Here is a 72,089-nt window from a genome sequence, read left to right as displayed (position 1 = left end):
GCGTTTTACCCCGAATCAAGTGTTCTTTCGCGCCATCTCGCGAGAAGTGAGTTCTCACATTGGATATCTCCTCATCCGTCTTTTTCACTTCGGCTCGCTTTTATACTCCTCCTCACCCCCTCCCCTCCATCCCTTTTCCCCTTCTCCAAGCTCTCTCTCTCTCTCTCTCTCTCTCTACCCAGCTATGATTAAATAATTATCTCTCTTGCTTTCACTCGCACGTGTATTTATGCCGCACATTCATACTTGCATGCACACATACACTTAAAGCAGCCAGCCGATTCGTTATTTTCATCTCAACTTCCAGATTAGATGATAATAAGAAACAAACAAAGGCGAGGAGAAGCATATTTTCCAGGTGACAGCACTGAATATACACAAACCCACGCACATAAAAATCCCACATACACCCTCCCACACTTCTGAGAATCGGTTGCAAGCGTTTTCATTACCTGCGTAAGCCTGAGAATGAATATGGTTCCACTCTCGAAGAGATATACTGTTCCAAGTTTGTCAAGTTCTTCAGGTAATATTACTCTCTCAAGGTTTGCTTAAAATAGTGTAAGCCACACTTGGCAAAAGTGACTGAGCATAACTGCTTTCTATTATCTTCTTACAATGATATTCATTGGGGAAAAAGTTACTTAAAGTCATGTTTCACTATCATCTTTTACATATTTTCTTCTCTTTGCTTTAAGGTAAGTTGACGTATCTTTGTTTATCCTGGTCAACGTTGAATACGATTGGGATCAAAGGAAAACATCAGTCATAAATTGTCAAGGAGTCTGTTCGAACTTACGCAAGCAGAAGAAATCAATTTTTGTTTTCTAAACGAGTCTGGATTTTATACTCTCATTTGTGAACAAGTCTTTAATTACCGACTCTAATTTCGCTTCTATACATAAACCTATAAATGAAGACTGTTCTGAAAATGAAGAAACTTTCAAGAGAAGGGACATATTCGCGCAGCATGGAAATCATACATCGATCTCACCAGTGAATCGTAATTTCATATTTCTCTCACTGGTTAAAGCTTACTTTCGCGAGAATACACTCAGTGATGAAAGATATGTTCCTTTTACACTTTTCTTTTTCTTTTGACCGACGAGTCTGTTTCTTCGTCCAATATACATGCTCGTGTATTCTCGACTAAGCCTGCCCTCGGAATAAAATCATCTTGTAGTAAAATCGAGACTTCTCGGGATGGTAATACACTGGATACGGAAAAACACCTGTTTTGATTCAGATGCTACAAACGAGAAGGAGTAAAAATTATATTTTTAGGACAGGTGCCGTCGTTATTGACCAGGTCGTGTATGTCTGCGATATAGCTGGGCATGAAATATGAATTACAGAGTCATACTCACGTTTCGCTCGGAACGAGTCCGCGAATGTGAAAAAGAGCCGATTATTCTCCGAAACATAAATCACAACATTGCCACTTAATCTTCTGGTCATCCCTCCGAACTCACAGGGGTTGCGCCTCGTACCAATTATATCTTCCCCCAACGCTGTAGAGAATGCTAATGCGAAGCGCTCGTCCTACCAGCGTGGTATTTAAACCCCCCACTCCGCGTGTTAAGCACCATCGATACGGGAGCAAAAGTTGGGCTTTAATGAGCAATAACCCCCTCTCCAATCGAGACTGGAAAATTATGAGTTCGTACGTCTGATTTGGAGGCGGCGTTTAGCGCGAGGCATGGCGGTGCGTCGACTCAGGTGCGTGCGCACACCGGAAGAGAATGCGTAGGTGGTTGGTTGTGGGGAAAAGAGCTAGTAAAGAGAAGTATCAAACAAACCAGTTCGTTGTAGCGATGTGGTCCGCTAGATCACCATCTGGAATGGGATAGCTTACGTGTATTATAGGCCAGAGCAAATCGACGTAGCCTTGTAATCCAAGCTGCACTTAAGCCCAAGGCTGCCGAGCCCGGTGCGCGGTATACAGAAAAATTATGAGAGCTTTACAGGTGTAAAAGCGGGTAGTGTCAACTTTATTAGGGTGATTTGTACATGGCATTATTAATTGTTCTGTTCGTGGTTTTTTTTTTTTTAAATTTAATGAATACATGTCTCACACGAATGGACAGCTATGTGCTTGTTTGTTTGCTTTCTATAGACTGGATCTCTGGAAGTTTGATCCTTGTTTGTATGCATCCTGACGTTGCTTATGAATGATCGCCGGTGCATATATCCATGTACGATATTTGTCTAATGTCCCCCTCCCCCTCCCCCGCTTTCTCTTACTTCGAAAAATACCTTCTAAGATAATGCATTCGTGAAATTGCAAAATGTTTATTGTGGATCCTTACGAATGACCATACTCACATACTTCGGAAGTTTAAGTGTGAAAAGCAACTTCAACTCGAATTTGATAAGTAGTGGAAATAACAGCAACAATCAGTATGACAGAAATTTCACTACGTAGATCGTAGAGTAAGAGAATTAAATTAGTCCTAATTTTTTCTTTAATTTCAATTTATGGTGCACTGATGTGTCGCAAATGTGTCGCAACCCGACCACACATGCAAATTAGATGAAGTGGTGATATTTTCGCCTCATAAGTATCCCATTTGTTTCAACATTAGAATATTATGATGTCATGTCATATATATACATATATATATATATATATATATATATATATATATATATATATATATATGTCAATGATACTAAAACAAAGTCAATCCCCTCTCACTCTAAAATCCTTATCATAGTTACATTCACATCACTGATGCTTATAAGGTTACTCTACGACAGTATTAGGTATAATTTGAATAAACTTCTGTGGATCATAACGGTTTTTAAAAGATGATATTGCATAGTTGTGTCATCATAGACATTTTCTATATATGAGTATGTTACATTTTTTGCTCTTTCGAAACGAACGGTGTCGAGTTTGAAATTAACCATCACAAGATGGGAGATTGATTTATTACAATATCTTGGGAGAAAAAATAACCTCACCAATGAATCACGAAGATGAAGACCAATAACTTCTTTTGCAATGGCGAGTTTCTTCATGAGATCATACACTTGATTATGAACCCTACATTAAAAAAACAACAACAACAGCTCTTAGATTATGTGCTTCGGTCATCCTTGAGCCAATATTTTGAATTCTTTCTGCTAAAATGTGTTTATTTGTTTGTTTGTTTGTTTGTTTGTTTGTTTGTATGTTTGTTTGTTTGTTTTAATCAAGGGGTTAAAAGCCCTCAATCAGCCAAGAGGCTGTTTTTCAGAAAGGCCCTGAACAAAGTATTTGGCATAAACAGAACAAATCAAAGATACAGAACGAAACAAAATCAAATCAAACATAGAAGTGATACGAATATCAAAAAAAAAAATAAACATACTCTAAAATCAATATCTATGTAACAAAATAACGATAATCATCTGAGGCGTTTATCTTCATTCAAGTTGAACAAACACTTCAATGTATACTCTGAGTACATTGTACGAATATTTTCGATTGAATCAAGGGCATTTCCAAAGGAAGTCAGACTGTCTAATATACTAACATTTTCGGGGAGATCATTGAAAATACTTATGTCAGTATGAAAAATCCCTGTTTCAAAAAATGCTGTATAGGTTTTTATAGTTTGAGGATATTGCGTGAATTTCTTAAATAATATGCCTTCTGTTTCACTGTTATTTTGTCACATAGAAATGACGGCAACATTATTATTATGCAGGAGCTCAAAATAAAAAGGGCAGCTTCCTTCTTCAAGCGAATTTCAACTGGTTTAACTTCAGTTCGGTTGTAAAGGGAGGTTGCTCTTTGTTTTTCCGAAGGTTCGTTATTCCGAAGATTCGTTATTCCGAAGGTTCGTTAATCCGAAACACACAAATTACATATACCTAGAGGTTCGTTAATCCGAAAATGAAAAAAAGGGTTCGTTAATCGGAAAATGACACAAAGCTCGTTATTCCGAAGGTTCATTTATCCGAAAATGAAATAGGGTTCGTTGTTCCAAAGGCTCGTTGATCCGAAATGAAATAGGGTCCGTAACGAACCTTCGGAATAACGAGCTTTGTGTAATTTTCGGATTAACGAACCTTCGGAATAACGAACTGTAACCGTAAAGGGACTTACTGCTGAACCGATTTTCTACCAGTAAGACAACACGATTGATTCATTGTGTCACCATTGATTCACTGTGTCACATACTGGATAGATATTTGCGATAATGCTACTATATATTTTGGGATTTTGGTAATCTAATCTTTCTCCATAACTTTCGCTATCTTCACTTTAACATATCACTGCATGGTTTTGCCCGAATTCTCGTTTTTGCTTTTAAGTCTTTGCCAATATTGCTCCTAAACAAGAAATGACATAGATTGAAAACATTTGACATTTATAGGGCTCTGGAAATGAAAGTTGAATGAAAACATACAAATAGAATAAACGTAATGAAAATATCTTACGGAAGTATACTCGCTTATTTTTTTTCCCCTTAACAACTCTTGATAGTCCTCATACTGGTCTATTTTCTTTGATTTTCCTTTGAGCAGATTTATATATGTTGATTTGATCTTTGTACTTATTGCACTTATGGTCTTAATGAAAGGTTCTTTGCAGATTTTGTATTCTCCTTTTACGACACAATCATTGAGCTGTTATGCAATACGGTGTCTCAGATCCAGGCTACACCCTCCTTTTCACCGTCCTAAATATTCATATTTTGTCTACATTTCAGGCGTTTTTCCTCAGCTCCGAAACTATTCCAGTGTCTTAAATGTTATTCCACATTAATTCCACACTGCAATTTACATCTTAACATCTATCCACAGATCAGAAAAGATCATGTCAAATGAATGCCTATTTATAGTTTTGAAATATCACAATGTATTGTAACATGATCATAGCATACTGTGACACTGAGAATATAAGTGGAGATCTGAAGGTTCTACGCACAATTGAAGCGCTGTAAACAACACCTTTCATTTTCGTCACTTTAAACGATATTGCAAAACATAAATAAATAACTATATTGATGTGATGAAGAAGATTTTGTAACAGAAAAGAAAACCTTCGCCCAATTGGACGGGGAATTAAGCAGTTCTGAATTGCAAGAAATGTCAACAAGTTTCATCATTCTAATAAATAAATCGCTCCGATTCTTTTTCTTTAAATTGCTTCAAAAAAAGTACTTGCGTGACTCTCCTCTAAAACCAACAATGCATTATTAAAGGATGAAACATATTCAAGAGCCACTGTAATATGCCTGCATACTTCAACACATTGGAGAGACATTTTTGCGGGTAATTATTTACTTCTGGATGGAAGCCAGGCCTTTGACAGGATTACTTCTGCTTTCAAGCGTGTACTATCATGTCTGTTCTCTCTTATTCTACCCCCCCGCCCCCGCCCCCGATTCACACCACATTCCTGGTCTCTTGTCCAGCATTTTTTTTTCAGTTATTTCTATCATATGTTTACTCATCAGTTTTAATTAGTTCAACCTCGCCTAACCCAATCCATGAATAAATTGGTACCATTGTTAAATCAAGATGTTGTGACGCTTTGCAGTCTATTCAAGGTATTTGCCGTCTGTGGTTTGATTCAAAGTTTACACCGTTAAAATGCCGCTTGTGCATTTTTTTTTTTTGGTTCTAGAAGCATAGCCATATCTAATGTGATTCGGTTGTTTTCTTATTATGTATGGATATTGGCCCTTGCCTGGCAGTCTTTTTCATCTATATCAAAAACTTATATTTTGTTCAGTAAGCCTGAAATGAACTTTGCCATTGTAAGGTAATTTCATTTGAAATGCCGAATCAATTCGACAACCTTGTGTTACAGGAGAGTGAAAAATCAGAACGTGCAATGGTCAGAATGTGAAAAAAAAATCCCTTAGTTAGGGAAATAATTATTAATGCATACGTTGTACTTCGAAATACAAGCTTCATCTGATTCTTCAGATGCAAATTAAAGTTCGAGATGGTTGACATTTACATTGTGTTAAAGAATTAAGCCACGATATCAATATTGTTTCCCGAAACCCTGAATAAGACTGAAAATCGCATTATCCCGGGGCGCGATAATCATGTAGGCTAAATATGAATTGAAATTCTTCCACGGAATCACCGCAGCTATATACGATATCTGGGTAAATGAACAACTTAATATCTCGCAGTGACACAGTGGGCGTATTCGCGCAACTCAACGCGACCTGTAGCGTGTTGAAATATCTGATCATCCATTTTGGATGAATGAGTGATATCTCACGGCTAGACTTATATATCCGCCTGCACCCTTACAGCAAGGACCGTGCTCGCGACGCTCTGCCGCGAGAAGTTAATTGGCAATCTATGTTGACGTTCAACAGGGCGAAAGAGCACTTACCGCGTGTATTACGGAACGAATGAACACTAATTCAGGCAGGACGAAATTGCGCTAATTCTCGGGACACGATTGGGCTTATCACCCGAACCTCTTTAATAAATAATAATTTCTCCTTCCTTTAAGTGTAACATGCTTAATGAAAAAAAAAATGATATCTACTTGCTGGTCCTTGCTACTACGTTATTCATTAATATTTTGTAATTTGGGGAAATCTGAACGTGTTAAGGTCATAGAACTCCGTGAAAAACTCACATACACCTACCCGCTTTTGCGTCGAAGAATGTGTACGTTAAGAGCAGGCATGAATATGTGTTAACAAAATAGGCAAATATGAATCCAATATTTGCAATAAGCAACATGGCGTCCAGTCAGCGAGAAAATTGAAAAAAAAGAACCAACCTACATTATTTCCTTTCAGTAACGTATAACAAATGACGATTTGAACATACTATTTTCTCAGCATTAGTCAAAAACAAACCTTATACCTTATCTCATTTTGCTTCTGATGGGTGTCTTTCTCGCATTCAAATCTTGTTCAGTGTTGGGCATGATTTAATATTGCTTCTAACTGATATTTAAAACGTAATCTGCATACTAGAAAATATGACTAATCTTCGGATCAAGTTTAAAAGGCTCTGTTTACAGAAATCTAATTAAAAAAATTTCGAATTTCTTGTGAAATGAATATCATGTCACGTTTAGGCCATCCCTATGTCATGGACAGTAGTTTAAGAAAGGGGAATTCCATCCTAATATCACTTCGCCTTGTATGAAAACAGCAAAATCAGAGTGAAAATTTGGGAAACAAATCAGACACACACATTTACACACACGCAAATATGAACTGTCCAAGTATATTGACCGGCTTTTGGTATATGACAAGAGCAATACGTTCTTGTGTGCCCCCCCCCCCAAGTGGATAAGTTCTTTCTGTGCTCAAATGTGGAGAAAAATGAAAATTAATGCTATCTTTCGTACATAACATCTAGAGATGCTCAACACATACACAGAGTTGCCAGTCTGTCGTACTCTAATATTAATTAATCTTCCCATATTTAATATTTAATTAGTCTTCCCATTGATGTTATTATTCCAGAGGGGCCCACATTCTACAAGCTCTGTCTTTTTAGTGGGTCTCTCCATTTTTCGCACTTAAAGCAAAGTTATACATGTACTTCATTTCGATCACTTCAGTTTCTTTCTTACTACAATGTATAATTACTATAAGGTTCTCAATTGTTGTACATTCTTTTTGATACATAGTGTTCTGTTTACCTTATTCTCTGTTGTCAAAAGAAGTGTAACTTATATGTTTTGTCGAAAAATGAAATAAACTTTGAATTGAATTGAAAAAAATTGAAAATATATCTTACAACGCATAACTTCTATTTCGAATGAAGAACAGCTCCATCATTGTATCAGCCCTGAATGAAATAAATGGATAACATACTGAGTATTGCATGAGGCAGCCGTAGAAATGGTTTGTGACTGAATCAAAAAGAAACCTGCAGAATGTCACGGCTAATGGTCTTTAGTAACGGAACATCTCTCAACCTGTACTACGACATATCATTATCGTTTGCAACATAGCGCACATGAGGTAAAGATCTTAAATATTGATGATGACCTCATGTTCAATGTTTCACGTGTACCCGTCGTCGATTCCCTCGTTGACCGCTTGAGATGAAAAAAATGGGGGAAATTAATGAGATGGATTAGTAAGGCTGTGGACGACACGTCGACACGACGCATGCGCAAAAGTGTAGTCATGACGTAACCATGTCTCTGTCAGTGTCGTCGACGATAGGACCAAGAACTGCAACTTTAACCTAACAGACTTGAATGAGAGCCCATGCAAGCTTCATGCTTCTCTATATACGTAATATTGGGTCGGATGTGTTCAGCAGCTGGCTGTATTAGGAATTGATGGCATGACTCCGCGGTTTGCAACGTGAGTTTCAGTTTCTTGCAAAATATAAATACATATAAATCAATAGCAACACCCGCCATACGGGTTTGTGTAACGGCTGCGTTCTAAACGTGAAGTTAATCTACATCATCGGGGCTTAGTGGCTACCGCTGCCCTCTTAAAGAAAAAACAGTCGAAAGTGTCGCGCGCCGAAGTTGCTGCAGTGACAGACATCATGTAAGAAGGTAGACAAAGCAGGTAGGAAAGTCTATAGAATCTATCACATGTCAATCACTCAATATCTTCTCATGTGAGAATGATGCCTCTCATACTTTTTGATAGCAAGGGTTTACCACGTATGTGTGCATATATCAGTGATATATTCGGCGGGTCCTTAAAATACGCTCTAAGCCAAGCAAGTATGCAGTCTCAAAATACAACAACAACAACAACAACAACAACAACAACAACAACATCAACATCAACGACATCAACAACAACAACATCAACAACAACAACAACAACAACAGCAAAACCCCAATCATTGCTAATTAAAAGCGCGCTCTTTTGCAAAGAGAGAACAGTGTTGCCATGACAATGGCACGTTTTTCCACTTTGACCTGATCTCGTCACTACATAGACTTAAACTACGGGTTGTACTTGGTATTGTAAAGAGCACCAAAACATGCCTACAGCGGGCCTGTTTACAGCGATACAAATAACCAGGAGGCTTACAAGTTATTATTCCTGAATCACCGGCGCTTTTGTCGAGACGCACCACTGAGCCTGCAGCTATTTTTTTTTTCTTTTCATAACTAACACAATGAATATTACTGAACGATTTCCACTGAGTACCTTGAGTCCGGGACACAGAGAACTTGTAACAACTGAAATCATTGTAATCTGGATATAAACTAGCACCTTTAGTTATACATCTTTATTATTGGTATTAATATGAAAATGTCCGGCACGCCCGCGATGCACCCTTGCAGTCAAACCGGGCATAGCGGAAGGGGGGGGGGGGGGGGGGGAGGGGAGGAGAGGGAGTTGTGATGGAGCGCTTTACACGAATAGGGAAGTTCCAGTCAACGCCAAAACAAGACAAACAAACCCTGCCAGAACACACTCATACAACCCAAATCCAGTATTCTTCTTAAAACCAAAGAGTCTAATTAGTGTTTGTTTGTTTGTTTGTTTGTATTTTGTAAGTATAATCATCAGTAGGACTATACTTTGCACAGATTGATGTCGTTCTGAAGTAGATGCGAGAAACTATAGTTCCATGGTTTCGGTAATGGGTGAGCAAATATTGGGAAACCATTGAATATAACACTTTAAGTAGGAGCCGACAGTTATCTTTACATTTGGCAGACCCACAAACACTTTTATTTCTTAAAGTAATCATATCATCGACACCCACTTGTATTTTCCCATTCCCTTGCACGTTTTATCATTCGTAGATATGTCTTCAAACACATTCCCTGCGTTCTATACAACCTTATTCACGCCGGCAATGATACCTGTTTCCCAAACATAAGCGAACATAAAGTTATTTATTGCTAATTCTACTTTTTTTTACTTTGTCAAGTACAAAGTATTAAGCAATTCTGTGCCACTGCTTTCGTGTGTCGTTATATGCAGAAACGTGGCTGCAAACGACAATATCCGACAAAATCATATCAATGATACAGTTTTGCATACTAAAAAGTGAAACCAATAAGGATACTCTGGCACGGAGCATTTGCCCTCTGTCGCTTCCCGATATAAATGAGGTGGAAGCGAGGCATCAACAAAGGTTGAATCAATGGGAACATCGCACATGCACTTACCCGTTTGGACTGATAAAATGGCACAGTAGGAACAGCCATCAGGTACAACCGACAAAAGCACATTGGATCTTCTTCATTATTCCTGGCTTCAACAAACTCCACCGTAATCCGCGGTTTAAAGTATATCGACATGCACGTTCCACATTCAGAAGAGTTGCAGGGGGGGGGGGGGGGAATTTCAGCACTATTAGCGCTCTGACATGCTTGCTTGCTTGCTTGCGTTCTGTGCTTGGAGTTGAAACCCCCGCAAATTTCCACGTCATGCAAAGATTTGCAAATTTGAAAGTCGTCGTATCCTTTTTGATTGTATGCGACAATCGAAACAATGTACTATCTGCCTGCAGGCGGATAAACTCACTCCTAAAAGAAGTAGGTCATTGCTCGCTAATGACGCTAATCAAATCTCCTTCAACAAACAAACAAACAAACAAACAAACAAACAAACAAGCAAGCAAATGAGAAATCATGATCTTAGAGTCTGCGTATTGTTGCCGATATTCTGCTGCGCCTAATGTATGAATTTGACAAGAAAACATTGTTTTTTGTATTTAACAAATGCGGTAAAGGGGTAGGGTGGAATGATTTTTTGAAGACAGGTAAATTATATAATATTGATTAGTTTAATTTTGAAATTCATTTATTAATTACATAAGTGAGTTGGGGGGTAGGGGTGATCAGTCTCCACTTGATGATTTCAGTCTACGTCCTGTAATACTGTTGATTACCTTGTTTTGTTCGTTATCTCTTCTTCGTATGTTTCTTTTTCCTTTCTGTAATAACAACCGAACGTATGAAAAGTATGTGGGAATTAATTTTTGTGCACCTTTATGATTTATATGTATTTCATTTATGTGGCTGTATTTTGTTCTATGCATGTGATTTTTTAATGCACGTACTGTCCGCAAAACAACCATCTGGCTGAGCCCAGTACCGTAACGAAATGAAATGAAATGAAATGAAATGAATGAATGAATAAATAGATCAATTAATTAATTCGGCGGGTACAATTCAATTGTACCCTTCGGAGCACATGACACGTTACGAAGTGTTTATCTTTTCATTGCCCATTGGATCCTGAAAAAGCGAAAAGAGAAAAGAAATACATGGGCATCTTGCAAATGCAGTTATCATGCCCAATGGAGCCCAAATATTGTTATATTCTCCCTACATCTATTGTTCAGACTTTTAACGTATTGACAGTGACCTGTTTGTTTTTGTTTTGTTTGATTTTTATTTTTCACACACACGTTAAAACATGCTGCCGCTGGGCTGAAGGATTGTTTGCCTTTATTGTGGGCATGTTCTTTTGATTCTTACGAAGCAAGACGGTAGGAACTCAGGTTAATTGTATCGTACAAGGGCAGGAAAGCAATTCAGGACTTAAAAAGCGCAGATAACATTCACAGCAATGACCTAATATCATGTATATTAGAACGATCGCGTTTAGAAAGATGTCCTAAGTCTCGCCACTTCATTCTGTGCACAATTGAGATCGATTGTCATTGTGTGTGTGTGTGTGTGAGTGCGTGTATGTGTGTGTGTGTGCACCTGCATGAGAAAGCTGAAAAAAATGCTTCAGCATTGTAAGCACAATCTCACCATTTGTGAAGTGGCAGGAAAGCGTGCGTAGAGGGGTTTTTTTTCAGTCGTAATGCTTCTCATGCGTAACAGCATACATTATTTGTTTGTTTGTCTGTCTGTCTGTCTGTCTCTCTCTCTCTCTCTCTCTTTGGATTGAACAATTTTAGTGCACTGATTGTTTTTTTTCAGTCGTAATGCTTCTCATGCGTAACAGCATACATTATTTGTTTGTCTGTCTGTCTGTCTGTCTGTCTCTCTCTCTCTCTCTCGTTGGATTGAACAATTTTAGTGCACTGATTGTTTTTTTTTTTCAGTCGTAATGCTTCTCATGCGTAACAGCATACATTATTTGTTTGTTTGTCTGTCTGTCTGTCTGTCTGTCTGTCTGTCTCTCTCTCTCTCTCTCTCTCTTTGGATTGAACAATTTTAGTGCACTGATTGTTTTTTGTGAATTTGTCCTTTTTTTTATTATTCAGCCCATTGTTAGTGTGAAATAATTGCCTGTTTCAACTAAACAGAAAGGAGGAAAAATATCAATTAAGTATGCATGATTGTTTGGAGGGTGAATTAACCAAGTTTGCGTGTGTGCATTTGTGTGCGTGTGTGGATTTTGCATGAGTGTTTGATGACTAAACTTTATCTGACTTTAAAGGTTTGAGCTTTTGTCTGCAGGCAATGTGTGTATTGGGTGTATGGGGAGGGAGCAAGGAGACGCAAGTGGCTCAGTGCAGAAGACAACGGATGTCAACTATCAGGCTCCTGGTTCGAATCCCCTGACAATTAACAGCGGCTGTGCCTCTCGGTATTATTTACGTATAGATCCTTTATCCTTACTTTCTAGTCCTTCTTAAGGGACTTACAATCCGTATCAGGACAATTACCCCATAACCAGGACAATCACCCACAATCTAAATAGCGGTTAATGATAGGGTCGGAGTAAAAATTATGGGTTAGGTTTAGGTGTCAGAGTAAAGATTAGGGCAAGGATTAGATTTAGGGTTAGTGTTTGGGTTAGGGTTAGGATTAGGTTCAGGATTATGATTAAGGTCAGGGGAAGGGGAAAGGTGTGGGGAGGTTGTCCAGGGCGTTATTGTCCTAGAACCCTTACAACCAACATCAGTTTCAAGGTCGCTTGCTTACTATATAGCTGCCAAGTAAAACATCGTTATTCAACCTATTCAAATCAAATTATTTCTTTTTAGTGTTTTCATACTTTAAGACTTTTAAACTGGAACTATGTTTGTTTGTTGTTGTTGTGTTGTTGTTCTTGTTGGTTTTTTTTTGCATTGCAAAATATCACTTGGGCTGTATTCTGAAGAAGGAGAACGAAGTAGAAACGAGTTGTCGTTATTGTTTGCTGTTGGAACGTAAAAACTCTCAACTGAGTTGATGAGGAGCTAAATTACGCAGCCTTATCGCCATGACAGTATCATCACGATTTAACAAGCGATAGTAGAATGCATTAGCACAACCAGACACACACACAAAGAGTCGTAATAATCTTCTGACCTTTAGCTTGTGTGTCGGCAAGCTCTCGAGTGTGGGTTTGTGACGTCACTAGGATTGTTTTTCTTTTTCTTTATTAACGAAGGAGGGGTGACGGAAGGGTTGTGAGAAGGCCTTGCTAATTTCGAATGAATTTAGTGGATTAAGGGGGCGAAACTATGTGAGTTTCTGGAGGGCCGTTTACTAATATGCGGGAGGTAGATGACCTCCACAAAGTTTCGTTTTGTGTGAAAGAGACTACTTAGCAGTGCACTGACCTGCACCACTTTGGACCAATCTTTGGTAGTTACGCGCGCTTTACCAGAAACTTTCCCCCAGCCATCGATTCTGATTGGTCGGGCTGCGTCGCTTGGCATCAGGGGAGCTATCGATTGATTGAGCCGTCTGCCAGTGATTGTGGAACAGACGTCACAGACAAGGAGGGCTCAGCGCTCAAACAGAACACTTAGCCCTTGTACGTTAGTGTGTGTTGAGGGTGTGCGTGTGTGTGTGTGTGTGTGTGTGTGTATGTGTGTGTGTGTGTGTATGTGTGTGTGTGCGTGTGTGTGTGTGTGTGTGTGACAGTGATTACCGGACGGTAATTAGCAGGTTGACTACTTGAAATATGTGTCAATTAAGGAGGGCTAAATATAAAACATTAGAAACATAAAGAACCAACAAACAAAACAGCCAAACTGAAAGACAAAGGAAAAACAAAGATATTTGCTGTACATTATAATAGCTATACGTTATCATAAAGACGAGAAGTAATGATGACACTTGTGTCTAGACAGTTGTCTTGCATGAGTGAACAGTAAATTGTCAAAAAATACATTGTGTATGTGTACAATACACAATAAAAGGGAAAATCCAGAAGATTTGCACAATTTTCCATCCTAATTGACAGCTCCATGCATAGCTTTGCGGAATTTATAGTGGCCCTCGAGCAGAGAAACCAAAACTCTGAAAAAACAACAACATACATATTACACTGAATAAGGATGATGACATAATAGGCTCACATATTTTAGAAAGTTAACCATGTAATATCATTGCGATACTGCTTGCCAAACAAATTCACCTTGGTGGAATTTCTGCATGCTTTCTTTGTTCTGTTTCCTTGAGCCCCCACTCACGAATTCTTATGATGAAGCTGCCACGCCATCACCCTCATTCGTTTTTGTTAATTGTAACTTTTGAAAATATTTTATTCCTGATCCCAATCTTTCTTTTTGGCGCGCCTTTACTTAACATGAATAACTTTATTCTGCATGTAGACATAAGCTCATTTTCCACTAAAAACCCGGTAGGTAAAAACAGAAAGTTAATTAGTCACTACCATTGTATGGATCATTGAAGCATGTGCCACGGGAGAATAGGTCAACTCAAGAATTGTCCTTCACAAATATGTGGCTGAGACCTGATATGAAAGCTACGTGTTCCTTGAAGTTATTTCATTCGAAATATATATTGGTGTCTGGAGCAGCTGTAGGATCGATGTTGATCCTAAAGGAAGCGTTACTGAAAGAATTGTAGGGTAAGCAACTTGCCAAAGTTTCCACTGCAAACCACCGTTTGACATGCAGCGCACCCAACCCTGAAATCTGGTGAAAAAATGCAGATTATAGTGACATCTGCGAAAAAGGAGGTGTGCCCGATGTTGCATGCACGATGAACCCAGACAGAAAGCATAAAATCTCACAGCATCAAAACGAGCTATACACTACACTGAATCGCAGTATAGTATGGCCTTCGTCTGCCCGTTCATGTACCACATTTCATCAAATATCAAGATGCCTGTAAGTAGTATAGTCTATGTAGTATACTATAAAGGGAAGGACAAAATCCAAATCTATTGTGTAACGGAGATTATTTCTCAGCATTTGATTTCAATTTCTTTGATTGCTTGAGGGCATACCTCATTCGCCCTCAAGACTCAAGGACACAACGATCTGATATACCGCATGGTTCTTATGCTGGTTCTATGCGCTGCCTGATGTGAATATTGCTCTTCCCTGTACAGCAGAACTACAAACTGCAATAAAGCCAACAATTTATTACATATACATATATATATTTCTATTTATATAAGTACATATATATATATATATATATATATATATATATATATACATACATATCTATTATAGATACAAATATGTATATGGAGCTACAACACACTCATGAACACTGGTCGATATTCTGAGTTGATGTCAAATTTCGAAAGATAAGACTACGTAGTATATGCATTTGAAATATAGTAACCCGTCAAGAGAGATGTTCGTAAACCACCTGAATAAATGATCAATAAAGATAAGCAAAGAGAATGAGCAAATTAGAGCCAGGCTGACCCAAAATATTATTTTCAGATCTACTAGAAATCAACCCATATGACTTTTATTTTTGCAGATTTGTGATGCTCTTAAAATCAATGATATGCATTATTATTTGCGTGTATCTTCTGTATTGATAAGTCTTTATTTTATGGCAGTGTTTATGCGTCGCAAAAGGGGCGTTTTCGCTAATCGCTATCAGCAACCTAAACTGATCACCAATACGAGCTTATAACATTAAAAAATGTAGGTCCAGCCCTCTTTCTTTTTTTTTCAAAAATGTGTAGGATCGAAAAATGAACACGTGATCGGTTTCCGGAGGAGCAAGAATACCCCCCATGGGCACTTGACCGGGTATAAGGGAACCCGTTACGCAGGACATGTTTTATGTCATCCGACAGACCGGCATGACTTTCCAATAATCATTAACCAGTTTCTTATACATAGAGAAAAGACTCCCCCCCCCCCCCCCCTCAAAAAAAAGGATGAAAAAAGATGACAAAAAAGGGAATTCTCCTCAAGCTAATGCAATCTAATTCCTCGTCTGAGCCACACCGACACGACTTTCTCTCCCTAGCCCTCTTCCTTTCTTCTTTCTTTCTTTTTTGTTTCTCTCTCTCTCTCTTCACCTCCCCACCGCCTTCTTTCGGGCACTGGGGGCATTCATGATGAGGGAGGGTGCAAATGAAGTTTTGGAAATCGAGCGTGATGACCAGTCAATCCTGTGATTGATTAATCGTTTAATTCTTCTTTCTCTCTCCCCCTCGATCTCCCCTCCCTTTCTCTCTTTTGGCCAGGGACGCCTGTTGATGTTCGTAAGGCGGACTGTCGCTCCCAATCTTCTCAACTTGAATTTGGCCTTTCTCAACCAGGATATGGGCAGAAAACATGTTTGAAAAATATATTAAGGTGATAAAGATGATAAAAGATAAAAGAGGAAAAATAAAGAAAATATAGAAGAGAGAGAAGAAGAACAACAAGCAAGGCAAAATCAAAGAAGATAAGAGAGGAAAACGGAGAAGAGATTGATGAAATGAAGGAGAAGAAAAAAAGGGGGATCAGCAATTGAAAAAGTCTCTCAAGCCCCGTTTTAACAGAGCCTTTCAAAGTAGAGTTATCGCGGCAACGTCCAGGTAGCGTCAGGGTATTCTTTTTTTTCCCATCCTGCCTGATAAAACGGTCCCCACAAAATGTTGCTCGGACATTGTCACGGTAACCTTTGCCTTTTTGCTCATGTAATCTCCTGCTATTTTGTTACCCGGATGCTACCCGGAAGTTGCCGCGGAAAGATCTGTTAAAATGGAGCTTCTGAGAAGAGTCGCGGCGATTGGCATGCCGTTTAGAGGTTATAACAAATTTTAATAAAGCACAAAAGTCCCCTCAGAGACGAGGAAAGTAGTGAGTCGAGGGAGGGGGGGATGAGGGAGGAATGCCGAAAACAGCTGTCAAGCCATCAAAGAAATGTTTAAAACTCAAGTTTGGAAGTTTGTAATCTATATACTTCCAGTTTTCTACAAACTTATCAAACCCAATGAAAATAATTGTATACTGCCTGCAAGATCTCAACGTAATGCGAGTATACAACCATGTATACAACCATGAGTAGTGCATTTTTGTTCTGAAATCTTCATCTGATCACCTTCAAATATCTGAATAACCCCAAAATTCACAAAATCAAATATTACCGTTGCATTTCTTAAAATATAATTTCATAACAGAAATTGTAATTGTTTGAAATAGCTTATGAAAACAATAAGAGAGCAAAAAATTAAGGGGAAAATTTTGTAAAAAGCACGTCTTACTGGGATTCCGTAACAAAGAAACCATAAACACACAGACACCCACATACCAAATATATATATATATATATATATATATATATATATATATATATATATATAACATCCTTTTCCAGGGAAGTCAACATTCTCCCGTCCCTCCAATATTTCGAGAAAGCAAAAATTTTATAACCTTTATACAAAATATGAGTGAATCTTCATTGATGGTCTATCTTTGAATGTAACCATCTGCGATGATATATATATATATATGTATGCATAATCATCATCATCATCATCATCATCATCATCATCATCATCATCAATTGTATTCTCTGCTTTTTAGTCCCCTGTATTACAAATCCAATATTACATCTCCAAATCTTTTGCAATATTTTCACTCTCTAACCAAAGAGCTTGAAATCTGCCAATTGGTGTAATATTTTCTTTATCACACATTGGCCTCAATCCCCTGTTCGTATAAATCATATGCTCTTTTTGAAGGATATAGGGTTAATTTTCCCATCCTCATGAAACATCCAACTGCACATTTCTTGATGATTCTTTAAAATCTCCCAATGAAAATGAGGGTGCTTAACAGAATAGCTGACTATCTTCGTAATGGCAGAGGAAAATAAGTCTTCCTCCTAAAATGAAATAAGCCTCGTTAATTCGAAAATAAAAAGAAGGGCGTACAAAAAAAAAACCCCTTCGGAATTACGAACTTTATCTCGTTTTTCGGATGGACGAACCTTCGGAATAACCCTTCTTCCTCATGTTGGGATTAACGAACCTTTGGAGTTCGAACCTTATTTCATTTTCGAATGAACGAACCTTCGGAATAACGAACTGTAACCACAAAAAGGCGGGCAGAACCAAACCATTGTAAAACCTGATATGAGAATTGGCGTAAAACTGAATAAAAACTGTGATATCCACCTAACGCCGATTAAAATGTGAGGGTATTGCATGGGGCCCCGCACTTCACCTCCAGTATTTTGCAATTTGTTTGCAGATGGGGCGTACCGAGCATACCTGCCTAACAAAGGCGGGCCTTCTGGCGCGCAACATTTGTTTGAAAAGAAAATGCTCATTGGTGATGTTGCCTCCATGGGCTGAAGAGTACCGGAACTGCCATTAAAGTACTTGTTTTACAAATTTGAGTGTCGAGGATGAGTAGGTATAAAATATTTTTTCTCGGGTGTATGACCTTTAACAAGATTTTTGTTGGGAACACAGCATGAAACGTGGGGGCGAATGTCAAATCTATTCAAAAAGCCCTACTCGATATAATGCATGATTTTCATTGTAGCCATAGTAGTGTAGTAAAACATGCATAATTAAGTAGTTCTTGTTAAGACATTTCCCCTGGTTTATATTCCCCGGGTATTGTGCGTTTATTGGTGACTTTAAGAGATGTAAAAATACGAGAAATTTCTCCTTCTCAAATTTTCATCTTACGACACGAGTTTGCTCACCAACGCAAGTGCTTTTAGTTCATTGATATTGGAAATGACACTAAGTTGATGTGTTTGTGTTTCTTCCCTTATCAATTTACGGCCCACAGATTTAATCAAATGAAAATGGCAGACTAGTTTGTTTCATTTTCCATCTGACAAGAATGCTGGATATCTTCTATTCAGTTGCACCAGCTGTATGATCTTCCATGGGATCCAGATGTGAGTGCTTGGGGCGGACCACTTCAGCGCGTTATGCGCCATGCTCATTGCAATGAATGAATGAAGATTGATCTTTTACGTGCGTGGGTTGTGACTCTTTCCACACAAGAGACCTCCATTTTATGTCCTATATCCGAGGCACAGTGAATTGCCTCTTACTAGAGGGGACGGCGTAATAACACATATTATAAAATGGGTTCAAGAATGTAGCCAATTGGAAGCGCTGAAATGAGTCACGTGTGCGTGTATTAATTTCTCACTAACATGCACGGCCTGACGTCACAATGTTTACACTAGCAGTGCGCACTCAATCAGTTGTTACAAGTGTGTCGCGCGCTACTATACGCGCTGTCAATCCTGTAAACAACTTCTAGTTCGGGCTCTGCCGGCCGGCCTTTCTTGTGTGCCTACTAGTATGTGTGGCGTACGTATACTCTTAATACGTACAGTACTTATATGTGCGGGATTTCCGAGTGCGACGTGCGTAAATGTTTGGGACGAACATCGACGAGTGCTACATGTAGCTGACTGGTATTGACCCACAAAGGTACGTGAAAAATGCTGTTAGTTTTCGACCTAATTTATAAAACAAATGATGCACAGGATTATTTCGTGGCGTTAGTGGAGATGCAGCTCACTCTCGGGTATTTACAATGTAGTGCATGTTTCACGATTGTAAATACCCTCGAGTGCGCTACGCCTCCACTAACGCACTCTATCCTGTGCATCATTAGTATAGTATTGCTCAGTGAGACTCATTTGGATTCGAACCTGCCCGAACCCGAGCCATTCGCTTTAAAGTCAGCGACGCTACCAACTGAGCCACCTCGCCGCTCCAATAACAGACAAGTCTAGAATGGTAGACTAGTCAAGAAGGGCCTTATACCAGTGTCATTGAGCAGTGTTTTTCGACATAATGCAGTGTGGGTCGCAGTCCCTGTGACGCTTTTGACAGCTAATTTTCCAACAAGGTCCCCCTGCGTCTCTATCTCAGATAATAATGAAAATAGCATCTAAATGAAGGTGAAAAATTGCGGGAGGGGGAGCAGGATATACATTTAATATGACCCATAATTGTAGGTAAATACATTAATAGCACACTCACACGCACAGAGCACACACGCAAAAAACACACATATATACATCACAGGTGTGTGACCATGTCGTCTCATGCGCAAGGACTCAAAAGGATTATACTCGGCTCTGGAAAGGACACTACTCACTACTATACATTTACCATACACATAGTTTCGTGGCAAATTCATTAGATTTAATGCGCCATGGCGGGCATACGAAAACGTACACTGATACATCCAAAGAGGATTAGAGGCGACCTCAGACGCCACAAGATCGTGACAAGTCTTTACGTGTGTTAATGTTTGTGTGTACATGTGTGTATGTAGAGGACACATAGAGAACTGTAGAAGGAGAGAGAGAGAGAGAGGGGGGGGGGGGGGAGAGGGAGAGGGGGAGAGGGAACGTGCAATGGAGTGAATGCCGATTCCTAAGTTTAGACCAAGGACCAACGGATGCGAACACGGCAATGTATGACTGATTTCTACTTTACAGTTCTATGAAGAAGTTTTATATCAACACGTATAGAGCAAGAAAAGGAGCGGAACGAGGAAGTTAAATCACAACAATGACGTTAATTAAACAAACAAAGGGGAAAAAAAGAAGCTCAGTTGTCAACAATCCATGGCAAAGTGACGCGATTATATTATGGAGGTGAATAATATGCAACAAATAAGAATGTCACACATTCATTTCAAAGCAATATTATATTTGAAAAGCGTATATTATTGCAGGCGTTTTGGACTAATCAAATTTATCACCGAGTCAAGATAACTGTCATCTCTTGTGAGTTTCGAAAGAGCAAAAGCACATACAAAAAAGCACTAAACCCACAAGAGCACTAATTATGAAGAAAGTTGCTCAAGAGCAACATTGGAAACTAGTTTCTGCTTTGGGATGGGGCGGGTGGAGGGGGGGGGAGGGAGGAGGAGAAGAAGTGGAAAGAGCCCAATAGCGCCATTTGCTCCCCTAATTCAGAAGGCCTCCGTCGGTATTGGTGGTTCTATATTGAGACGAGATTGACGGGTAAATCCATTACGTTGAGTGTCCAGTTTATTGCCTTGTAATTCGCCAAGGCAAAAAGCGAACATGGGATGCTTTGTAGATATTGGACAAGGACTCGGTTTAAAGCTTTCTTGAGTCGAGGAAGCAATATTCAGCTTTAGTGAAACGAACTACAACTTGTCTAAGAAGGAAGAGTTTCTCAATTACAACACACCGCCACCATCAACAACAACAACGGATGTGCGCCGTTATCCAACAACCAGGCTAACTTCTTCGCGGAGTTCCAAGTGTATCGAATAGTATCAAAATTCTACATTATACTGGAGTTTGAAGTGAAATTAAGCAATATTATGTAGATAGCACGTTGGACAGCCTTGTTTCACCGTCTAGATCATCTATGTCGTCTTAAGTGGTTATTATCAAATAGAACAATATTGGAGACTTCGTGTCCATAGATAAAGAGGGAGAGAGGTAATCCTTCTGTCTAAAGATAATATTATATACATGTATATATATATATATATATATATATATATATATATATATATATATATATAAATAAATAAATAAATATATATATATATATATATATATATATATATATATATATATATATAATAGTTCATCTTGGAACTTTCCACGTGTTGGACTTCGAATGTTGTAATTATTAGAAGAAAGAGTCTCAAGTACGCCACGGATCCAACGATTACAAAATTTTTTATTACAAAATAAAACATTCTGTAATCGTTGGATCCATGGCGTACTTGAGACTCTTTCTTCTAATAATTACACACACACACACACACACACACACACACATATATATATATATATATATATATATATATATATATATATATTTAACTATACATTGTGAAAGAAGTCACCGCTACAACAGCTTTTTGGCTTCTCCTGAATGATTTTGCAGATGTGAGATATGAGAAAGGAAGGAGAAATCCTTTCTCATATCTCACATATATAATTATATATATACAATACATAATTCTTGCCTGTTACCAATTGCGTGACGGAGCAGGTAATGAATAATGTATGACGATGCATTGTGATGTACTGTTTTGTCAGCCAAATGTGCTCTGGAAGAATCACTGCAGTAATACAGTCAGATGAGATGAGGAACCTCAAGTCTGCAACCCCTTTTCTCTTCTGCTGCGGATCAAATAATAAATCCATCGAATTCTCACAGTAATTCGAAATCATTTACGCCTAAATTTATTCATATCTTCTTGTTTGATATTGGCGCAGTACAAGGTCCACATGTGACCGTGCCTCTCAAAACGAACAAAGAGTCGCACCCCTTGATTTTATGTGAGGATTCGAAAAAAAAAAACCTTTCAAGTCTAATAACTTTTGAAAGGATAACTCTACTGCTTTGAAAGTTGGTATCAGTCATAAACAGAATGTTTGAATAGAAATGCTCAATTTCAGCTTAATCTGACAATCCCTTCATTGTTGTTGCTCCGGTGGTTTACGTCTTGTGTTTTTTCCCTTTTACAGCTAGCACTGCTTGGTAAAGATTAAGTGCTTGAATAGACCCTATACTTCAAAGCCTCTTTTCTCAGTTCACACTTTTACAGAGTGTGTGCTTTCTTTCTAGTATTTCGATCGTAGGTTAGGGGAGCCCATTTGAAGTGAGTTATACATCTATCATTTTAAATCTTAGAGTCTGCTCTATCAGAATCTGCCCTTAACTAAAAATCCCTGTCTGGCGACTTTTTGTTGGTTTTGTGATGCACGGTCATAGACAGTAGTGATGTGTGACTCTACGCGGTGTGCATTCCGAGCGTGTCTGTGAAGTGAAGTGAAGCAAAGGGGAAGGCGCCCGCACCACTGGGCGGATCCGCGTCGCCAATTTTGAGTGGTATAGGTACGATATACGTACTGCAAAACCAGAAACATTCGCGCATGATACTTTCGCAAAGGGCCTCTGGCATTGAATGCTTTGTGTAGAAAAGAACATTCGCGTGCATCTTAATTTCGCCAGTCTTGGCTCCTCGCGAAATTTACAAAAGTTTCATAACTGCAAAAACGTACTTTGAACCTTCCTTAATAAATGACTTATGATCTTGAATGGACTATTCTAGATTATGATATGGACGAAATATGCATGAGCTAAAGTGCAGTTTGCTTTTTTTTATTATTAAATGAGAGCTAATCGTGTATTGTAGTGTGCATTGGCTAGAACATTGCATGAAAGAGCATGTCCCATGTGTTATAGTGCATAAATGTATTTATAGCAGCGATTTGACTATAGGCGAGGAGATACGGCCTAGGCTAGAGCCATGTTTGTACAAATCATAACTTCATGGTAACTTCATGGTTGATTTATCATTTTACTCCAACGTCTTTGGACAATTAAGATTGAGTTCCCTTCAAAAGGAGTACATAATAAAATCCACATAAATACAAGTGTCTAAATCTGTACATGCATATTTATACAGTGCAGATCACAGTTTCGCTGTTAGGACGAAGAACACTGCCACGGGATCATTCCTACTTGTTGAACACGGGATATACCCCATATAAAAATTAAAAAGTATATAGTTCACGGCCGTGAACTACGACGAAATCAATAAATGCCACTTTGTACTACTTGGACCAATCATAAATTTTGTTATGAATACAGTATTTACTATAAGCCTATAATACACGATAAAGCAGTAAAGCAGATTTATACTATACATCGCGTCACCATCTGTCGCAAGTACGCATAAAGAAACCTCGTCATTTTGTGACGCCTGCTTCCTGGTAGTAAATTAGTCAAATGCGGGTCAGCCCTGAGGTGGGGACCCCCTCCCCATTACGTTAGATAAGAATTGCCTGATGGTACCTCTTCTTATAATATTCATGGGTGGTCAAGGAATAAAATGGAGGATATATCATTTCCAATGAAATCCGTCAACTAACGGGAGCAGATTAAGGACATGAGGCAGACAGACAAAGCAAGAAAACAAAAAGCAGTACAGGGCTTGATTATTATCATATATAATATAACTATCATCATTAACAGTGTTGCTTTTCTACGAGATCTTCGACTAAGTAAAGATTGCCGGAAGTTGTCACATACAGATGAAATCTCCTGCAACCCCTATCACTTCTCCAATCTTTTGTACATGCAAATAAACACACTATACAAGGAAGTTAGATCTCTTTTTGACGAATGTATGGGCCCCTATGTAATATCACAAAAACTTGCATTCCTCGATTCTCATGGTCGGACATCCGGGTATTTAGCGGCGGCTGGATAGAAAACAAACCAACGATAGGCGTATTTTTGAGACAAAACGATCTACTTTTCTTCCATGATTAGCTTTGAAATTCCACGAAACTGTCAGATATGGTCCATCTTAACAGTTCTGGTAGCCATAAGAAAATGTTATTGACAAATTAATTACGAAAAAGAATGGGAAACAGAGGATTCTGAACGCCGACGCCGTACTACGCACTGTGTCGTCTGTTCACCACGTGGATTCTTACACTGCATGTATAGACTACCTCACACTGCATGCTATAGCGTGCACTGTATTCACGCTATTTGAAATATAAAGCTCCGCACATGTACTGCCCAGGCCAGCTATTTGTTTTCACGCCAGCTAACCGGAAGTGACGTTAGAATAAGCTCGCCATGATAATAAGCTCACCAAGACGTACTATATGTTGTTGGACTGATCCGTATATCTTTCTTATACTTCTTATTCCCAGTTTAACCCGCCCCCTCAAGAAATGCTTTTTATTACCCCCTCATAAATGAAGGTGATCAACTTTCTCACAGTTAGAAAGGGGCGGGTTCTCCGTCGGAACCAGATGACTTGCTATCTTAGAGTTTAATACTATAGATACATCAGTGTAAACGTCTATACGCTTGCAGCCAATTATGAATTCATTCTATAGCGGAAAGAGAAGGATCCTACGCGGAGCGCTGAGCAACTAACAACCACGCTGTGAAGCGCACAAGAAGGGAAAAATCTGGATGGTTAGCTGCAGGAGGAATTTTTCCTATCCAATCTCGCCCATTGCCTCGTTTTCCAGCACTTTATTTTCCCTCTGCCGGTGTAGACGTGTGGCTCTTTCTGAATCTCCCCTTCTATTAGGAGTTCCCCCTTTTTAATCGATCATATCCAAAGTCTTCATTCTCGGCACTCCCCCTTTGTGCAGGTACAACAGCTGCACTAGTAATCTCCCACCTCTTTCACGAATTAGCGACCATCTTTGGGGCACATGTCGGGAAAAATATGAGTTTCATCATTTGCCGTTTTAAAACGTTGGCATTCATAGTAAATGCATTATAATCATGATGGCATTGTATAAAAGAATGGGGCGCTGATGATAACGCTCGCCGGCGAGTCTGATTGCATTGAGCATGATTTTACGATGAGTGATATACAATAATGTCTTAAAAGTGCAGGGTCTCCCACGCAAGCGAGAGGCTTGGAAGTTATTTCTTTAACTCTTATCATGCCAGGGATGTTACAGCTTTATAGACTTTTAGTGCATTAGTTGGTGCATATTTGTCACCTCGACCGGCTAAGAATTAAAGAAATGCGGCAATATGGGCCGACCTTTTGGTTCCATAAATTTAAAATAGTTTTGCTGTGTGTGTGTGTGCATGACTGCAAGCGCTTGAGTGTTCATTAATTTATGATTTTATCCCCGTATGATGTTTACCCTGCCTTTGATTTATGTTTTGAATTATATCATGTTCAATATACTATAGATATTCTTTGTATTATTATGATTCTACAACTGTTTCGGAAACAGGTGAGTGTTTATTAGTTCAATGTTGCCATTTGTGAGGCTCATCGAAAAGAATCACTGAAAGCATTACTGATGGTATAGATGATGTAATGATGGAAGCTGTATCATACACCACAGTTGACTCATTGCCGGTAATGTCTAGGCCTACTTGTATTCCGGCAGGCTCGTGAAGCAGGGGAAACCTTTTTTAAAATGTTACTGCATGTGTTTATAATAGAGAAGATGATTCATGCTGTGCTTGGTTACACTATGCCGTGTTTGATTTCATGTAATGTAGCATTTTGTTTTCAGTTCATCATGTTTATTATCACGCTTTGTTTTCTGATACTATCTTACCATTGTTACGTAGCCATTCTGTTTACTTGAGACATTTCTCAGTGTTCAAACAGGACTCTCAAAGACGACAAGTACTAGATGTTACAAAAAACATTTCCCACTTTTGATCCTTAATAGTTCGAAAACTATATCAGACAACACTGTCATTGACATGAGTAATAGCTGAATAGTGTACAATCTAGCTGGTGGTGATTTGAATATGAAAGCATGAGTCAGTTTCATTAAATCCATTATTAATTTTAAAGTTAAATTCCAGATTTTGGTCAAATTTGAACCCTCTGTACAAAATTGAACTTTACACAGGAACCAATGATGTGTATGTGAGTGTGTGCTTACAATGACCCTGCACAATAGACATGAATACCACGAATACCACCATTTTAGAGCTCTGCTGACTAGGCTTCTGGTCTCTTGCTCCAAAGCACATGAATGCTTTATTGATAATTCATGATGGATTGCCCTGGGCACTGCTAGTCTGAATTCATGGTAAAGGGTAAAATGCATGCACATGAAAAAAGTAAGCACATATGCTTGCATACACTACATTTCAGGATGAATAAAGACTAGCTGTGATAGTGTAATTTGTCATGAATATGTCATAGAGCATTAAAACCCTGGCCATTTTTCAGAACCATTGTCCGGGTGTTAAACATACACTCCCATACACACCAAAAGCGGACCATACACACCAAAAGCGGACCTTACACACCAAAAGCGGACGTTTCAACAGCCAAGTGATCAGTACGCTAGACAACATAACAAGGGCGCTGTGTCGAGGGCATGATGGCTGTCAATAGGACTTGCTTTGAGAAGTCATATGTAATTTAGAACTTTTTGTAATGACTAACGAAATGTGGACATACATTGTATTCACTCACCAGGAAACTGATGGGATACGTTGTTACATTGAATATACCCTACATCTATCAAGGAACCCTCAATATACATGATATCTTTTGGTCTTAAAACGTAAATGACATCTTCTCTTTGTTTATTTTGTATAAAAAGGAAAAACAGTGCTGTTTATTCAAGTCAATCATTTACCAGTCTCCATGTATTTTAACTGTTCAAATATTACTCAGTAAGTTTGTTCAGTTGGCTTTCTGTTATTCTAAGGGGAATGCTGAAATAGAATAACATCAATCAATCAATCAATCAATCAATCAATCAATCAATCAATCAATCAATCAATCAATCAATCAATCAATCGATCGATCACACACACATGCACACACACACACACACACACACACACACACACACACACACACACACAAGCAGGAGGGTATTCCCACATATTAGAACGGGGAGGCTTAATGTTCGCAGTGTCTCAACGGTTTTTTTTTTTCTGTACGTCCATTGAGGAATGATTCGGTTCCTGATATGTCTATGAGGCTGAACATCGCAGATGCGAAGAAAAGGAATAAAAGTGGAGAGCGATCTTTCTCTTTTTTCTCTTTTCTCTTTCTTTTACTTTTGACCAAACGAACACTGACCCCGGGTCGCGAAAGAGCACCCAACGACGGCGCGACAACATCTTGTACCCAAATCGACGTGATCAAGTAGCTATCGGGATACCGCCGCACAAACAACGCAAACTGGGACATCAAATAAGCTCATAGTATCGTGAGTCCTTGAAGATTAAACATGGGAGAAGGGAAAAGTCGCTGAGAGTGTTTAGCCGATTAGAAGGATGTATCGAGAAAATCATGAGAAGAAGAAAGTGAAGAAGAAAAAAGAGGTTGAGGAACTAAAAAGGATGAAAGAATAATTACGAAAGGGGGAGTAGATGGAAGTACAGGAAGAACTAAGAGGTGACCAGCGCTGACCTGTGTGGTTTCAATTGAGAGATACAGGAGTAGATAGAATAATAGAAACACAGAAGGAGAAATAGATAGATAGATACATACATACATACATACAGACATTCATACATACATACACTCATACATACATACATACATACATAAATAAATAGATACATAGATAGGATAGATAGATACATACATATATACATACATATTACATACATACATACATACAAACATACATACATACATTGATGAATGGATGGATAGATAGATGGATAGATAGATGGATGGATAGATAGATAGATAGCTGATGCCTGTGCAAAGGAGAAAAAAAGGATAAGATGATAGGCTAGCAGAAGATTATGAATTAAAGAAAGGAGAACCAACACACTATCCATTGTCCAACTATTTTTCAAAAAAAAAATAGAGTTCATTAGATACGTCGATAGACATTACAGGTGCACTGCTAAATACAGAATTTAAGCACACATGAAAATAGACGTCGATAGATCACTGTGTGCAAAATGTGACGTCAAAAAGATTTATCTAGATGACTGTGACGTTTTCATTCTGCGTTCTTCAACTTTGGTCGTTTTCAATCTGCTTTGCGATGATAAGAATCAGAAGGAGAAACATACTACATGAAAGGTGATAGAGGCTACAATGATGATAATACTAATGGTGATACTTTCATCAGAAGAACAATGGACTTGAGAAGATGGAAGAACATTATGATAGTACTTTAATGATACTGATGATAATTTCAGCAATTCAACAACAACAAAAAAGTTCACTATTTTGACTTAGATAAAAACGCTGCGACTGTATGAAGCACCAGTTGGTTGTTGTATTTTGTTTCCCCGTATAGACAACAAAACACCGAGTATTCTTCCTAAGGATTTATCATATTCTATGAGGGAAGATTCCATGATGATATTTCGTCATAATGCCATCGATCTGGAGGCATTAGAAGAGACCTTCTATCTTGGTCCCTTAATCCCCTCAAAACCAACAAGTCCATACCAATTTAGTCACTTCTCAGACATGTGTGTGTATGTGTGTGTGTGTGCATGCTAACATCAAAAGGAGAAAACTTTTTTCACGGAGCAATGTTCAGCAGTAAGATGCCTTCGATGATATATATAGGTATATATTATATTCAGGTAATGTTCATGACACGTTTCTCCCCGTAAAGTTTTTTTTTTTTTCTTCCCACACGCCCACACATGTTTTCCACATATCACAATTGATACTTGTACCGGGCAACACAACCTTGGGAATGAGGGATCAGATATCAGAATGACAATGAGAAAAATTCCTTCCCAAAATAAACGCCAAATTGCAATACAAACATGTGTTCTCCGTTGTGGATACAATGCAAAGTTTGTTTGTTTGTGTTTTTCTTTAACTGGAGTAAGCATTAATGACGAGTATATAGTATCAGTGCGATGTGGCAATATAGAAGAACGTTTTGTTTTGGGGAATCTACTACTTAAATTATGCTAAGCAAATGTAGTGCAGAGTGTAAGTCCATCAATGCATGAAACAAAATACCCATCCAGAATTTTGAGAAACGTTTTATCATAATCATGCCCTTGTATAGTGTCCAATAAAAATAAAAGCGATATCTAAGTATGGAATAGCTTTTTCTGCTTTTTACATTCTCTGAATGAATATTGGCAAGAATTGTGTAAACGGCCGGGCTATCTCTCCTTCTCGACCTCTGACCTGTAAACCTATACAGAGTCATATCTTGTTGACCTCTTCCCCGATTACAGAGTGCATTGACCCTTGAATCGCGTGGTTCACATTTTCTGTGTTAGAAGGTGGAAACCCTCGATCAAGTGCTTGTAACAAGATCAGCCGAAAACCTGCGGTTCTGATCGACGAGCCCTGTTCAAGCTCTCCTGGTGCACATTTTCATCCCAACCCCTCTTTTCTTTTCTTACCTTATTTTAAGGACAGTGCTTGAGATGATTACCTGGGGTTATCTTTCATCAAGCTCAACCACTAGTGGAAAAAGAAAATTCATGAGCTAGCTTATGTGCGTGTGCCTCCGTGCGTATAGATACGCTGCGGCGGTTGTGTGCAAAAACGTGTGCTTTGGATTGGAAGTTGTGATTCCGAGCAACAGTATCCCCCCTTGGGTTCAAATTATAGCCATTGCATCTATTTTTTTTTTCATTGTTAATGACAACAGCTTGATCTGGTTGGGAGACTAAATGAATCTGAGCAAATATTAAGATCAAATAAACAAAATGAAATACAATCTGTATGAGAAAAAAGCCATCCTCATTTTAAGCTTAGAAAAGAAAAAGAAAAGAAAAAGAGGACTATCACGCATCTATTGTGTTGAAGGCAGGAAAGAAGAATGCATATTCTCTGTGGTTTTGGGCGGTTGTGCAAGTTCACGATGTCCTTGGGATTGTCAAACTATGATATCGGCACGACATGCGAATTTGAGTCAGAAATATCGTCCCCGAGTTTTTTCATTTGATGTATTTCTATATCCAAAATAATTATCAAAAAGTTATTACAAAATAATGTATACAATCATAATTTGTACAAGCAAGTGAATACCCATATTAGGATGATACAATAAAGTAACAACAAATACGAGCATGAAATAGATATCAATCAACCGTTCATAGATAAATGTATGAATACACACTTGCACAAACATGTTACACATGGATATAATATATGAAAAAAAAAATCTTTTGATCTTCGTGAAATCAATGTGTCCTGGAATAGTAGGCCCAATAATTATTGTAACGAGCATGGAGGCACAAAATATGGAGGCACACACACACACACACACACACACACACACACACACACAAGATGAGGCAAAGCTTGTACAATTAGCAAGTTCCGTAAGTAAAAAGAGAGAGAGAAAAAAAAAAACTTGTACTTTGTTTTTATTTGTAATGAAAGTTATGAAACAAAAAGTATTTGCATACATATACTTATCTAAGTAAACAAATTGGCACTCTGATTTAGAGGAGGAAGAGGTCCAATTAAAGCAATGGGACGAAACGACACACACACATACACACACCCAGGCACCCACACACGCACACGCACACACACACACATACACACCCACACCCACATACACACAAAGACACATTCATACAAATCCGGGGAAATAAAGCCAGTGGGACAAATGGTCATGTGTGACCAGGCAACCGACGTGGAACCCCAATTATATAAGTACAGTACATAATCTATCAATATCAAAGCCGCAAAAGAGAAATGTAGGTAATAACTGGACCTGAAAGCAAGGTGGTACATTATATTTGACGTTTAAATTAACGACTAAATATAAATTCTTTCAACTTGAACTTATGTGTGCCAAGACTTACTGAATATTTCATTTTAGCCGGAAGGGAGTTCCACAGTTCAGGTTTACGGTAAGCAAAAGTGTTTTTGGCAAAAAGTGTCCGCTTTAAGGGTAGATGGATACAACTGGACAGTCTTGTGGGGTATTCTTGTGGGGTGTGGGGTAGCTACAGTCAATGTCACGTGACCGACAAGGCCAATGACAGGAAACATTGTGCTGATTATTACCATTCACTGAAATTCAAAGTTTTTAGATGTTCGTCAAAAAAGCGCTTTGTCCTTGGTCTGTTCTTATGATTATGCAGCTTTCATTCAAACCCTTGTCCTCACCATTAGAACATTTCCTTTCTAGCTTTATCATCGTCCATTGGGTCTCTAATGTAATCGCAGAAAACATGGATAAGGAGCAGAAGAACAAGACATAAACCTCTTTGCGGAAACCACGGGCTTTTACGGCATGCCCCACGAGTCCCTCACATCATACAAGGACTGACATCACCATCAACCCAAGCCGTATTAAAGTTATCATCCTGTGGGTCTTTGTGAATCAATGGCATGCCCCGGTGGCAATGGTTCATGGATGTTTCGATTAATATTACGTAGGCGGGACAAATAGACAGACAGATATATAGGGTCAGATGAATAGACAGATAGATAGATAGAAAGATAGATAGATAGAGAGAGAGAGAGAGGGAGAGAGAGATAGGGTTGAACAAAGACAGAAAGCAAAACATTGCCAGTGTCAAACCTTACTTTGCGTTGAATCACCCCTGACTGAACATCACCAAAAGGACAGACGGAATGTTCCAATTCAACCTGCAGAGTTGATAATAGATAAACATGCATCAGAAGGAGGTCGAATAAAGGGCAGGGACACAATCGAAAGTCATATGTTCGGATATGAAAGGAAAACAGCGTGGAAAAGGGTGCGACAATCTATTAGCAAACTAGAATGCCAAGGAGAAATGCACGTGAGGGGATTCAAGGCCTAGAATGAGGATGGCTAGTGGTTCATGCAAGGTGTACACATGGAAGAACGAAGGAGAGTCATTAGAAAACATAGCTACATTAAGTTCAAAGTTTTGCCTGATCAAGTAGAATGTTACCTGTCCTCAAGAGACAAATGAGAAAGAGGGATAGACTGTTCAAGAATGCTCGAAAAGACCCAAGTACTTCAAAATGGAAACTATACCGTGAGCATCGAAACAAGGTAGCGAAACTTGTTCACCAGGCTCACCAAGAATATGTCAATTCTGTCATAGGAGGCAGTCTCAAAGAAAACCCCAAAACCTTTTGGAGTTATGTCAAACAGTGCAGATCAGAGAGTGTTGGAATCCCATCACTACGTACTGACAGTGGCTTGTTCACAACCGACAAAGCCAAAGCCGAGTGTCTAAACAAATTCTTCCACTCAATACATACCGGATATCAATCCTGCCATTCTGACTCCAAGGGCACCTCTCCTTATCCTGCCATAGGCCATCTTCACATTAATAGACCTGGTGTGGCTAAACAACTACGGAATCTCAACCCATCCAAAGCTTGTGGCCCTGACCAACTTTCTCCTAGATTACTCAAGCTTGTTGCTGAAGAGATCGCACCAGCACTAGCATTTCTTTTCCAGCAGAGCATCAACACTGGAAAGGTTCCATCTGACTGGAAGTACGCCCTTGTAACACCTGTCCATAAATCTGGTGATAAGTGCATCCCTGCGAACTACCGACCCATATCATTAACATGCATCTGCTGCATGTCGTGCTTAGTCACATCTCCAAGCATGTTTCTAGGTACAACATCTTCGTGAATGAGCAGCATGGATTTCGCCAGAAGCTGTCCACCAACACCCAACTTATCTCAGCAACACACGATTGGGCACATACACTCCAATGCAGGGGACAGACAGATGTGGCTTTTCTGGACTTCCAGAAAGCATTTGATCGTGTCCCCCACTGCCATTTGGAAACCAAACTAAAATTCTATGGAATCACAGGGGATACACTCCGTTGGACAATGGCACTGCTATCTGATAGGCAACAGGCAGTAATTGTCAACGGCTCCAGGTCATCATCAGTGGAGGTGTCGTGGCTGAGTGGATAAGAGCGCTCGTCTGTGAACGACATGAGCGTGGTATGGTTCGTGGGTTCGAGCCCATGCCAAGCCCGACACGTTTGCCCTTCAGCAAGGCACTTTATCCACATTGCTGCTCTCCACCCAGGAGTATAAATGGGTACCCGGTAGGATGAGAAAGCTTATGTTGGTTGATGAGCATGTGCGCGCCTGTAAAAATGGCTGCGACTGGCTGGAATGCTCCCCAGGGAGTGGAGAATGAGCACTGTTAGTGCTGGTTGGAAATAATGTATCCAGTGACCGGGGTAATAATAGTCTGTAAAGCGCATTGAAACCCTGAAGTGTGTGAAATGCGCTATATAAAAACCAGCTATTATTATTATTATTATCATGGCTGCCAGTGACATCAGGAGTGCCCCAGGGATCCGTAATAGGACCAGCTCTTTTCTTACTCTACATCAACGACATTACCAGTAACATCCAATCTACTATGCGACTTTTTGCTGATGATAGTGTTATCTATAGGGACATCCACTCAGAAGATGACAACATCTCCCTTCAACGTGATCTTGAGGTCTTATCCACCTGGTCCAAAGTCTGGCTTATGTCATTCAATGTGAAGAAATGTGCAGTGCTCACCATTACAAGAAAGCGTAGACCCAACATGTACAACTATACACTATGCAATGAATCCATCCCTAGAGTTGACAGCTACAAATACCTGGGAATTACAGTCACCAAAGACCTCCGATGGAATGAACACTGCCAGGAAAAGGCCAGCAATGCCAGCAAAACTCTTGGCCTGCTGCGCAGAACTCTTGCACCATGTCCAAAGACTGTAAAAGAAAATGCATACAAAGCCCTGGTTCTCCCCAAACTTGAATACAGTCCAGAAGCTTGGAATCCCTACACATCACAGTGTGTTGAAAACCTTGAACGAATCCAGAGAGCAGCTGCACGTTTTGTAACCCGGGACTACCGAACGACTACATCATCTTCGAGTCTCGTGAGACAGCTTAGATGGGATCCTTTGCACACACGTCGCCTCCTTGCACAATCCACAATGTTCTTCAAAATACGGCAGCAACTTGTAAATATCTCCTTCCCAGCTTTCATAGCACCAGCCCCACACATCAGCAGAAACGACCACAGCCTCAAGCTTACAGTACCTGTGGCCACCATAGATTCCTACAAGTTTTCTTTCTATCCTCGAGCCATCCGTATATGGAACTGTCTACCACATCAAGCAGTAACAGCACAAACCCTGGCTGCTTTCCAAGAGGCTGCCCTTCCAGCCATCCGAAGGATGAAGCCTCCCATTGGTGACAGGATGCTGTAATTCAAGAGCATCTTTTACTTGCACATGTATCACGTTTTAATTGTACATATACTGATATCATCACGTGCACCATCACATACTGCCACTGCACCAACCCATCCCAGTCTAGCTGTGCTTGCAGCTGCTATAGGGATTACTCCATCAAGACTCAAGACTCAAGTTACTATTCTTTCTCTGTTCTACTATTCTTTGTATTTTCTAATTGAGGGGGGAGAGGGGATAAATCATTTCTCTATGACTCTGGGAACTTGAATGTTTTTTATTGCGCCGGCCTGCTGATGGTCAATATCATTGGGTACTATTAATTCCTTGTTGCTATATATGTATATATATATATATATATATATATATATGTGTGTGTGTGTGTGTGTGTGTGTGTGTGTGTTTGTGTGTTTGTGTGCGTGTTTGTGTGTATTACGTCGTAAGGGTTAAATCGCAAAAAAGGTTAAAACGCTATTCTTAAACATTTCTTAGTTAATCCATCAATAGATGGAGCAAATTAAACCCTTTCCGATGATAACACAATCTATTGTTGCATAACAAGGAATAGTACTGAAGTTGTAATCACAAAATCCCATACCATTTTCATATCATTTTCTCTCTTTTTTTAACAGATCTAATCGCAAATAATTATCTGTGTGCGTGTGTATGTTTCACAAGGGCCGAAGGGAAAGCCACGAAGCCAAAAATCGAGGGTGGTTTCTCCAATCTCTGACTGGCGCCTTCACCGAGCCTGTTCGGGGACACAGTGGTGTCAGGAAGGGTTGATACACGTGCGCTGCGCAAGGTGGGCAGCCTACTTATCTCAGCGAGCAGTGATCCGATCCTTGACCCGCGATAGCAGTGCGTTAGCATCCAAAATGAGCGTTGGGTGTTCATTCCTCCATTTAAAGCGGGATTTGAGATGAAGAGAAGGCGAAGACAGATAGAAATAGGAAATGGGCTGATATAGAAATAAACAGAAAGAAAGTCTCCGATAACCTCATCTTATACTGCTATATAAGCAAAGCTTATACCGTACATGAGTGTACAAGCTTGAAACGGCAGCAGTATGTTCTCACTTGATGTGTACGTATAAACATATGTATGTTTGTTTGTATCGGGGCTTATGTGTGTGTATACATACACACTTACATGATTGTCTTTACAGGATAGCATTTACGAAGGTCCAAAAAAAAAAACACACACACGACTATCCCCTTCTTTCTCCCTTGTTCATATATAAATACAGTATGCCTTAACATGTTGATTGGATTCATTATGCTATGTATGTATACAGACTGATGTTGTTATGAAATTGATATTTCTTATATTGATTTGTACGTTATACTATCCTCTTTGCATACCCTGTATCACTTTGTTTTCATTTGTTATTGTATTTGGAGAAAGAGAATGCAGAAATCAACCAAACCAAACCAAACTTCCCTTTTAGTCAATTATCGACAGCGGAACCCGTCAGAAAAGAAACGCAGCCTATTACTATCAGGATATAAGAAAATAAAATTGTTACTCGAATCATTCCTCTCTAACTGTCTGATCCACACGAGTGGGTCAGACGACCCCCCCCCCCCCGCAAAAACAGGGAGGGGGAGGGATTCACACTGACGCGAATTGGCGAGAGAAAAAATCTCGAGATTTGCACATCTTAAGATTTTGCCCAGAGTAGAAATGAAAGATCTCACTAAATAGTGCGATCGCAGCATCGCGATCCAAATCCCAAGATATCTTGCGATTATATGGGAAAGATCGCAATCATATACATTGAGAAATAGCGCGATAATTTGCACCGCTGAGAGAGTGTGAACGCCGGAGCAAATAATTTCGATATCATCTTTTTTCTCCCATCAGTCAAAACAGCACACGAACTCATGGTCAAGGGTCATCATTTATAGAGTTCGTAAATGCGCGTAATTTGATCATCTGTCCGTCTGATTGGACGCAAAGAAAAAAAATGTCGGTATTTCAATCGCCATAGACATCCGTGTATCCTCGTCGCCACTTCTGTCATGAGACGGATTGGTATGATGTACGTTGTAGATTGTGTGTGACAATCTTTCGGGCTCGCACTACTCAAATGCAGGAGCACACACGCCAGCAGTTACAGTCGATTAACTTTATTGAAATGTAAACAAGTTCAATGAATAGTAAAGACTACAAGTCCGTGGTCGCTGTTCTGAATTTTTGGAGGAGTCAGGTGCAATGTCGCGAAACTATGTAAAACATTGTGAACCTTGTAAAAAAACAAACAAAAGAGCTGTACAACTTTGATTGTAATTTTGTTGTAATTGCGAGGTCTGTCCTCCTACAAGAGATTTCTGCTGAATTGTGGTTCAAGACAGTCAATCACCGACCCGTGGGTTTTTACTATTGTGAAAACTTGTGTAGTTTAATGAAGTTTATTGACTGTATAACTGCTGATGTGTTGTCCTAAGATGTATGCAAAGTTCCGGGCAGACTGACGCAGGCAGGATCCCGAAAAACAAAAACTGGAGCTGGCAGGGGCTATACAGTGACGTGCAACCATTTCTTGCTCTTCACCGCCAACAGAAAGAGGATGACAACAGTGATGGGTGTATCTCAATATATTTTCTCCTCTTCGCCATAATGCTCATGGGTAAACGTCTGGTGAAAATTTCCCCTTGTCTTTTAACGATGCATTCAACTTCACTTTGTACCTCTTGCATGTCTTGGTGCAATATTATTCAAACAAATAGACCTACACCTGCTTACACTTGCTATTGGATTACTTCGAAGACTTTAACGACACGGGATTCTGATAGAGTAATGTTTTATGTTTTCAGTGAGTGCACTGTCGGTGTGACGTTTTTACCAGTAACCAGGGTGAAAGTGTATTTTTGCAAGGCGCATTGAGAACCACGGCACGGTGGAAAAGTGAAGTGTGAAAATATCTCTATCACTACAAGATTAGGATTTTTCTTACGTGTTGTTTGGATTTTTGTTAGGAGTTTCGTTTTGTAAATCTATGTTACCACTATGTTAAAGTACTTAAATGCTTATAAGTAAGCTATACTATAGCAGGACAGAGGATTTTGAGTGTCCTATATCCAAAGACTTAGAAAGGACAATTAAGTGCCTTGCCTATAAAGACTAATATACTGTGTCATTAGAAGACTTGAACCAGGTCCTCTAAAGTAATCTGTTGACATATATCATTCACATATCCATCATTTAGTTATCTGCAACTACAAGCCTTCTGTCATCTTTTTCTTTCTTTTTTTATGACATGATTACGATATTTCTTATTCGCACAACAGTAGTTCTAAAATTTGCAAAAGCAAATTGACTCATGTACTGTATTTTTTAGTCATGAAAATATATCTTGACCATTAAAAAGGAGCCAGTTGAAAAACGTCTGACTGTATTTTATTCCTCTCTTTGGAGGATTACAGCACGGTTGAATGGAGCTAAAGTTCAGATGGAATATTTTGTTTCCATGACAACCATTTTGTTTGTCATTATGTTCATCATTTCAGCCATTTCAGCCATCGTCCCCCTTTTTTTTTATCAAAGACCTTTCGATCAGCTTGTTGAATTTCTTGTCTACCTTCCGTTGTAACCAGCTGCGTGCACTGTATAACTTCTTTATACCTTCTTTACACCTGCACACAGCCTTGAACTGAAATTTCCCACTTCGAAATGGTGCCAATTTTTGGTCATTTAATACCCGCGCGAAATTAGAACAACGCTATTAAGTCAAGGTGGGGCTTCTACATGTTCGTTCAGTAGCCAAGAAGAGCTCTTGATACATAATCGAAAAATAAAACTGATAACAGTTTGCACCAAGAATGATTGTTCTGGATTTTCATTGCTGCAATAAATTGCAAATCGCTCATAAAAAAAGAAGAGCATTCTTTTTTGTTGACCAATTCTAGATGAATTTAATTTCGAACTGTCGAGAATAAAAAAAAAATCATACATTTCAAAAGGCCTTTTTGCCATATACCACCTGCATTGTAAGCTGAAAACTTGGGCAATTAAATTCGATTATTGGACGAGTCTAGGTGTGAAACTTAGCGGACCGACAAACAAAGAGATGTCCTTGGTCCGTTCCCGAGCATGTGCCGACCACTTCCCCCCAGCCCACGCCTTTTGCTTTTTACTCTGAATTTCCTGGTGGTGGCGGCGATGCGCATCCACCTACCAGGAGCCAAAGAGAAAGGGCAGAAAAGGGAAAATGGGTGTGAGAGATAGATAGATAGATAGATAGATAGATAGATAGATAGATAGATAGATAAATAGATAAATAGATAAATAGATAGATAGATAGATAGATAGATAGATAGGTAGATAGATGGATGGGTGGGTGGGTGGAGAAAACGAAAGAGAGAGATAGAAGGAGAGAGAGAGAGAGAGAGAGAGAGAGGACAGGCTGGCTAGAGAAGAGTTCGGATTAATATGCTGTAGATATACATATACATATACATAATCATGAAGAGTTAAAAACAGATACGTATATGCATTTTTTAATCAATTTGAGATATTTGAGATTTATGTTGCTTAAAAAAAACAAGAAAACAATCAAAATATCTGTGATAATTTGAAAAATGTCTTCAAAACTACTCGCTGTTATGCATAACAAGAACTTAGCGCCTATGAATAAAAATGAAAATAATCTTTTCTTTTATTATTGACGATGGTCTTACTTTGAACAAATAAAACGAGGATTGTCTGTTTTTGCATTCAATGAATCCATGCTAATGTTGATTTTGCAGTGCATAACAACCAAGAGACGTTGATATATATACATATATTGAGATTATGTGTGTATGTGTATGTATGTATATATATATATATATATATATATATATATATATATATATTTGTTTATATGTGTGTGTGAGTGTGCGTATGAATAATATATAGACAGACCATGTCAATATCTACACCTGACGTACGACGTGTATTTTGACAACATTAAACATGTAGACTTATTCATGAAAAATCGTTCTTGAAAGATGGATGGATGGAAGGCGCCGTTTGTAAGTAACAGGTAGATCCAGCAAGGTCTTGATTTAGGCAGAAACGAAATAGACTAAAAATTCAAAATCAAAATGGTTATAGTTGGTTGTAGAGTATAATGGTTTCAAAACTTAGTGTAGCGATATCATACATTTAAGGCGCCTTGTGGTTTGCATCTAGATTCAGTACTGCAAATGTTCCGTCCGTAACACAGTCAAAAGACAGTAAGACACTTGTTTAACGACACATTTACTACAAAATCCGCCAATGTTTCAAGATATCGATCCCCATTGTACAGTTTATCATAAAATCTGTCTCAGTGATTAAGAAACAAAGGTATGGTTTAACATGCATCTACAAACATGTTACCTAGCAATGATTAGTTTCTTAATTGATAAATGCATTATATGTAAGCATGTATGCATATATAGGCCTATATATATATATATATATATATATATATATATATACATATATATATATATAATTATATATACACTACACATATCATGTGCGTGTATATGTGTAAGTATACACCTGTTGATCTATATGGAATTCCATATATACTCTCCTTCCATTCTCACGGTTAAGACCACTTTGTATACTAGGACGGTTCACCCTTTACCCCCTCCCTTCTCCTCAGAGTGAAGGTAGAACCCACTGAAGTGATTAAACGAGAATGTCGTCTGTCCATTAGGGCCGATGTGCAGGGATAATTCCCGCCATGCGGGAGCGAGATCGTACTTTTGCCCGCCCCGCTGAAGCCGGGCCGAGAAAATTAAAAACCCTCTTTCGGGAAATTTGTAAAAAGCCATCCAATTACAGAATTCAATTAGATTTTATGAGATCCATGATCGCTTCTTTGTTGTTGTTGCTGTTATCGATGTGCTTGCTTTTGTGGTTGTTGTCGTTATTGTTATGCTTATATAAACAAGACAAAAATAAATCCCAACGGTTTATATTGCTCTTGCTAGATAATCACGTGGCAAGGGTCCATATCCACTTGTTGGATTTTCCTCGATATTTAAACATTTTATTTCCCGTTTTTCTGTTTCACCAAGAGAGCGACGGTAAATGATGCTCGCGCAGCTAATGCGTTTTAGCGGTGTACGCGAACGTGCACATCACTAACATGCTTTTTTTGTACTCTGCTGGTGCGATGTGGCCAATTTGCAGCAAGGCTTGTTTTGATTTATGTGAGTTATGTTTCAAACTTAGAGATGATAATTTTGCATTCTTTGTGACATGGACTGAAAGTGACAATAGGTATGAGTTGAAAAAACAAACAAACAAACAAAAAGAACGAGTGATGCACTCTATACATCCTGATACTGTTTGGTCTCCTACAGTGTTCTTTTGACATTTTGATTTTATAAGCTGAGCACGTTAAAGCAATTGGCTATTTAAGACGGGATGTTGCATGTAATACTGTAGGAAATATCAAAAGGTCCCTAAAGCTCATAAATGATCAGATGAATTATTCAACAACGATATCAGTGCTTCATACTTATAATACATGTATAACTAATCTCCCTTAAACGTATTTATATGAAAGGTATTGTGATATAGGCACAGAACGACCGTTGTGTCAAAATAATCCTCTGTGATATCATCTGCATCCATCAATTTATGCCGGAAAATAGAAAAAAAAAAAAAAACCAACACGATACAACAGTTCAGCTGCCCGTATGTGACCATGCGCAGTGCAATGTAGATCATAATCATCGGTGGGGTTGCATGGATGTAATTTTATGGGCCGAACATTTCAATTTTGGCAGGTGATCCAGTAATTACAGTAATTTCTATATTTTCAAGCTTAGTTTCTAAACAAATCACTTTACATTGCGCATTGTACACCACGTGGTCAAAAACACGGCAGAAGACGAAAGATAAGTGTGACCGTTAGGCTGCCTACCCTCACTTAGCAGCCAATGTATTTCATGGTTTGAGCCTTATCTCAGTCTTTATGTATTGTATTAGGGTATGTGTGTGTGGGGGGGGGGGGTGCGTATGTCTATGATGCTGTGTACGTTTGTGCGTGATTGGAGTGCCTGACAACGGTCAAGAACTAGTACATTTGTACATAAAAAAGACGGATTAGCGACAGAAGAATAAATCGATCGAATTACCTACTTTGATGCTTCATTGCGTATCTGAGGGATCGCGCTGACAGCTGGCTGATGATACGGAAGGTAAAGGGGGGAAAAGCACAAATCATGCAAAACATGACATGCCCGCATGCACCACCTAATCCTGATACCTTTTTGAAAATGTATAGACCCTCAAATCCGGGATGGTTTTTGCATGTTTGTTTGTTTGGTATTTTGTTTTCGTTTAAGCATAGCTCTTGTAATATCAGTCAGCGCTGTCATTATGGATGTGTTTAAATTGAAGTTTCTTTTCGGGTAAAGCTTTCGACTCGAAGCAATGATCAAAAAGTGGTGATTGCTCTCTCTTTCAATGCGAACATTTTGATTTGTATGCTTCATAAACACATTTTCCCCTTAAGTAGGGTATATAATATGTTGCTTTTTGACGGAACCAAGTCAACTTGAATTGGTATCTTCCGATGAATATTGTTTACACATTCGTCACGTGGTTTAAAATTGAGCGAAAAAGTATCATCATTACTGGAGTCCCGAGTAAGAAGTAAATTATCAAATTGTGCTGAATTGAGTTGCATAGGAATTCCATTACTCAACAAGTCTGCTTTCCCACATTCTTTTTTTAAACCAAGGCAACTTGAATTGGTATCTTCCGGTATTTTTTTTTTACACGATCGTCACGTGGTTTAAAATTAAGCAAAAACGCATCATCTGGAATCCCGAATAAGAAGTAAATTATCCAAAAGTGCTGGATTGAGCTGTATAAGAATTCCATTGCTCAACAAGTCTCGTTTCCAACATTTTTTTTAATCAATTTAATTGCTGCATGTGAATTTCCTGACGTATAATGCGCCTGATTTGCCAGAAACAATCGAGAGACCCAAATCACTCTGCACTTCGTCATGAACTCGACACAGAATATCTGTCTGCACCGACACTAATGGACAAACTTATACCTTAACAACTCTGTGCGTCATTTGTACCTATATACCGTGTTCCAACTATAACTCTCTCAGTTTGCATATCTGTCTGTATCTGTCTCTCTCCATCTCCCTCTCTCTTTCACTCTCTCTGTCGATCGCTCTCTTGTCCCGATAGCGCATCGATATCACGCTGGCTTAGGTCGCCAATCGGACGAGGAGCAGCTGTGTAATCGAGGGAAAAGTCAGAAATGAGACACGCGTCGGTTTATGATTACCACTCCGGCGGAGATAATGTTATCGATAAAATGCTAATCGCCTGCTTGGGTGCGATCGTCTTCACAATATGGCTTTAAGTGTGTCAGAATCGTTTCGGGGCCGGGCAAGAGTTTGGTTTTCACCCTCCCTCCGCTATCAATTTTGCTCCGCTTCCAAGCAACGAGCGTAGCCAGAGGGCTAAATCGGGTTATGTTTATACGGATGAAGCTTTGATTTCTTATCTATCGCTCTCATGGACACCGAACGTTATATTTCTGTGGATGAAATGATGAGCAAGGTTTACTCAAAATGTTGACGAAAATTATTGGTTTTAAAGTTATTGGTTTCCATAAACAGATTATATGAATCGCACTGCTGTAACAATAGAAACGACAAAAGTGACAAACAAGATATACCTATCCAACAATAATCGATGTCCGCGAAAACTTGTCAAATTTTGTTTTGTCTCATTGTGTGTATTATTCTTTTGGTAATTGATTATCCCAATAAATACTGGACCACACTTTTGCACGCACACTGACAGGTCTTCCATACTTTGCTGCGGTGTATTCTCAGTAGCGACAGCAAAGAAAATTGTAGTTATGCCTCCATAATTAACAGTCGCATGCTGTCAGAATCCTAAACAGTCAAATGTTCCTCTGCATTTTATCAAGTGCATAGATCTGTGCCCAACATTCTTGATTTTGACCTTTTTTATACGCAGATGACATTTACGGGTTGGTACTTTACATAGAAGACCAAATGAAAAGAATTTTACATTTCTCTACAAGAACACAGTTTTCACATTTTATATTACATTTTATCATATGTATATACATGATGTATACATTAGATTAAATGAAATAAAATGAAATGAAATGAAATGAAATGAAATGAAATATTTCCTACATAAAGGTTTACATGGATTATCTATTCTTGATGTGCAAGATTATAACAAGCCACATGAACAAAATCTAGTGGAGGAGGAAGAGGAGGGGAATTGGGGGCAGAATTATCCTAACAGTCTCTTCAGTGGACAGTGTTACGTGAAGGACAATTAGTCACACATGGCACTCACTGACAATCACCAGTCCATTGAAGACAATGCGTCGTTCGTCGTTCGTTGTGACAAGCACCTTGCAATAACCATTTATGACTTCTTTGATTAGCCAAATGTTATGAAAAGTAACCTCCCAAAACTATTCAAGGATGAGAATTCAATGGAAGATTTGAAGGCTTTACCAGATGGAAACCGTTTTAGTGTTGCGGGAGAGAGCTCTTTTTTGGTATGTTTTTCCTTTTTCTTTTTTTGTTGTTGTTGTTCACGTAATCAATAATTATTGATCCACATTTACATTCCTGTCTTTTCACTAAAGTCTATCCATTGTTTTTTAGCTGTCGCTTTCACTCCTGCTCTTTCTCATTCTTAAATGCCACATAACTACACATCGATCTATTTTTAGTTTTCTTTGTTTACGGAGGACCCACCTGTCAAAAAAGCCGCATTGAAAAGTGTTGAGTATAAACACAGCTTCAACTACTAGTTTTAATGTTCAGACTCATGTCACAAACATTATGTTTTTGTTTAAGTGATCCTATAACTTTTGTCATCGGAATATCTCTTTCTATAAAATCATATCATAAGTGAATAAAGAAGTCTACAAATTCCAAACACGAACACAGACAAAATATACAGCACACACACTGGTGTTAGTCCTCACACACAATGCGCGCCATTCTTTACTGCGGTACTAGTATTAAAACTGTCCAGGGACCCATTCAAGCATAAAATGCAAAGTAATGTTCGATGAAATATTCACGATGGAGAATACAATGGTGTACATTACAGATGTGGGAAAAAAAAGATATTCTGTTTCGAAAGCCAATGTAAAAGTAAGTCCGATCTACTTGAAATTCTATTTTTTTTATTTAATTCATTTCTGCGGTGAATTTTGTTTGTACACACATGCGGAGGCGTCACTGCCCATCTTTAGCTACTCCATCAACCTTTTTTATGGCGCAGTGAGAAAACAAAAAGACTGTAAAAGAAACGGACAAAACCAAAGATGTCCAAGTGTATTTTGGTTAAGGTTTCATTGCTCAATTCTATACTGATAGTCTGAGAGCTGGCTGCTGGTCAATTTACCCCATCAAGCCCAAAAGGTTTGACCCCTCAGAGTTGCTGGGGCCACCCTCCTCATTAAAAAAATGCCCGTCAGCCTGGTCCCTGAGGGCGGGTTCGGCCCCCAGGGACCCCCCGAAAAGGCCCTCCGGCGGGTGTAATTTACCCCATGGAGCCCATGGACCAAACTTGGCCTATATGAATGTCCTATGGGTGTACATAATCAAAATATAAAAACTGACAAAATATCTGGTCGGGAAAGGGGTTGCCAGACCGCTTGTTTGCAGGCATAAAACCTTGTTTTTGGTCAAGGAGTCTGCGCCAAGACTACACTGTCCCATAGGCCCTGTACTGTAGCGTCTCCCAACAGGCTGACAGACAGTGCCAGTTAGTGCATGTAGTAGTCTTGGCGCAGACTCCTTTACGCGCAACAAGGGTTATTGCCTGCAAACTACCCGTTATACCCTGGGACCCAGGGTAGTTTGCATGCATAAATTGACCACACACACACCCACCCCCCCCCCTCCCACACACACCCACACACACACACACACACGCACACACACACATACACACACAATTATGTTTACACATGACTCTATGTACAACTGTATAAATTATACCATAACACTAAACATGTTACAATTAATAGGTTTCTCATTAATGCAGCCATAATACCTTGCACGTAATAAATGTCAAACCTATAAGATGTTCATACCTTTTGAATGTTTTACATGGATACTATCAATACACCTTTAAGGAACACTGAAGAAATTTGAAATTTGTGTGAAGTTGTATTAGGTTTTATTGGCCACACAGCCTACTCTTTCTGTATGATGTATTCACCTTATGAGACTCAAATAGAGCTTTTCAGAAAATGCTGAAAAACCTTTGTTGTGAGTAAACTTCAGTTTAAGACCAACCACAACAGCGCTAAAGGCCAGTTGTATAACACATTTAAGTAAACATTTTCATCAACCGTGCATTAAACATAACTCTAATAAAGTTCATGTCAACAAGTGGGATGTAGCTTGGATTACTTCTTTTTCTCCTGCTTGATATCCTCTTTTAGATACAAATAACAAGTCTCAATCCTAATATAAGATTCCTTTGAAAACCTCATACTAATAACTTTTTGTGTTTTTGGCTGATAAAAACCACCCTTTGATGTATAAAATAGGCAAGGATTACAGCATCCATGCCAACATTTCCTTTATTTGACTCTGATAAATTCCAAATCAGAATAAACTGCATAACATAAGGAAGGAGCTTAATGGTTTTGGAAATGATATTGATCAATTTTCATACTCAGTAGTGCATGTCACCTCATAGTTTTGGACAAATATCTGCATATCTATAATACTAATGAACATGTAATTACGGTGTTCTATATACATGTATTTCTTCCTTGGAACCTCAAATAACAAGCTTCACAATAGAATGCTAACTTTCTGTAATGGAAATAAACAGGCCAAGAGCATTTACTTTGATCTTGTGTTCTCTTCATCTCTTCAGCACTTTTTTTTTTTGGTCATCTTCTTATTTCTGGAGATATATTTCATTTATAATAGTTCCCAGCCCCACACAAATGGTGTCACATACTGCAAACACTGCCAATGACCGTGACCAGTACACACCAAGTTGAAACATAATAGCTCTCTTTTTATATAGCATATAGGCTGAAAGTATTAACTTGGTCTTGTGGTCTCTTTATATCAGCAGTTTTGTCAACTCCTTATTTCTGGAGATATACTGTACTTCATCTTCAGTTCCCCAGCCCCACACAAACAAAACTCAACCTACGGTGTCACACACTGCAAAGAGCGCATCATAGTATATGATTGCCGTTAACCCGGGACATATACACACAACGTGAAACATAAAATTACCAGCTAAATGAAATGTTAGCTTAATTTCTTTTCTTTAACAATAGCATGCACGTTGAGAGCATTTACATGTTGTGTTCTCTTTTATATTAGAATTTTTGTCAACTCCTCATTGAGATACTTTGTCTACCCCCCTCCCCCCCCCCCACAAAAAAAAAGATAATACTTCCAGGGTGTCACATACCATATACAGTTACAATGCAGGTCCTACATGTAGTTCATATTTATGATTTAGTTGCCATTCAAAACCATGGCAATTACACATCAAACCATGCATCACACTCTATGGAAGACTAAAGCTTACATAAATTACGTATAATGTAGGCCTATGATAAGCATTGCACATGTTTCAGTTGCAGTCTTATGATTCCTGAACTGACCAGTATTTGGCATGAATTTATTTCATATAATATAAAACATAATTTCACATTTTAGTCTATCATACAGTATAATGCATGATTTGAGAAACTGAAGTCTACTCACAACAAAGGGTTTATTTCAGCATTTTCCAAATATATATATATGTATATGTATTTTGTCTTATATGGTGGATACATAATAAAGGGTAAGCAGGTTGTGTGGCCAGTAAAACAGAATACAATTTCACACAAATTTCAAAATCTCTTCAGTGTTCCTGCTTGAAGGTTCACTGATAGTATCGATGTAAAACATTCAAAAGTTATGAACATAATAATTATAGGTATGTGCAAGGTATCATGGCTGTATGGAGAAACCACTGGTCATGTTTTGTGTTACGGTATTCTTAGTATACATAGAGTCATGTGTGAATGTGTGTGTGTGTGTGTGTGTGTGTGTGTGTGTGTGCGTGTGTGTGTGGGTGTGGGTGTGTGTGTGGTCAATTTGTGCATGCAAACTACCCTGGGTCCCAGGGTATAACGGGTAGTTTGCAGGCAATAACCCTTGTTGGGCGTAAAGGAGTCTGCGCCAAGACTACTACATGCGCTAACTGGCACTGTCCGTCAGCCTGTTGGGAGACGCTACAGTACAGGGCCTATGGGACAGTGTAGTCTTGGCGCAGACTCCTTGACCAAAAACAAGGTTTTATGCCTGCAAACAAGCGGTCTGGCAACCCCTTTCCCGACCAGATATTTTGTCAGTTTTTATATTTTGATTATGTACACCCATAGGACATTCATATAGGCCAAGTTTGGTCCATGGGCTCCATGGGGTAAATTACACCCGCCGGAGGGCCTTTTCGGGGGGTCCCTGGGGGCCGAACCTGCCCTCAGGGACCAGGCTGACGGGCATTTTTTTAATGAGGAGGGTGGCCCCAGCAACTCTCAGGGGTCAAACCTTATGGGCTTGATGGGGTAAATTGACCAGCAGCCAGCTCTCAGACTATGAAGGTGATAACTTTGTCATTTGCTTGTGACCAGAAAGGTCACTTCATTATGCTTACAAGGTCGCAATGTAATACAACGTTCTTGGAGATGAAAGACAGACTTTCACGTGAGAATGATAAATTAACTGTGATAATTAACAGTCTCACACGGGACACACCTCAATAAGGAACATTTTCAAAAAGTGTCAGCTCGCAGCCAATCACTCTATCAGATCTCTATAGCAAGCACTCATCTTATGTAGATGACATTCACCATGAATGATTACTGACTTTGACAAACAGTTATGCTGTTACAAAATGATAATGGATGCTTGGTACGCAACATTGGAATGCTCAATTCAAAGGGTACAGAAACTTGGCGAAGGACCCGCCGTCAAAGCGAGGCCGAGTTGTCCCCAAGTCCGAGTTAGCCTGACCCCGATCGGGTAAGTTCTGAGATTGCGACTTCTGCGAACTTTTTGGTTAATGTTTCGCATTTTCGTCGTTACCCAACGAATATCTTGCTATTACAACGTTATTCCACATATTTCTTGGGCATGCGCGTACATTTTGGAGCGAAATTTGACAGTTCAGCAGGCTTACCAGAACTATGTTTTACCTTTAACACGTTTGCAAGCTCGCCTCATCTCACTTATCTGTACCCTTTCAGTAACTCATGCATTCTTTTTTTTTTTTTTGGCCAGCTCATCAAAAAAGACGTTGGTCATTAATTTCTCCATTTAAAATAGCCACATTTGCACGGAACATTGGCAATATGCCGGTCAAAGGTAAGGAGACTATCTTCAGGGTGACGTCATTTTTCTTTTCTTCCCTCAATGCTTCGTTTCCCCCTTTCCGGCGTGGGAGGGAAGATGAATGTACATGGACCTTGGTTTGACGTGAATGAACGTTTACTGCCAAGGAGAAACAAGTTACGGACTAAAAGTATCCTAACACAATTTTCCTTTCGAGTAGTAGTAGTTGTTGTTGTTTTTAAAGCTTAATAATGTGGTTGCTACGATCAAAGAGCTGCTCTATTTAGATGAGCTGACTTGTTGAAAACCATTTCCCAAGAAGTCCGCAGGAGTGAGCCTCAGGTTCATCGGATTCAGCAGAAATTGGCTCGATTTGATCCACATTACTTTCCTAATCGAATTCAAGGGTCCAACGCCAGTCTGATATCCTCGATCAAAGGATTCCCGCCAAAATATTTACGCGTCACTGAAAAACAGACGAAAACGAGGCTGTCGGCCGGTCTTCTCCGATTTTTTGTGAAGCTCTTGAGAAGATCGAGCAATACCCATCTTCCGAGGTTTTCAAGACCAATCAACCTCGATTGATTAACGGTGATCCCACAAATTGGATTGTGCTTGACTTTTGCACAGAAAGGAGAAGAAGTCGTCAAACTGCAATCCACGGGAGCCTATTTGCTGCCATTACAACTGATTTAAGCCCGACTCCCCCATTAGAATGAGTGCCAATTGAATGCCTCATGGTTCAGTGCGAAACAGGTTAGGTGCACGTCACGAGCCAAACACCCACGAGTCATACAGCCCACGAGTCATACTGCTCACGAATCATACAGCCCGTTAGCTACATACTAAAAGTGAACAAGGTCCACCGAGTTCGACATCACTTATTAAAATAGACCCACGAGATTTACGGTCCACAACCTAGACACTATAGGCCTTATTTGTTCATATGTCTCTAGCTCGTGGGTGTTTCCTAATTTAATAGCGTCTGGCTACTAGCTCGTAGGCCTGTTTCACTTGGTGTCTAGTGCATGGGCTGTACAACTCGTGGACTATATGGCTCATGGGTGTATGACTCATGGACCTCTTGTTCAATGTGTAGCTCGAGTGCCGCATGATTCGTCGGTGCCTAGCTCGAGGGCCGCATGACTCGTCGGTGCCTAGTAGCTCGTGGGATGGCCCAAACAGATTTACAGCCCCTGTTTTTGTTCTGTACTTTTCCCTTCATTCAATATCCATTCAATGCCCTTTCGCACATTTCCAATTGAATGTCGATCACTGGTGGTGCCCCTTCACGTAATAAAAGTATTAAACTGAAATGTTTACCTCGTCATCAATTAAATCTGAGCCAATCTATTACTTAGCCAATACAGCCAATACATCTGTCTATACGACTGACAATTTTTCGATCTTCACAAGTTTAATGGTTGTCTGTAGAACACACAAATGAAATGATTAAAGTTTGGGTAGAGTTTCGGTTGAGATGGGGCTTCAGGTTTCCGATATGTTTTGATGATGATTTTTGGAGATAATGAGAAACCTCTTATGAAATATGAAAAAGCATATAATTCTTGAGGAATTCAAAGTTTATTTGATGAAAATTGATTTTTTCAAATGGCTGAGATATTCAAAACAAAGCAATCCTTATAAAAGGTGGGAACAACCTTCTATTATCGCTATGTTTTACTTTGTTTTTGGATATCTCAGCCATTCTATAACCGATTTTCATCAAATTAACTATGAATTCCTCTTAGATTTTATGCTCTTTAACATTTCATGAACTGGTTCCTAAGTATCTCGCAAAAAGTAATCTGTTAAAAGCTGCATTCTCACCTCAACCGAAATAATACTATCTCTTTTTAGATAACTTATATCCACTTCTCTTCAACTGAAGTCACCTGAACGTGAGAAAAAATGGGCGAAGGTGCATCTAATCAAATATCAAGGAAAACCCGTGACAGTAACTATGCTGTCATTTTCTTGGCTACAGTCATTACTTTACCAGTGTCATCTCTCGAGTGCAGGGTGACTTCATATATCTTTCTTTTTTAAGATGATATCAGGCACTTTCAAATAGAGTCAACCATGAAATGTATTTTTTAGGTATCAAATATCTGATTTTAACTTCTTGCCTGCCTGTGAATGCTGAGGAGGCCCTAGATAGGCCTATGGGTAACAACATAATCACATAATTAGCGAATCGAATGATCCAAACAAAACCGGCCACTTTGGTCCATGGTCTCATGTACCGTAATGTATGTCTTATAGCAGTGAAAAGCGTTAGATTATTCATGTTGTGCTCATGTTTGTGTCATTCCGTAGGCCGTACGTCATTCGCCTCTCAAGTAGAGTATTAACGGGAATTTCCTTTGCGCAGGGAAAGAGGTATCTTTAAAAAAACCCGTTTCTGCACTTAGGCTAAAATAACTTCTCTCTGAAGCACAAAGCTGGGATTGGCAAAGCTGGACCTTTTATTCACTTAGCTGCTAATGAGAAGTCGCTCACCCGCCTCCCTTTTCTGACACGGCGGCTATGTACTACCTACACTGGCCATGGGCCCGTGACCACCCTCCAATATACGTGCAAAACAAAATTACGGGAAAACGCAATTGTCTGACGGTGACAGGAGGCGCCGTGCGAGCGCGGCACCGAATATAATGGAGGGCAGATATCACCTGTCCAAAACAACAAGTGGGTACGGGGACATGAGATGGATTGTACGGATTGTACGATAATGCAGCGCCGGTTTGGTAGTAATTGAATAATTCCGGGCAAAAATGCTGATTCCTTACTCACCGTGACCTTTCAGGCCGGGATATGAATCACGGTTGCACGTTCTAAGGACAGACGACAAATTAATAAACTGCAGTACGATTTTTTTTCTGCTTTACATTTTCACCTAGTGCGTGAGTGACGAAGGCGCGTGCATTTTTTTCTTCTGCTTTTTGCCATGCTTAGATATTGAAAGCCGGACTTAATTTTCGATTAGCTAAATGAATGATCTTCATTGCTACTGTGCCACAAGGGAATCCGCTGGAAGCAAGGTCTGAGCAATTAGTCCCAATAACTCATTTTCTAGATTTAGCCATTCTAGATCTTTTTTTCCTGACCATTTTGTATTAATTGATTACGGAGCATTAGTCATAATTGTTCTTTAAGGCGAAATGGAATCGCATCTGAAATAAGAGCCGTAAATGGCGTGATCTGTTTCAGCGGACATGATTTCATTTTCAGGGGGTTCCTTTGCTCTTGTCGTTAATGTGCTCTCTCATTGTTCCCATCATGAACTACTTTTCAGGTTTGAAAAGTGTCGAGATGCATGTTAAGATGTATTTCTCCCAGTGCTTAAAGGAGTAATGCAAAGCAAATGCATGATTCATAATACCTGATCATCATTTTTGTGGCCAAAAGAATATCTGAATATGTGCCTTAGTATCATATATTTTACGATAATTTTTTGTACATTTTTCTTCAGATTGTTTGAATACGCCCACAAAATACCTTCCAAACCAGAATTCGGCCAGTGGCATCATCTGTCAATCATCGTTAAAATACTAGTATATTTAACATAAGACACTGGAATGCACCTTCCCCTAGACAGAGCATAACCTGCAATAGCCATGTCTACACCTATCCCAAAACTTCAAGTTATACTAACTACGATCGTAAAACTTCCTTCCCTTGACCACGACAAAACTTCGATGCCGTTCACACCTACATGCAGTTAGCAAAACGTCAAGTTAATGCTAACTATAATAGAAAATAAAGGGCGCCCGTAAAAGGTCACTCAAAACTACAAAGGCGTCGTGGTTAACAAAACTCCGTTCACATTTGTCGTAGTTTTAGCGCTCTGTGGGGGGCATTCCCAAAACCACGACGAAACTACGACAAAACCCTAAGAAATCTTATAGTGTTCTCGTGGTGTCTTCGCCTTAAGGTTTTGTCGTAGTTTTCAAAACTACGTGCGTCTACATCTACACTAACTTGAAGTTTAGTTTACTCGGGGACTATTGTAGTTTACAAAACTTCAAGTTTTGAAAACCTTAAAGGTAGGGGATACCTTTTACAGACCTCCCAAAATGCAGCAAAACATTGAATATGAACCTCAGGGGACTTGCTTAGGCCACTGCTTAGGAATTTGGAAGTCAACAGTTATCTAAAATTTGAATAATGCACAAAACTCAGCTACTCAGTAGTTCTGTGTGTCAGCCACACTTAAGCCTTTTTGTTGCAGTCTTCTGTATTTGTTATCTATAAACACAAATCTAAAAGTACAAGAGCAGATGTAATAACATATAGAGTGTGTGGCAAGAATGTATATAGAAATGAGGCTTGTGTTGATGAACTTTCTTCACAAAATATATATGATGAACACACATGCAGTGCATGGGTCTGCAAAGCTAGCCTAGTAATGTACTGGAATTTACGGTGAGCCCCGAAAAAAATTCAATTCAAAATCTAACGGTTAAAAAAATGTACTAAATGTTACCTTCCACTTCCAATACTTTATGGGAGTTTCTAAAATGATACTCTCTTTAACATACCACTGTATTTATACAACTCTTCATTTAAGGCATGCAAATGGGATTCCCTACCTTTAAGGTAAAGGGATCTAGATGTGAACTTCACTAATGTCTTTTATCAGATTAGTAACATGGAAACATGCATGTTATGACCAGCCTAGAGTAAAGTGCATTCCAATGTCTTTTGTCAAACATGTCAGTATTTCAGCAAAGCTTGACAGATGATGTCACGTGGCAGAATCTTGGTTGGGAAGTTTGTTTGTTTGTTTGTTTGTTTGTTTGTTTGTTTGTTTGTTTGTTTGTTTGTTGTTTGTTTGTTTGTTTTGTGGGCGCGGGTATCCAAGCAATCTGAAGACAGGGTACCATGAATCAACATGAAGTCAGAATGCATGCCATTATTAAGCGTTAACAAAGAAATCATGTGGCGTGAATAGATTTAAGGATGAATAGTTTTCATGAATAGGTTTCATGTGCAAACACACGGCATTAGTATGAGTTTGTATGTAAGCCATGATAATTATTTGCTTAGCTGCGTTTCATTTGTTTTGAGTGACGAATGATACTGAACATGAAAAACGTGTATGCCAAAATCCATATTTCTGCCTTATACGTTTCTCCTGACGTTCGTGTAGTTTCGGACACAGTCGCGGATTGTAATCGGTTAATATTAAAGCGACCGGACGCGAGTCTTTCTTTCGGGATCATTCACAACCTATCCCTCGGGGAGTCGGCGACGGCGGAAAATCTCACAAATTCTGCGCGGCATCGCTCAAGCACCACTCATCGCCCCGAAACATGCATTCCAACGAGGAGAAAAGACCCATTCTTGTCTCCTTGTCAATACTCGATAGTTCAATGTCGGGCTCGATTAGAAGGTAAACATTCTTCAAACTTTTGGATACTTCTTATGCGTGGACAGAATGGAGAAGTTATAATTACACTGCCTCTATCAGCTTACAGGGAAGGGGGTTGGGGGGGGGGGGGGCAGGGGCGAGAAGCCTATCATGTATCATAGTTTCTCCTGCTGCATTCAGAATGCATCAGTAACAGGAGAAAAGAGGTATCAAAGTACGTGCACAACTTTGCAAGATAAGTAGTAGCTAGCTAAAATTTGTTGAATTTAAGCACATCTTTTAGAATCGACTAAATCCTTAAAGAGATTTTCAAGAAATGACAGTCCGCCAAGTAAAAGTTGTTTTTTTTTAAATCTGTTTTCTGTTATTCTGATTTTTTGTTTTAGTTCTGGGGGATGGAAGTAAATGTTTCCATAAATTACGTATGTAATGATTAATAATGGGGTGAATGTTGGACGAAATTTTACAATATATTTCCGGTAGGGAAATGGCTTAAGTTCAAAGGATCTTCAGATCAGGCAAACCGTATAATCGTTAGCTTATTAGGTATAGATTGAACAAACCACATTTCCTAAATTACCTGCATGCTGTTTCGAGAAAACTGAACGATATATTTACATCCTTACAGACGTATCCCATTATTTTTGTTTTTCGTTATTCCCCATCTTATCTGATCATGAGGAATTTGTATTCATCTCAACCAACGTCAAACAAGCTTCTAAGGATTTGGGAATTGTTCAACACGGTCGCGAGTCTAGAGTTGATAGGTTAAGCTGTAACGTAACCCTCCCACTCCCCAATTTCTCCGCACTTTGAACGAAATAAGGAGAAGGGATCCATCTCACTCTCTGTGAAATCTCTGGGGCATTCAATCAAATTTTAGAAAGAGTGTATTCGTCCTAGCTGTGTCCTTGATAATGAGATGCCCACCTCTCTTAGCGTGATTTCTCCCCAACCCCCCCCCCCCCCCCCTCCCCCCGCACTCCTTTTTTTTCATCTCATGAACATGATTGTCACGTGACCTGGACAACCTCATTGGCTCATTGGACACCAAAGTGCCGTTTTCCGCTTTCTTTTCCAGAGGAATCACTATACACAGACGGGGAGGGAACAGGCCGACGGGGGAATACACGCCTTGTGAAGACAATCAATCCGAGAGTACTGTTCAAACATGTCTTTGACATCGAGCCTCGCCACTCTGCTGATGAGAATAACATAGAATAAAACCGTCTACAACTGAAATCCGATTGCCCGATGATTAATAAGCCCATTTAGCCCAAAGAGGCGACTTCGTTTATTTGCGTTTTTCGTTTGCCTTGATCTAAAGCGGAAATGCGGGCTTGTCTTTCTTCATGAGTCACCTGATGAATACGTGGGGACTGTAGCTTTAAATGAAACGAAACTCGTTAAAGTTAATTTTTACCTGTCTTTACTGACTCAATCATAAAGCATCCGTACGGTTATTAATATATTTTCGTTATCACTTCTCTATAGCATCATTGGCGCCCAGTCAATGTTACCTATACTCTTTCAAAGGAACTGTACTAAAAAACAGCAACAACCGAAGATTAAAAATAGTGATTTATGGCAAATTGGCAATATTTTGTTGATGCCTCTTCCACACAGCATGCATAATTAATCATTTTGAGATCATTACGTTCATCGACGTTTATGTGATACATTGACAGTTAGTCTGGTTTTTCATTTGTTTGTTTGTTGTGAGAGACAATGGAAATATTAAAGGGAGGGAAGGTATGAATGTCTTTATGTGTTCTGATTTTAGACCCTCTAGCTACCGTTTTGACAATAACCAGACCGTACTTTACCACTTCTTTATTGGCGGTGTAAGAGAGATTATTGTTTCCGCATCATTCTTCATCATCCACATGGTTGCTGTGGCAACCCATCTCCCTCTTCCCCCCCCCCGCATCTCATTCACCGACACATTTGTCTTTGACAATATTGTTGGCACTTTTGACATGTATTATTATCGAGGCGTTTGGTGAAACGATTGATAAAGGGCCTTTTTATCAGCCCATGATCGTTCCCAAGATGCTAGAAAAGAATGGATTTTTTAGAGAAGGATTTCTGGTGAAAGAGAAGATGTTCCTTGGGATAGCACTTCTTTCTGAGAATGGCACGTGAGTCATTCAAGTCATTGAATGTTTGTTGTTGTTTTTTTGGTGTTATAGCGTCATCGGTTTTTTCATGATGTCATTTCAATATTTATTTTCTTTCTTTAAAAAAAAAATAGATCAGATATAACAAAAGAGAATGATGCATGATATCCAGCTTGGATGCACAATCGGACAACAGAACATCATAAAGATATAGAACATGGTTGTCAATCAATGTACATCTAAGTGAAAATGGTTTTAGCTTCCTACATTATACCACTCGAGAGAAGAATATATATCATAGGTACAATAGTCGTTAGTCCGAAAAGGTAATAAAGCTCATTATTCCGACGGTTCGATAATCCGAAAGTGAAATAAGGTTCATTATTCCGAAGGTTGGTTGATCCGAGAATGAAAGTAATGTGGTACTAACGAACCTCAGGAATTACGAACCTTAAAACAATTTTCGTTTTTGGATTGACGATCCTTCGGAATAACGAACTGCAACCCCCACAAAATTCAACAACATGCACGCATTTGGAAGGGAAAAAGAGCTCTTTAAAAAAAAGCACAACCAGAGAAAGTTCGTATATCTCTTCGTGGCATAATCACCAGTATTTGCCTACGCCGTCTGGAGATTTTAACATGGCAAGAGATTATCCTCATGATTTGAATAGCCTCGTTCATCATCTTTACAAAGTAGGAAAGCCAGCGTGGATAATAACCATTAATAACTGACGGAGCATGCAGAGAAAAATTGAAACAAGATCGAAATGCAGGCGTGCTAAAAAGGGGCTTCACTGCGTAAAAGCCTCGCTTGCGTGGGATATTGTTGGGATGGAATCAGTGTAATTGAAGAGCGCCCAGTTGGAAAGAGTGAAAGATGATTGCACTTTCCAGGGGTGGAGAGGAGTTCCCCAAAATTAATGTGATAAATTCTCCAGAAAGAACAAACTTCGCTCTAATGTGTCAAAACGTTGTCACATGGGACAGAATAATGAAGCACTCAAAGAGCGCAAACGTCAGCCGAGGCGATACATAGGGCACAGAACTGGGCAATCTGCAACTCTGAGTCCTTCAATCATCAACACTTGTTTGTAACACAAACGCTCTGTGTCACTTTATCAAATTGAAGTTTGGAAGCAAAATCTATTTTGATATTACATTATTTATCCCAAATGATCATACACATGCAGAAAATCTACTCGGCAGGTTACATGGCAACTTAGGGAATCACCTCAGGGAAAGCCTGACTACTTGTACGCCTGTATTACGCTTGTTTTGTTGTTTGATCATTCACTTCTGTTGTCTTGCAAATGCCGCACAGATAATGATTAGTGTCCATAACAAAACCGGTCCACAGATCCAATTTGCACTACATGTACTTTACTGTTCCTACACCCTTGATAATGAATTACTAATGAATCCACCTCCAGCACTTGAGATATCGATGATGACTTTACTAGCTCAGAAATCATTATCATACGGAGCTAGATCCAGAAGAAAACTGTTCTTAAGGAGAATCGATTTTCTTCTGGATCTAGCTCGGTAACGGTTGTAGATACTTTGAATTCGTCAGCCCTCTGATAAAACTGGAGACACCTCGCTCCGAGCGATGTTTGTTACCAGGCTCTTCCTTCATTTCTTATCTCACTGCAGGACATATCAGATTCATCTCTTAGAATACAGCATTCTGGATCGTCTGAACCGGAAATCTATATTTTGATCTTATTTAAACTTCGGCAAGCGACAGACCAAATGAAGACGCTTTTTGCCATTTCTTTTGTTTTGTATTGCTTTGTTCAGACATGATATCACATTTCACATCTGTATCAAGCAAACAGCCTGAGAATGCCCCCATCACGCAGTGGTAATATATATATATATATATATATATATATATATATATATATGTATGTATATTTTCTCTTTTTTTGGAATCTTGGATATGTTCCAGATCATGATACAGGTCACCTCTAAAACTATAATAAGCTGTTCAGGTCATCCAACCTATCCTGGAAAATTCATCAAATTTGGTGATAACCTTTTCAGTAATATTGGCAAAGGACAGACAGACAAAAGATCAATAGGTTAATGTGAAAATAAGTCGGCAAACAAACAATGGTGTTCTGTAGTGCAATGCACGTCTTCTTCTTCGAAGTTCTAACTGTATTTTGTGTATTCATGTGTGTGTGTGTGTGTGTGTATGTGTGTGCGTGTGTGTGCCAGTGTAGACGTAAATGCGCAATATTTTATTCTGAATTTTGATTTCATTTTAAATGTATAGATGAAAATAAATGAAAACTCAAGAACCCTATTAATACCATTCTTACTACTTTTCATCAGTGGTTCAATCTACGTGTACATACATATTGTGCAAGCATTCACACTGCCCAATAGAATACATACTTGTGGGTACGGTATACGTGTAGGCAGAGGATAAATACTGTAACAAAACAGTATTATAGAAATGAAAAAAATATGAAGCTTTCTTTGCAACTTATAATTTTACTTTCTTGCAAATATGTATATTCACATCATATAAAATAGGGGAAAACAGTATAAGCTTTGTACACGAGAATCTCTAATAATTTTTAAAGTGCTTAATGTCGACATGTATCGAGCAATCTATTGGAGGAAGAACATCATCCTTAAACTGTGGGATGCAGAACCAATATTAAATCAGAACGGTTATCCATGATCATCCCCCTTCGAGGCGAAATATGACTCCAAAGATTCTATCATGCGTGGTGGATGGGGGAGGGCTGTCGTTGTGAAAGAGAAAACTGACAGGTGGAAGTAAGAACAAAATATATGACTTTTTTGTTTGTGTTGTTTAGTCTTTATTATTGTTGTTTGTAAGCAAGAGAAAGAAAAAATATCCTTCCAAAGACGTTTTTCACACTCGTTATGTTTGTTTTTGGTAATACGCTGGACGCAATGGGAGTATGTTGCTATCCATTTGAAAAGTCATTGCCCTGTCGCTTAGTCTTTGAACATAAACTATCTTGCTAGAATATAACTATATCTCAGGCATCGTTTCTGCTCTGGACAATCGTGTTGATTCAATAATTCCATGTTCAAAACGTCAATAATATTCATGTCAATTTTGTATTATGACGTCTTGCGCACGTCTCTATTTATATTTGAATAAGAAAAGAAAATAAAGGAAAAGAGAAATCGGCTCTGTGGCGTCAGAAACACTTTCTTCATGTTGCTTAATTATACCAAACTTGTCAGGCGTAATTTAGCTGAGTCGAAATTATGCAATTTGACAACGAGAATAAAATCAATAAATGTTTACATCAACACTTAGGGAGAGCCAGACCTTATGAGAGGTCTAGCCGTTACTGGGAAAAAAAAACTCTTCCTGTGAGAAATGAAGATTTGCCTGTCTTGCTTTTTCATGAAAAGTCGACTGAAATCGAGGAGTAAGGAGGGACGTGCAGCCTACGTCAAACTGGAACTTGAACAATATCAATTGATTTTATCTTTATAGCTGCAAATAAAAAAGAAATGCACGTCCACGTCCACGTAAAAAAAGAGATAAGTACATACGTAAAAAAGGATAATTACAAGCGTTTTGCAAACTTGAACAAACATCCTATATGGGAGGCTGCCCTTATTTAGTCAACAATTGCACACAATGAAATGTAGAGATCATCGACCATGTTACATATATCTTCACCATCTTCCGTTGTTGCTTCCTCAACCACTATCGCTACTGCTGCTACAACTATAACACCATAACTATTACCACAGCAACACTATACCTGTCTTTTCCACCACCGCCGCCGCTACTACCATTACCTGACTATTCTCAGCACAACATTTTCAAACGTTATCAGTGAAATTAAGATTTGAAGCAGTGTACAAATGGCATTTGAAAATATTTTATTTTTCCTCCTACATTCAAACATAAAGAAAACCTGTAAGTCAGTAAAAAAAAAATCTTTTAAAAAGATACTATGCAATGTACGATGGTCCTCTTTTGTCTGCGGAGAGACGGAGTAAAATAACGGAGAAAAGGTTCACATCTACTGCTGATATAAGAAGCAATAAAATTACAACCAAGAGTGCGGCCACAACTTTATACCTAGATTTCAGTGTCAACGAAAAGAAACCATTCCAAACTTTTGGATGGGAAGAAAAAATGAATGCAAAGTCTGATGTGGCAAGACTACAAATCTTTCGAAGGATTAATCGTTAATGTACCGGCTGATAGGCTTAATATGCAGTGACGACGTCCAAACTGTAAAGATTTTTTCCCCTCTCCCGTTTTTCGGTGACATCGATATCATCTCATCAAGTATCTGTGGGCGCTTGTAATCTCATAATTGTTATCCGTGTGCCAAGGAGGAGCCTGCCTCATTGACCTTGTGAGATTCATCGGCAGAGCTTGTCCCTCCAGATCTCCTCATCATCTCAGCTTCCAGCTATTATCCAATTTCGATTCTTTCACTCGGTGCCCTTGTTTCTCTGTTCAATCCCAATGGTTACACTATCTGTCCATCTTTCGGAGTGATTGGGGGTGGTAAACTTCTAAATTTCATACATTACTCTATCTATCTATCTATCTATCTATCTATCTATCTATCTATCTAGGCTATCTATCTATCTATCTCTATACATATATCTATCTATCCATCTATCTATCTATCTATCTATCTATCTATCTATCTATCTATTTCTTTATCTATTTATCTATCTATCTATCTCTACATCCATCTCTTTCGTACTTTTGAAAAGTTTTACTTTCTTAGAGATCATTTTTTCCAGCTCGTCATACTCACTTCTCCGTTCATTTCATCTTGCAACTATCGTTTATCATCATCATCATCATCGTTGTCATCATCATCATCATCATCATCATCATCATCTCTTTCTCTCTATTTCCTCTACTGCTATCTTGCTACATCGTGTCCACCCTATCCATTCCCTTTATCTGGTCGATCCGGTTTTTGTCTCGGTCAAATTTCTATTACCTACGCATCGCCTGCTATATTCCCAACACGATGCGTGGCGGTTTGGATGATGAGTGCATATTTGCGCTCCCTGTTGAATAAGAATGCACTCCTGTCTGTTTACCTTTCCCGCCAAAGAAGCTCCTCACAACCTCTTACAGGATGCATCTTTGAGGTGTTAATCGTCATCCCTTTCACCCCGCATCCTCCCCCCTCTCGATTGCTCTTCCCTGCATCATCTTCCGCGTCTCATTCTATGGTCCAATAATCATAATTTTTCCGCTTAAACTGTCCAAGCTTGCTGCCCCCATCACTCGAGTCCACCATGTTCTGTGTACCAAAATTGTTGTCAGCAACCGCATAAGTTCAGGCTTTGGACTTTCCTGTGGTCGTCAATGGCTTGTGTATGTGTGTATGTGTGTGTGTGTGTGTGTGTGTGTGTGTGTGTGTGTGTGTGTGTATTTAATATTTTGAATTTTGCCGTCATCGGCGTTCGGCTTTCACATGCAGCTCCATCATTATTTCCCTCTACCCTCGCCACCATTACACCCCCCTCCCTCCCTCCCTCCCACCAGCAGTAGATGTGATGTTGCTTTCTATCACTTGTGCCCACTCGACACCACGGGAATAAAATAAATTCTAATCCGTTTATGAGTTATTCAACGCCTCGCAGATGTTGAATCGATTCGAGTAGGAAACATTTGCATCAACATTTCGATTGCCTGAAGAGGCACAAGTGACCCTTTTATCTCCTTTCCTGAAGACATCGTTTTAAAATTAGATTCAGGCCAATAGTGGGCTGCATGGGCTTGCCTTAACAAATCATTGAATTTGTCATATGCGTCGTATTTTTACTCGGATTACGCCAAATTTACATTGTCGATCAATAACATTATTTGATGCTGACTGTTTGCGTGATAATCAGCTATGAAACAGACACACGGGGCCTCTAGAAACGGTGGAATGCTATTCGATCTTCCTCCCACTAGCCAATAGAGGCCAGAAGACAGAACTGTTAAATATTATCTGATTCGGATGCTTTTTTATAAATGTTAACAATTATAGGGGAAGTTAAGGGAGTGGGTGGAATGGAATGGGGGATTTGTTTAATCTGAGGGCGTCAGAGTGACAAAGCTATACTTATTCTCGAAAATGGTATCACATTTTGGAGGCTGAATATGCTAAGTGTCGAAATCTTTTAACCATCAATTATCTCTTTTTCACGTTCTGGTTCTTGTTTGCTTTATTTATATATATTTTTTTCTCTCTCTGTACAGAGTTAATAGCTTAAAACGTCATGAATACATCATTTGCTGTGAAGAAATAAGTCTTATAGTAACAAATATCCCCCCCCCAAAAAAAAAAGATCATGCAAAGCCTATGTCGGTCTGAGAATATGATTATGCTCTCCTATGAAAAAAAAAAAAAATCCCGACTAAATAACTCTATGATAAAACTATTATAAACCTTTGTCAACGTGCTGAATATTTGTTTATTCTGTTTCAATTCAAATCCTCATTACGATTACTGATATTTGCTGATCCGTAATCACACATTCACGCCAGTAAACTTCCAAAGTACAGATTTTTCTTTGTTTGTTTGTTTGTTTTTTGAAAGATATCTGGAAATAGGAAGAAATGATATAACAACTGATGTTTGTTTGCTATTGCCTTTTTTTTTTGCAGATACTCATCTGCTTGATGCTTTCTTATCGCCTCGGGGCTCTATTTATTTGTTTGACCGCGAATGAAAAAAAAAAAAAGCTTTTGAACTGTGTTCATTATCTTTTGCATTGATAAGGTAGAGGAAAACTGCCGGTCTTTATCATTTCTATATAAAATTACGTAATAGACTTTTTTAAAAATCCCTTTTATGCTTTCTTTGCAGATTTTCCCTATTTGGCTGTGGAAACCGACAGCTAGAACAGAGGTCAGACGCCTATTTTTCCTGACTGTAAAAAGACTTGTGAGCTACCACATTTTGACCTTTCATTTTGCAAAACACCATGCAAGAGGCGTCTTTATAAAATAGTTGTTTTGTTTTGTTTCGTGTTTGGACGGTCGTGTTGTAACGATAAAGTGAAAGTTCCAGCTCGGCCCCAAGCTGTTCCCTGTTCGTGTCCCTACCACATTTTGCATATCTCGGAAGGAGCGTGCTCTTCTCGCCCCTCCCCGTGGATACGGGGGTGTGTATTAAGGGAGCATAAGTGGACTAAATAATCCACGGCGTAGTAATTCAATCAATCGATGATTTTTCATCAATGCCATTTTCCGCGAACGTCCCGAAGATCGCGCGTGGCGGGGTCCCCCCGGTAGCTCCACCATTCCGCTAATGCGTGTATATATCAGTTGCACGCCACTCGACAAATCAAATAAATTAGACTTGTATATGCTGACCCACATTGCTTCCCTTCCGTTCGAGTCTCCTCAGTGTTTCTGGCTCCATCTCTTCACCCCACCCCCATCATCACCGCTTCTTCTTCTTTCGTCGCCGGTGTTTTTCTTCGCCCATCATTCGTGCATCACAAACGGGTCTCTAATTTCATCTTGTATGCCACGAACCACGAGAAGACGCTGTCATCGAGTCTGATAAATGTGTTTTTCTTGCCTTTTGATTCGGTACCGGAGAGGTATGTTTTGGTATTTCGAAACTCCCTAGCGTGTCCAGTCGGATTAAGTTTTCGGCATTTTCAAGGGCATAAAGATGGTGGATATAGGAGGGGGAGGGAGAGAAGGAAAGAGAGCGACAGAGACAGAGACAGAGAGACAGACAGACAGACAGACAGACAGAACCGAAGAGCATCAGCCCGAAAAATGAGGCGCATGAGTTGCAAAAGAAACCTTTGCCAAGTTCTGGAATGTTGAAGTCTATATTACACCTGGAAAATACCGCCATGTCGGTGTAACTTTAACTCACATATATAATGATAAACACAAGGCAAACGTTTTGTCACTTTGACCATTATAAATGATATTTACCCTCCACAGAGCCGCTATAAATGATATTTTGTCCTCCATAGGACCGTTATAAATGATATTTTCCCCTCATATATAGGAACAAACTACACCTGAAGTACCACGCTTGATGGTAAGTGATTGGTCGCGATATCAAATGTTCTTTATCTTGCTCAAGGCTACTTGTTGCCACATCACTTCCGCTGTCTTCTGAGAAAGCTTCACATTGTCTTTATCATTTCTTCTCTAATTTCAAAGGGGTTTTACCAGCAGATAGTTCCAGTGGCGGAGATTGGTACATATTGTATAGTTTATACTGTTGACGGCTATACGGGCGTCTTTCAAAAGTTGTACCACCAGACCTTTCATAGTCGGCAGTGACATTTTCGTACGTGTTTCTCCCCCGTTGAACATGACTGCCATGCATTCCTTCTTGTTCACCCTTGTCTCACGCTTTCTCGGGATTTGTATTTGCATACAAATTGATGTTCATTATTGTTTTGAGCACGGGGTGGGGGGGGGGGATGGGGGATGGGGAGGGCTGATAGGAATCTTCCAAAATATCATGCTCTATCTCTGAGTCTCTCTAGCGCGAATCCTATCAATCTTTCTGCATGCACCGCACCTCAAGAAAAAAAAAAGAGAAGAAGAAGATATTTTCTGAGACCGGACTCATAAGGCTGGTAAATACAGAGATTACCCCTAGATTCGTTTCACCTTCATCTCAAGTTGGGAAGGACGAATCCGAAACCGCCTTTCCCTCTCAATTTTGGGCATTTGAAGAATCTGCGTCCTCCTTTCATCTCCTAGCCCTCTGAGAAAGAAAAGAGCACAAAAAAGAGAAAAAAAGCAACAGAAGAAGATAAGAAAAGAAAGGAAGAGACCTGCATCGCTTTTTGTTATCTTCGTCAATCACGGCCCTGGCGCTGCGTTTTTGCCCCCTTGTTTATTGTCGCATTGTCTACGTGTCCCCCCTCCACACCACCATCCAATCCCTGGTTTATAAAGAAAAAGGAGGAAAGGGCGAATTCTTCTTTTCTTTTCTTTTTTACTCTCCACTTTCATGGGGAATTCCACACTTCTCATTGCTAAATGGATGCTGAAAACATAAAACGGGATGTGCATTATCTCTGATAAAAGCTGATTGCATCAGACGCTCGCTCCCCCGGCGCACCTTCTATCCTGGGCCAAGGGAAGCGTGTACTAATGGCGCACACGACTCCCTGATTAAAGGCAACGTCTTGTTACTGTGTGAGAGAGAGAGAGACGGAGACAGACTTAAAGAGACACACAGAGAAAGAGAGAGAGAGAGAGAGAGAAGGGAGAGGGAGAGAGATAGAGAGAGAGAGAGAGAAGGTAGAGGGAGAGGGAGAGGGAGAGCCACGGTAAGAGATGTGAAAAGACGCCAAATGCTGCCCGGAAAGAAGTTCTACGATTATGATCCGAGGAGCGGACGATCGAATCCGATGAAATGACGATAAAGATTACATGCTTCACACACGCCCAGTGGTCGTTGCCTCCCCAATCACTATACTCTCCATCCCTCTCATCTCATTCCTTCCCCCTATTCTCCGTTACCACAGTGATAATCCCTCAGGAACACGAAATTTCAGCTGATGCAAACTACACGTAACTCACAAGCACAAGTGAAAAAAAAAAAGATTAACAGAGTACGGTTATCCGAAGATAGTTACAGAATACGTATAGCGGGATGTACACTGTGACAGCTATACAGGTTACCATGCACCCCGGACAAAGTCTCTGCGAAGTGGATGTTGTATGGGTGTTTATGCAGGTATTCTCTGCATCGATTTTATTGGCACAAAAATCATCACATCGGCTTGAATTGCAACCACAGCGTTGTTACTTTAAATCTACTATCGGAAATTCGGCTGTTGGTCAACCATTGATTTGCATTTCAATCAAGATTAATTATTGACACAACATCAGCCGTAATCGAAAGAATGAAACCATAGTATAGGTCAAAAAACAACAACACACCACTTCGTATATGTGGCAAGGTATTGCGGTCCTGAACGCATCAGCTTATATTGCGCTATTGCAGCCATTCATCAAGTGCACAATGGTGTATGTTCGTTCTCTGGAATATACCGTATGTCCCCCCCCCCCCCAAAAAAAAAAAAAAATAAAAAAAAATAAAAAATCACAACGAGACCTTCCGCAGCAACAGCTTTAAGAATAGTGAATTAATCCAAATACAATGTCAGGGTATGAAACTATAACTTATTACCTACATCTTGCAGGAAACCCCAGGATCCGATTTGCTGTAGTGGTCAAAGAGAAATGATGATCCTTGTAGAGTATGTCAGGAATCTCTTTTCTCCAGGTTCTGTCCATTGCAGCTCCAAGAGTATCCAAGTGCCAAACTTGGAAGAAACAGATCCATGACATTCTTTACAACGATCCACATTTCTCCGTGACCACTTAAGCAAATTGAATGGGGTTTTCTGCAAACTATAGGGAAGATGTTACATTTCTAGACCCTGACATAGCATTCAGATAGCTTAATCACATTAAAAGTTATCAAGGCGGCAATCCGATTGCATTTTTTTTTGGGGGGGGGGGGTGGACCTACTGTACACAAATCGCTTTCAAAAATTTTCTGTGTGTTCGACCTTTATCTTTCGCAAATCGATACAAACTACCGTTAGTCCAGCACCTGTACTGTATTCTATATGTGCGATATTAAAACTGATCTCTCCTAGAGGTTCTCTATGCTTGTTTTTTTTTTTCACTTGTAGGCATGTAAGCGTGTGTGTGTGTGTGTGTGTGTGTGTGTGTGTGCGCGTGTGTGTATATGTATACACATGTAGGGTTACTCATGAATCTAATCAGTGACCATACTGGTACGTGTCATTCATACAAATTCCTTCCTCATTTCAAACTCAGCTGAACAAAACTATACTTTGATGCAATCAGCGCTTCCTAACAATGTATGAAATAAACGCTTAAATCGACCTCGTGGATAGAGGGAATTCAAAAGGGTCTGCAATAAATGAATCAAATAGTGGTAAAGACTGTAATATCTCACAAATTGCCCCAGGGGTTTCCAGAATTCGGTGATATCTATGACCGGCCTTTGCTCAGAGTAAGGAGAAATTATGGGAATATGAAATTTCCTTTTCGAATCAAAGGTCGATAGGATATTTTCTCCCCATCAAACTGTAACTTTAAAGGGGAATTCCAGACTAGTCTGATAAGAAAGAGCTAAATTCTTTAAACACAGCAGTGGATATCTGTTAAAAATATAATAAAAATGAAGGAAGTTATCATTTGTGAAGTTTAGTTAATTTTCACAAAACACTTTTTCTTGAACAGTCAATATGAATATGCAGATGACTGAGTTGATAATGTCATTGCCTAACAACTTTTCATATTGTTTGTACACAAAATATTGAAATTTCCATTTTTCACTTGCAATTATGCATATCAATACATCTGAATGATGATTATTTTGAAGTTATCAAGGCAGAAATAACATAATGTTTCACACTTTCATAGCAGATAAAATTAATTTTTGTCAGCATTTTTTTTTTTTTGCACACGATCAATGGGAAATGTTATTGTGAGGTGATGACATCATCAGCTCACCGATTGGCATATTCTTAAACTTTTCGATAACTGTTGTGCAGATATTAGTGAAACTTCACAATTTTATGACTTCCGTAATTTTTGCCCTATTTTGATATTTTCTTTTCTATTGCGCCTATAACATTTTAATATTTCTTTATGGGCAAATTTTTAACTATTTCGGAATTCCCTTTGAAATTTTGTGGAGATTGATAGCTACCTTGTCTCCTGCATTGCATTTTTCGTCTCGACGCAGGTAATTATGAAAATGGAATGGATGGGTGAAAATCTTGCATTTTTTTCTTCTTGCATGGCATAATGAATCGCTCTATCAGCATAGATGAGAGAGCGACACACACACACACACACACACACACACACACACACACACACACACACACACACACACACACAATCACCACCATTGTAACTGTGCTTGTTTAAATCTGCATTGTTACGACCCTTGCAGAAGTGTACACACGGGACTGGGACAAATACAAATAGTGACGGACACTGCAGTCACCTATCAATCAACAGCGAGGTGAGATAGATGATATCACGTACATCCATCGGCAAGGTCACTGAAAAAACACAAAAACTATATGCATTACAGTGTATATATATATATATATATATATATATATATATATATATATATATATATATGTATTTTCTTTCCTCAAGGTTTTAATTTGTAACCTAAGACTTGAAGAAGGGGAAGCCTTTAGAAAGAAGTTCGGCAATGAAAATAACTTGTTGGCTAAAATGCATTAACGGTTTATAGATTGATTAATATGATGCATACAAATAGATAGATTAATAAATAGATAGATAGATAGATAGATAGATAGATAGGTAGATAGATAGATGGATAGAAATAGATAGATAGATAGAGCAGATAGATAAATAGATATAGATAGATAGCTAGATAGATCGATCGATAGAGACATAGATAGAAAGATAGATAGATCTATAGATAGACGTAGATAGATAGATAGATAGATAGATAGATAGATAGACAGATAGATAGATAGATCTAAAGACAGACATAGATAGATAGATCGATAGATAGATAGATAGATAGATAGATAGATAGATGCACTCACGTATAATAAAATTTCTGTGAATAAGGATCACCTGTTACGCTCCTCTTTCTGGCATTCTCCGTCACTGTCAACGCAAGAAATAATTTTTCGATGTGTATGGATTTTCTTTTTCTTTTTTCTTTCCGTTTACTATCAATCTTAGTGAGCGCAGTGACATTTACTAAACACATAAATATCGTGACATCACCAAGCAATGTCGATAAACCGGTGATTATTTCGAGAAAGACAGTCAAATGAGGCCTGATTTATTCATTCCGAACCGTTAATAACTCATCATTACAATTGCGGATGGATTCGGACATTTCGCGTCCGGCCAGGGAGTAAAAGGGGTTGCTGGGAAAGCTTAGTAGCCTTACTGAGGGAAGGACGGGGGGGGGGGGGGGGGTGGGGGTGGGGGGGGGGGGGGGCGTGCATGAAATCAAACGATCCGGAGAGAGGGGCCCGCCAGTTTCCTCGTTTGGAAACGAAGGTGAGGAATAACGTGAAGGGAGGGACTCTCCGAGAGTAAAAGAAGTTTTGCACGGTAAAGCAAAATAATCTGGTGTGATATTTGATTTTGTGCGCGTTTGTGTGACCTGTAATATCGAAAGTGACCTTCATTATTATTATTATTATTATTATTATTATTATTATTATTATTATTATTAATAATAATATTATCATTGTTATCATTATTACTTTTGCGTTTGTGATAAGAATGTGATATAAGGAGATTAATTGTCTGTGTGGGAAAAAAGAAACACTCCATTGGGGCTGGATTTGTACCATCCAATATTAAGTGCACCTTTGCGCCAAAATAACACAATTCCTTTCGCACAAAGTCGGTTGAAATGTAACAAGGGTACGTGCCGCAAAGATATAGCCATGGATTCATGAGTTTAGTGTTGATATTTGATTTACATTGACAAACAGGTAAATATACACTGTAATGCCTGTGTGGTTAATAAAGAGATAAGGTAAAAGGATATACATCGTTAGATTGAGATGAATTAGATAATTAGATGAACATGCATTGTTACATACTGCGAGAGGGGGATAGTATAGAGGGTAACGTACACCATGAAACACACACACACACACACACACACACACACACACACACATATATATATATATATACATGTATATATATATATATATAGCTCGAGTGTCAAGGTACGACAAAGTGTAGTAGCTTTCAATTCTAAGACCAGACAGGAAAGCAACATGAAATGTTATGAGATCCTGAAGAGGGTCATATTATGAAGATGACTCTCAGAGATAAAGCAAATATCTTCAAAAAAGAAACTACCAACAAACACATAGCTTAATGTGGAGAGTGTCGCGATCAAGGGATAAAGTGGAGATCACTTTTCCAGCATGTTAGTCGTTACCATCAAGAATGATTGGAATGAGACAAGAGGCAAATGAACATCACGGTGATGGAAAAAAAAATAAAGAAAGAAGCGTGATACGGTGGAATGCGCAAAAGATTTCTTCGTGAGTGCCAGTAAAGTAATGCGTGGCGTCATCTTGATTGAAAAGGCGCGGCAGAGAATACTCGTAGGAGAGAACATACCGGAAGATTAGTAATACACTTACATGTGTGTGTGCCGACCAACAACAGCGAAGTTCGTAATAATGTCATTCCTGGCCTCATAACGACGCAATGTAACTTGTTTTTTTTTTTTCAACATCGATTCCTCAGAAACTTCAAGAATTGTTTCAGCAATGTTTTAAGTAAGGCATGCTGATGCTCTATGCTTAACGTCGGATCCCGCTGGCCCGGTAAAACAGTTGTACCACATGTGGTGTTTTATTCGTCATGCAACATGCACTGTACACATATACTAGGTGTTACAAAAACATTTCGCACTTTTGATCCTTGATAGTTCGAAAACTATACATCAGATAACACTGTCATTGATATGAGTAATAGCTGAATAGTGTACAACTTAGTTGAAGGTGATTTGAATATCAGAGCTTGAATCAGTTTCGTTAAATCCATGATTAATTCTAAAGTTAAGTCCCAGATGTTGGTCAAATTTGAACCCTCTGTACAAAATTGAACTTTACACAAGAACCAATGATGTGTATGTGAGTGTGTGCTTACAATGACCCTGCACAATAGACATGAATACCACGAATACCACCTTTTCAGAGCTCTGCTGACCAGGCTTCTTGACTCTTGCTCCAAGGCACATGAATGCTTTATTAATAATATATGATGGATTCCCCTGGGCACTGCTAGACTGAATTCATGGTAAAGGATAAAATGCATGCACATGGAAAAAATAAACACATGCTTTCTTGTGCTTGCATACACTACATTTCAGGATGAATAAAGACTAGATTCGATGGTGGAATTTCTCATGAATATGTAATATGTAATTCCAATCCTGGCCATTGTTCAGGACCATTGTCTGGGTGTTAACCACACACTCTCATACACACCAATATTGACCCCTGTGCAAAATCAAAATTTTGTCCAGAGGGTTGAAAACAGAGCGAAATCTGGAACCTAACTTAAAGCAAATCTTGAATTGAATGAAACTGATTTATGTTATCATTTTTAAATTACCTCCAACAAAATTGTTCACTACTCAGCCATTGCTCATATCAATGTCAGTATTATCTGATATATAGTTTTTGAACTATTAACTAAGGATCAAAATTGGGAAATGTTTTTTGTAACACCTAGTACATACACACCATACCCACAGGCCACAATCACACACCTCCAACACCACACACACACACATACAAACACACACATACATGACAAAAACCACAGACTGTTTTAACAAAGGAATTTTTGAACTTTACGCAGCGACCCACTTCATATGCAAATGCACGAACAACCACAGCATACAATTTTAACCTTAGAATCATGCTTTTGTGTGCGTGTGTGTTTTTTTTTTTCATACTTCCGTATCACTT

At 39.1% G+C, this 72,089-nt stretch overlaps 2 protein-coding genes across 2 annotated transcripts; both read left to right on the top strand.

Moving 5' to 3' along the window:
* Positions 1-33,027: 33,027 nt before the first annotated feature.
* Positions 33,028-33,387, top strand: LOC139724651 (uncharacterized). Its single transcript, XM_071635782.1, has one exon. It carries the CDS (start codon positions 33,028-33,030, stop codon positions 33,385-33,387), a length of 360 nt encoding a protein of 119 aa, XP_071491883.1.
* A 460-nt stretch (positions 33,388-33,847) lies between these two features.
* Positions 33,848-34,696, top strand: LOC139724650 (uncharacterized). The gene has a single exon (XM_071635781.1). The coding sequence runs from the start codon at positions 33,848-33,850 to the stop codon at positions 34,694-34,696; it is 849 nt and encodes a 282-aa protein (XP_071491882.1).
* The last annotated feature ends 37,393 nt before the right edge of the window (positions 34,697-72,089 follow it).

This window comes from Diadema antillarum, unplaced genomic scaffold (genome assembly GCF_040938485.1).
Source record: "Diadema antillarum isolate AM-2024a unplaced genomic scaffold, OU_Dant_1.0 scf00000226, whole genome shotgun sequence".
In the NCBI taxonomy this organism is placed as follows: Eukaryota; Metazoa; Echinodermata; class Echinoidea; order Diadematoida; family Diadematidae; genus Diadema; species Diadema antillarum.
Note: the sequence above shows the minus strand (reverse complement) of the source record. Positions and strands in the feature narration are given on the sequence as shown.

Coding starts and splice junctions, on each gene's coding strand:
- LOC139724651 (XM_071635782.1), top strand. CDS start 33,028: ATGCATCTGCTGCATGTCGTGCTTAGTCACATCTCCAAGCATGTTTCT.
- LOC139724650 (XM_071635781.1), top strand. CDS start 33,848: ATGCGACTTTTTGCTGATGATAGTGTTATCTATAGGGACATCCACTCA.